At 39.9% G+C, this 72,089-nt stretch overlaps 2 protein-coding genes across 4 annotated transcripts; both read left to right on the top strand.

Annotated features, from left to right (window-relative positions):
- Positions 1-51,461: 51,461 nt before the first annotated feature.
- Positions 51,462-56,668, top strand: LOC109166813. 3 transcript variants are annotated; one of them, XM_019315694.1, is made up of 6 exons: positions 51,462-51,666; positions 52,339-52,509; positions 52,603-52,758; positions 55,085-55,207; positions 55,360-55,503; positions 55,811-56,668. In XM_019315694.1, the coding sequence occupies exons 2-6, from the start codon at positions 52,384-52,386 to the stop codon at positions 56,270-56,272; spliced, it is 1,011 nt and encodes a 336-aa protein (XP_019171239.1). In that variant the 5' UTR covers positions 51,462-51,666; positions 52,339-52,383; the 3' UTR covers positions 56,273-56,668. The 3 variants fall into 3 exon arrangements, with proteins under 3 accessions (XP_019171239.1, XP_019171241.1, XP_019171240.1); XM_019315696.1 differs by having other exon boundaries at positions 51,462-51,668; positions 52,325-52,509; XM_019315695.1 differs by having other exon boundaries at positions 51,463-51,666; positions 52,368-52,509.
- A 1,025-nt stretch (positions 56,669-57,693) lies between these two features.
- Positions 57,694-61,334, top strand: LOC109166812 (2-methylene-furan-3-one reductase). The gene is made up of 4 exons (XM_019315693.1): positions 57,694-58,178; positions 58,836-59,159; positions 59,912-60,071; positions 60,931-61,334. The coding sequence occupies exons 1-4, from the start codon at positions 57,780-57,782 to the stop codon at positions 61,194-61,196; spliced, it is 1,149 nt and encodes a 382-aa protein (XP_019171238.1). The 5' UTR covers positions 57,694-57,779; the 3' UTR covers positions 61,197-61,334.
- Positions 61,335-72,089: the final 10,755 nt, after the last annotated feature.

Here is a 72,089-nt window from a genome sequence, read left to right as displayed (position 1 = left end):
GGAGTTAGTCTCTCATACGGTCCAAGCTAGTCTCCAAAGCAAGCTTAAAAATTACTTCACTTGAGATTCAAACTAAGGATCACTTGGCTTAGCTCAAACGCGTTTCTTCCAACTCCTCTAGCATGGTTCTTGGTGACTTCTCCGCAACATAATTATGTTAAGCTATAATCCCGCTTAACATCGAAAATCAAAATATGATTTTCCAGACTTGTACATGGGTTGCATGATATAGGTGCACCATACTCCGTAGACTAGGACTGACTCAAATAGAATAAAATTGGGGACTACTTGATTTTTCAAAAATACATTCGGCTCATCAATATTTACAATATATTCCTAACATAGAACAAACATTTCCTCAAAATCTGTCCCTTCCATTTGTGTGTATCCTTGTGCTACTAGTCTGGTTTTGTTTCTTGTTATGTTTCCTTAATCATCTGTTTTGTTCTTGTAGATCCATTTTGTTCCGATGATATTGGCTTTTTCTGGTTTTGGGACTAACTCCCAGACGTTGTTTCTTTCAAACTGTTGTAATTCTTCTTGCATAGCTTCCACCCAAAATTCATCTTTTAAGGCATCAGTAATGTTTTTGGGTTCTATTTTGGAAGTATTGCAATAGTCTCCTTCCTCCATTTTTTTATAATCTCATTTCTTTCCTCTTGTTTTGATCCCTTCATTTAGTCCTCCTATAAATTTTCTACTGGGTGATTTTTCGGTGTCCTTATGTCATCAGTAGTGTGAGTTTCCTCAATGATTTTTGTTTCCTCTTTTTCTGATGATTATGTTTCAGATTTCTGCTCCAGCGGTGTTGAAACTGTTGTTTCGACAACACTCGATTCCTCATCGTCGATGGTGGGATCTTCTGGTGAAGTGTCATTGATGACTACATTTATGGATTCCATAACACTGTCTGTTCTTAGGTTGAACACTCGATAGGCCCTACTATTTGAGGAGTATCCTAGGAATATTCCTTCATCCCCTTTGATGTCAAACTTTCCCAGTGGTTCTCTATATTTTAATATATAACATTTACTGCCAAAGACATGTGTATGTTTTAGATTTGGTGTCTTTCCCTTCTAGATTTGGTAGGGTGTCATTTTGGTTTCCGTTCGTATGAATACTCGGTTTATCAAGTAACATGCGGTGTTTACTGCTTTAGCCCAGAGCTTTGATGGTAATGTTTTGTGGTTTAGGAGGACCCTTGCCATTTCTTGGATAGTTCGATTCTTCCGTTCAACTACTCCATTCTGTTGGGGTGTTTTTGGAGCGGAGAATTCATGATGAATCCCATTCTCTATGAAGTAGTAATTGAAGTTTGAGTTCTCGAATTCTCTACCATGATCACTTCTTAGACGGATGATTTTCCCTATTTTTCCATCTTTTTCGTTCTGGATTTTGATGATGAGAGTTTTGAAGGTTGTGAATGCTTCAGATTTTTCTCTAAGGAAGTTTACCCATGTAAATCGCGAGTAATCATCAACGGTCACATAGACATATCTTTTTCCTCCTATGCTTTCTGTTTGAGTGGGTGCAAATAAATCCATGTGGAGTAACTCTAGAATTCTGGAAGTGTGTATTCCCAAAGTCTTCCTGTGAGCTGTTCGTATGATTTTGTTTTCAAGGCATGCATCACATTTTTTGTTTTCATCTATGTCGAGTGTTGGAACTCCTCGGTAGGCTCCCCTTTTTAACCCCTTTTTCATGTCATGGAAGTGTATGTGTCACATTCGTTGGTGCTACAATTGTGTTTGATTGACGGTTGTTTGTAAGCAGGTTACATCACCGTTCCATGTGTAACATTTATTTGTAGAATTTTTCCGGATCATAACACATTCGTGATTTTGGTTGAGAACATTGCAGCTATCTTTTGAAAATTCCACTTTAAGTTCATCTTCACATAACTGGCTTATACTAATCAAGTTTGCTTTTAACCCCTTTTTCATGTCATGGAAGTGTATGTGTCACATTCGTCGGTGCTACAATTGTGTTTGATTGACGGTTGTTTGTAAGTAGGTTACATCACCGTCCCATGTGTAACATTTATTTGTAGAATTTTTCCGGATCATAACACATTCGTGATTTTGGTTGAGAACATTGCAGCTATCTTTTGAAAATTCCACTTTAAGTTCATCTTCACATAACTGGCTTATACTAATCAAGTTTGCTTTTAGTCCTTGTACCAAAAAGACTTTTGGCAATCTAGATAGCCCGTGTACATTCAAAATCCCACTTGCAATAATTTTTCCTTTTCATCCATCTCCAAAGGTAACATACCCTTCATTTTTATACTGAATGTTTTCTAGATTTTCTGGGCTTCCAGTCATATGCCATGAGCATCCGCTATCAAAATACCATATGTCTTGTCCTTTGTTTGTCTTAAAGGTGTACGCAACATTTTGGTCTTTTCTTACCCAGATTTTCTTGTTGTTAATTCTGTTTTGTGTTGACCAATCTCTGTTGTTTTGCCTGTAATAAAGATCATTCTGTCTTTTGTAGCAGTGTGCTTTAATATGTCCTAATTTGTGGCAATAATAGCATCTTATCCTTCTTCGATGTTGGAAGTGATGTTGCGACACTTCGTGTATTTCAGTTTGGTGACTTTCATTGGATGCTGAGATTGGAGATCTAGGTCTATCGGTAAGCTCCTTGATTTCATGTAGCAGTTTAGCTTCCCTGTTTTTGAAATCTAATAGTTCATTTTGAGCTTCTTTGTATCGTTTTTCTCCCCTATCTTTCTCATCTTTTAGAAACTGATTTTCTTCCATGAGTTCCAGATTTACTTTGATGATTTGTTCCCATTTGGCATTTAGCTGAGTATATGCTTCTAATAATTCTTGCATATCTTTGCCATTGTTAATTTCATGGTTTGCGGTGAATGCTACGAAATTGGTGTTGATGTCTTCTTCACTTTCTGAGTCATCACTTAATGTTGTTATGTATGTCTTGTTCTTTCTTTTAAGGTATGTGGCACATTCTGATTGGATGTGTCCAAACCCTTGACACTCATAGCATTGTATTCCTTCTGTATTTGAAATGTCTCTTCTTTTCGTACGTGGTGGTTTTTTATTGACTGTGGAATTTCCTTGGCCATTCGATGAGTTTTTATTTCTAAATTTGTTGAACTTTTTGAGAACTCGATTGAAATTCTTTGTCAATAGTGCGATTGATTGTTCCATGGTTTCAGTATCGGGTTCTGAGCTCTCTTCTTGTTTAGATTGTAGTGTTATTCCTTTGCCATTATTTTTCTGGTTCTGTAACATCTCAAGCTCATAGGGTTTGAAGGTTTCCCATTAGATCACTAAGTTTGTAGGTATTTAGATCTTTGTTCTCTTGAAATGCTGTAACTTTTATCAGTAATCTTCCAGGTAGGGAGCGTAGTATCTTTGTTACGATCCTATGTTCGGGTATAGGTTCGCTTAGATAATGCGTCTCCAGAGATGCTTAAAACTCTGGCGTTGAATTGTGTGATATTTTCTTCTTCTTCCATTTTCAAATTTTCAAACTCTGTCTGTATCATCTGTAATTTGGATTGTCTTACAGTCGTATTCCCTTCATGATGATCACATAAAATACTCCATGCAGTCTTGGCTATGCGAGTGGTGGCAATCAGTTTAAAGGTATCTTCGCTCACAGCTCCATAGATTGCATTCATTGCCTTCGAGTTGAAGTCATATTAAGTTTTTTCCTCATCACTCCAGTCGATTTTAGGTTTTCTATTTCCTTTTCATCCACTGGTGTTTTCCATTCGTTATCTATGGCATTCCAGACACCTTCTCCTTGTGCCAAGATGTATATCTGCATTCTGGCTTTCCAGTAGGAAAAATTTGTGTCAAGTAGGGCTGGTGGCCTATTGTTTGGCAGTCATTCTCTTGGAAATTCCATTTGGATCCTGCTAGTAACTTAAGCAGTTTGGCTCTGATACCAATTGAAATATATAAGCGCAGCACACAGTAATGTTAAAACTGACGTTGTGACGCAACCAATTTATAATGCAGTTCGGGAAAACAACCCTAATCTGCGAGGCACTTCTCAAATTGAGAATTTGCCTAAATCCACTAAGGCTGTGTTTGGAAACCCGGAAAATGATTTCTAGAAATCATTTTCCGGGTTTTTTGTGTTTGGCTACACCTGAAAAATCCAGTCAACGGAAAACATTTTCCGTTGCCTGGGGAAAATGAGCTCAATTGGCGGAAAATTACTTCCGCCAAATTTGGGCGGAAGTCATTTTCCGGCACTTCTATTTCTCTTTTTTTTTTTTTTAAGCTTCTGGCGGAACTTGGGTTCCGCTAGAAACCATAGCTATGGTTTCTAACGGAACCCAGTTTTGTCGGAAATCATAGACATGGTTTTCGGCGGAACCCCGCCAGAAATCATAGCCTTGGTTTCCGGCGGAACCCAGTTCCGCCGGAAGCCATAACTTTTTTTTTTTTTTTTTTTTTTTTTTTTTTTTATAGTTTTAAATATTTAAAATGTATTTTTTATTCAAAATAAAATATTTAATTATACCATTCTACTCATTTTCCAGAAACTGAACCAAACACACCAAAACAGTTTTCCAAATGCAACCAAACATTGGAAAAGGAAAATGTTTTCCGGAAAATGACTCATTTTCCAGAAACCCTTTTCTAGAAGTCATTTTCCTGCGTTCCAAACGGACCCTAAAAGCTTAATATTTAAAGTACACTGTTTAGGGAAAGAAGATTACACAATATGATGATCTTTCCTATCGGACTATTGTGACCTAAACGCAAGTACTACTTTTCAAGGGGATTTGGATATTTCTTCTCAATGACTCTCATGACTCACAATTAGATCTTGAAAGCTTAAGCCTTGTGATTGAGAGTGGTGGCTTTTATAGGATCAAGAACCTTAGTTTGTGCGTGAATAAGTTATTAATCCTAATCACATTTGGACTATAGATCATGACATCTTCTAGAATCGGGAAACAGATTTTGCACCCAACATTTGACAATTAATTTGAAGTCAACAATAACAAAAGATGAATCCTGGTAAAGCACAATATCAATACAAAAATCTGGAGATATTCTACACAACAGAAGGTGTTTGCTTGTTCTTACACAAGAATCTCTTTTTGATGTTCTATAACTCGATGATAACATCTTTCATAAGTATTCGATCCAATTGGGATCTAGAAGCACAAGAGAGCCCGATTTTGAAGATGGAGAAAATGAAAATATGCATCTGGCTCTCCTTAATTTTCAGCAAATTTCCATTATTGTCCAACATTTTATCCCATCCATGGTTTCTTTCTAGGTATGTTAGAAGCAATGGGTCTACAATCTTCATCACTTGCTCTGGCAAGCTACATACTCATAGAGACTCCATTCATCATTGAATAAATCTGTGAATCGCTTTGCACTGAACATTTCCAGCAAAAGAATTCCATAACTATATATATCTCCAAATGTTGATGCATATGTGCTTGTCGCATATTCTAGATCAAAATAATTTGCAAAGAAAAAAAAATGTAAAAATAAAGCATCTATTATAGTTTTAGTTTGGTGAAGAACTAAACCATAACTGGAAGTTTATAGAAATGACTATATGGTAAAGCTTTAATTAAAAATATGTTAGTTACCTGGTGGAACGTATCCTATGGTCCCATTTAATCTGACAGTACTAGATGAATCTTCAATTGTTGGTGAATAAAACATTGATGATCCAAAATCTCCAACATAAGCAGTTAACTCATTGCTAAGAAAAATGTTACTCGGTTTCAAATCACAATGAATAACGGGTGGTTCACAATCATTGTGAAGATAATCCAATGCTTAAGCTACGTCAATAGCAATGTTTAACCTTTAAAGAGGAGTCAGAACATTTGTTCTTGCAGCAGAATGTGTGTGCAACCACGTATCAAGATTTCCATTTTCCATAAACTAATAGACTAGAGTTTTGAATTCGTTACCATCAAAATCATAGCTTGAGCAGCATGTCAAAATTGGAACAAGATTTCTATGTCGTATGTTTCATGATACCTCACATTCAAAATGAAAGCTCATTGAAGCACCATTTTTTAGAAGGTCAAGAACCTTTACCACAAAAGTTTGTTCCCCACCTTGCTCAAGTTTTCCTCTATAAAAAATGCCAAAACTTCCAGAACCAATCAAATTTTTATAACAGAAACCTTCAGTCGCCTTATGCCAGTGGGTGTAAGAGATTCTGAAAAACCTTTCAATCTTGGGCAGCTTAAAGGATTTCCTCCTAGTCTCAAGGCTCCACATATGTTAACCTTATATTCCTCAATAAGCCCTAGGTTCAGACGAAGAAACCATTCTTGGAACAAGGCTTTCACATGCTCTAGGCAAGATTGACTGAAGATGAGATCGTAGCCCCACTGGGGATAGGAAATAATAAACCTCTCTTCTTCCATCATCAATAGCTGCATATGAAAAGCTTGAATTATGCAGATTACTGAGAACAGAGGAAGTTTGACGATGACCCAGATAGGATTCTTCATCATCTGATGATGCCACACAAAAGTAATTACAAGGCAGCTGGCCGCCTGGCCGGGACACGATTGCAAGGGAAAATCCGGTGGTCCGAGCTGCCAAGAGTCTGAAAGTGTGATTGCGGAAGAAGCGAGTTTTATGGCTTTTGAGCTGGGGAATGAGTGGGTGTGACACCCCGAAATCCAAATTCAATTGAGGGATTAATTGAGTAATTAACCCTATTTCAATTGATGGTTTAATTCCTAAAAATCCTGAAAATTCAATAGTCAGGGACTAGTAATTGACTAGTCAACCCCTAAGTCAAAGTTGTACCTTAAGCTTTGTAAGGAGTTCCCTTGTTCCCTTACACTTCCTTATGTTAGTAAGGGTATTCTTGACCTTTCACTTGGTGTTAGTATTGTAACCTAACCTAGTAGACCACCTTCATTCTTTCCTTACACTTTCTAAAAATCTAGCTCCACCTTCTCTCTAAAAAGGTAGGCATCTAGGAGGGTAAGATCTAAGTTCATCTTGTGTTTTTATTTTTACCTAAGGTGTCTTTTCTTAAAGATAGGATCTTTATGATCTTGTGGTATGTTCTTGAAGTGGGTTTAGAAGGTGAGCTTTGTGAAGAGCTTGTTGAGGTGTAAAGTGAAGTCTTTAGTCTTCAAGAGGTAACCCACGCTCTACAAAATCTATTTTGCTTACCTATGTGAATATTTCTTGGATTCTACATGTGTTTTGCTATGAAACGTGAGAGTTTATGCATTGTCTTGTGAAAATGCATATCTAGAGCTTGTATTTAGGGTTCTTGTATGCCATTGCTTGGCTATTCCTTTGATTCAAGTCATTTTGTTGTATTTGGTGAGATTTGGCATGTTTTGGACTTGAATTTGTGTTTGGAGATGAAAATCCACGAAGTGTTTTGTTGTGGTACAGGCTTCTACCCGCAGGCGGAACGGCGGGTAGGAGGCCCACCCCCGGGGTACATGTTGTAGAAAGCTTGTACCCGCGGGCAGGACCACGGGTAGGAGCCTACCCGTGGGCCCACCCACGGGGAACATGTTGTGGTTGTTGGGGGATTTGTTCCCCGTGATTCTTTTGACTCGGTATTTGGTATTTTGACTTCCCGTTGTTCTTTTGTGGAACTATTTGAGTGTCTTCTTGATGTTTCGTATGTCTAGAACTATATGGTAGGAATCCATGTAGGTTTTGGTGTCTTGAATCGTGCTAAGTGTTCAACATTGTGTTTCATTGAACTGTGATGAGTCTTGTGTGTTCTTCGGAACTACTTTCGGTTTACCCGTTTGATAAGCATGCTAGTATGGTGTTTAAATGCTACCGTGTGTGTTGTTTATACCGTCCTATTGGTTGATGATAACTTGTGTTATTCATCGTTGTTGTTGTTGGACTGTGATCCATTCCTTGATTGAGTATGGTTTCATATCTTCGTTGTGATCCGTTGATTGATTCCTGTTGTGGTGTGATGTGTGTGTGGCTTTACCTGGATTGCATGATTAGTGGTATGGGACACTAGTCACCAAGGTATTGCAGTGGTCCTCGTGGTGGCCATGACGTGATTATGGAGTTGTGACCTTTGTGTAAGGTTCATGTGTTTCTTGGGTGGCATGTGTTGCCGTGTGTGTGATCGGTACCCTCGTGTACTATGAAATCGGTGGTTCTGTTGGAGATCTGTTGGAGAGGGGACGACGGTCCTCGGAGGGAAAAGGTTGGACTTGGTGTATAGGGGTCCTGGAGGTAAAGGTTGGAACTAGATATAAGGTTAGGGGTAGCCATAAGGTTGGAACCGGGCATAAGGAAGGCATATCAACTCGTGATGGGTGATGTCACGAGGGCTTGTATAGCCGTTGTTATGAGTTCTCTTCTTGTGACGTGTGTAATCACAAAGGCATGTGTTGCCGTTGGTCTTGTCTTTATCCTTTCAAGTTGTTGTTGTCCTTGTGGTCTTGGGATGTGTTCCCGTGTTCTTGTTGAGAGTGTTAAGTCTTGTGTTGACGATTACTCTTGGTTTTTGGCTTATATATATGTATTCCGTCTCGAAAATGGCTTTACAAATGTATATCTTACCTATATATGTTATTTCACATGTATTGGTGCGTTACCAGCATTATTCGCTGACCAGGCGTCGTCCCATGTTTATTGTGTTCTTTCAGGTGATGTCTAGACGAGTGCACGGTCTAGTGCTTGCTAGTATAGCTTCTCCCTTACGTTTTGTGGCCTGTGAGCCAGCTTAGATGTAGAACAAATGAGATATTTGGTTTAGATTTAAACATTGCAGATGTTGCCTGTGCGTTCAACCCATTGGTGAATGTGGCATAGCACCCCGTATTCCAGTTTATTTATATACATCTATCTTTCAGTCTTCCGCTGTGTTTGTTGTTTGGTTTAGTTATCTGCATGTTTAAGGCTTTAAAATAGCATGTTTTTAGGAGGTGTTACATTGGGGGTGTTGTACATAAATTCGATTGAGGCCAGAGGGTATTCTTGTCCTAAAAGTAAAATCCTCTTAGCCAAGTTTTTCCTCCAAAACTTAGGGACATTTCTGTAATATCATTCATCAATTAAAAATGGAACGGAAATTAGGTAAAAATATCACTACATCTAATATTCTAATTGACTAATTGATTGAAAAAAAAAAAATAATTGACTGAAAAAGAATCTGATATTACTAATTGACTGAAAATATAAAAGGATCACTGACTGATATTCTACCATTATATATTTTCACCCGAGTCACCCATCCTGATGAACTGAAGATGTTCGCTCTAGACGAAGATGGACAAGATTGTGTTGCTACAACCAATGTTGTATACAAAAAGGTTTCAATAATGTGTAAATACATTCAGTGTTATTGTGTTTTTTAAATGGCAAAATTACTATATATCTAGACAAAAAATATATTTTCCATACAAATGAATTAGGATATCAATTCATTCTTATAACTAAGTTGCTAGAAAACGAGCACATTTGCCTAATTTATAAAAAAATATTAACAATGATAAATAAAATCTCCAAAGTTACAGCACCGCATGCGTACATCTACACATTAGCTATTAATTTGAGCAATTATTTGCTCAAATTAAAACAATAATAACATCAAAACACATAAATTATCCACACCACATATTCAATTGCACTATATAATATTTGATGTTCTAATTTAAATATTATATATCAATCCAAATATTCTTAATATATTACAACAAATTCATTCCATGCATAGCACGGGCGAAAATACGAGTTATCTATTATAGTGGAAACTTTTGTTTTATTTTATTTTTGCTATTTTCACTAAGGAATTTAATGCATTTAATATTTGAATCATTGCGTATTATGGCTGGTTATCTTTTTTTTTTTTTTTTCAAAACCAAACAGATTAGATTAAATCATTCCCAGGACAAGATATTACAAATAAAGTCAGGAGGGTTAATAAAAGAAATAGATTGTTTGGAAATAGCTGAGAGCTGAGGCTCGATTCGTTGATGGTTTAGCAAATCATAAAAGCACATGAGAAAAACAACTCAATAAGTTTTTAATATCATTAACAACTAAGTGGAAAGATGATGCCCCCGTGTGTTGATTCAAGCTTTGCACCACCTTGAGTACGTCAGTTTCCACTTAGAAGTTGTCCATGTTAAATCTCTTTGATCCATCCCAAAGCTTCTCGGATTGCCACAGTCTCACTCGGCCTCTCTTGGAGTAAAAACTCCCCTCCACTGGGTAGCTTTTGCTGCTATGAACCTCCCTTCATCATCTCTGATTATGCTGCCAAAACCCATCAAGTTTGTATTGATGTCAATGGCTGCATCAACGTAACATTCATCTTGAGGTAGCCTTCCTGTGGTTTATTCCACTTGACGCAGAACTTCTCAGGGATTTTGTCTGTAATGGTGGACGACGCCGGCGGCCATTCCTTCAGAAATATCCTGGTCTTAGTCACAACCGCCAAAAATTGGGTTTTTGAAGGGAAATACTGCCCTCATCATTCATCAAGTAATATGCACCATTTTTTAAAAAATAAATAAAGAAATGGTAAAATAGGCTTCTAAACTTTACTCAAAAAAACCTTTGAAAAAAAAACTTTACACAAAAAAGTTAATTAAGTTTTTAAAATTTCAAAAGTTACAATTATAACCTATAAATGTTTTATTTTGGAGCATTGAAGCCTAGAAACTGGTTGGTGACATGTAAATACAAGTTGAAGTTATTAGGGGTTCGGTGAGTCTTTGACCATTTTTCGATGACAAGCACTAGCAATCGGCGACCAAACCGTCACCTGTCGCGTTTGGAGAAGGAAACCAGTTGGTCTGCCTTCTCCTTCGCTGGAGAAGGAGACCAAACTGGTTGCCTTCTCCAAATACAACTGCCGACCGTTTGGTCACCAGTGTTTTCCGGTGGAAATTGGTTGGAGGCTCGCCTAAACCCTAGTAACCTCCAATTACAAGTCATTAATCGGTTTCTGGGTTTCAATGCTCTAAAATAACATGTTTGGATTTAATTACAACTTTTAAAATTTTAATGGTCTAATTAATTTTTTTGAGTAAAGTTCAGGAACCTATTTGACCAAACGTAAAACATAGGAAACGAAAAGTACTATTAATTTGATATGAAGTATGAAAAATATGATACTTCAATTGTTTGACATGTTATTTTAACTCTTAATCAACCTCTAAAATAAGAGTACAGTTAATTTTAGTCGAGGTTCGTAATATTTGGTGACAATGCTAAATTTAGTCTTAGATTATTATTTTTGTCATTTAATACCTCAGACTATCATTGATCGGGAATATACCCCGGGTTCAAGCTCCCTGTACGCTCCGTGCTCCTATTTGGGTTGGGTCAAACGGTTCGGGTCAAGGTCAACGGGTCAAGGTCAAACCCGACTTAGTTGCACCTATATAAGGGAGCTTGACCCTTCATTTAAGGGGTTCCACTCTCTCTCTAGCTTAGTCTTTCTCTATATTCTCTCTACTCTCTAAAGATAAAAGAACACATATGAATAAAGATACCCTTTGAGCCGTACACGGGAATTACCCGTATCATTTTGGCGCTGTCTGTGGGGATCAAACCCACGACCACGTGTACGTAGAACATATATACTGTGAGTAATATGTATAAACAAGAGAGATATATGGCTCAAAGGGTATCATTATTCATATGTGTTCTTCTATCTTTAGAGAGTAGAGAGAATATAGAGAAGGACTAAGCTAGAGAGAGAGTGGAACCCCCTAAATGAAGGGTCAAGCGCCATTATATAGGTGCAACCAAGTTGGGTTTGACCTTGACCCGTTGAACTTGACCCGAACCGTTTGACCCAACCCAAATAGGAGCACGGAGCGTACAAGGAGCCTGAACCCGGGGTATATTACCCATCATGAAGTTCCCCCAGTCCGTGCCCTGACGATGAGTTAGCAAGGAAGGGTTCAGGTTGAAAAACTTATTATGCGGTTCGTAATTTACACCGGTTGCCTCGTTAAAAACCTCAAGCTAATAAAAAACCCAGTGGGAAAATTTTTTTAGCTAAAAGGAAAAAAGAGCACAACGCTAAATGCAGTCTGGTGGACTAAAAAGGGAGTTGCCCGACCTAGGGGTCGGTTTTGCAACACGATTCGAGAGGTCGAACCTCTACCGGACGAGCGGCCGAGAAGCTAGCTAAGATCAGGAGATCGGATTAGCTGCGATCTGGAGGTCTACTTTACCGATCTACCGACCGGGTTTCTATGTACGACCGGGAGGTCGGATTAATTTGCGATTTGGGGATCGAACTTTCTATGAATTAACACTAGGAGACCGGGTGGTCTAACGATAGCGAGATGCGCTCGGTTTACGAATCGAAAGTCCCAAGCGGAGGGAGACTTGGAGACCCGATGGTCTAACGATAGCGAGATGCGCTCGGTTTGCGAATTGAAAGTCCTAAGCGGAGGGACACTTAGAGACCCGATGGTCTAATGATAGCGAGACCGAGAAGGTCGCTTTACTCAGGAAGTGATCTACGAGACCGGGAAGGTCGATTTACGCGGGACTCGATGAAGAGACTGGGAAGGTCGATCTACTCGTGAAGCCTCCCACTCCCTTAGTTGCGAGAATCATCAACATAAGGGAGTAAGTACGATAGTTTCCCAAGTTTGACTTGCAACTTTGACTGCGATCGGGAAATGACCCGACTGATCTCACGATGTCGATGCATCGAACTATACTTAGGGTATCGACGGTCGATTTGCCTGGCTTGTAGGACTTGGAGGATTTATGAAGTTTGAATTACCGATCAATAGATCGGACCTCTAGAATGATAAAGAGTTTGCATGCTACTCAACCGATCTACTCGGGAAACACTTTAGCGAATGAGCTACTCCACCCGTGTAGCCCCCCCACTCCCATAGGTGCGAGAATCGTCAGCATAAGGGAGTGAGTAGATACGATGGGTTCTCGAGTTCGCCTTCTAACTTTGATTGCGATCCGGAAATGACCCGATCGAGCTTATGATGCCAATGCATTGGATCATACAGTAACACCCTGAAATTTTTAAACTTTTAAAACTTATAAAATGAAGGTAAATCCTTATTAAATCTCAAAACCAAACATAAGAGTGCGGGGGGCTATGCCACATCTGAGCTGGAGAACTCAGATGCACAGGCTAACTAACTAAAATCCTCAATGCAAACTCAATACATAATCGTGGCACGCAGGCCGAAAGGGAAACTAACTAATCTATGCTTCGGATCTCTAGCGCGCTCCGGGTCTACTCATCGGTGCCTGAAAGCCAAATATATCTGTTCAGCGAATGATGCTAGTAACCCACTCCAACACGTTGAAATACAATATAGGTAGATATGTATATATAGATATAGGAAAACCATTTTGAAGCAGGAAGATATATACTTAGGAGACTCTAGCCTTAAAACCAGGAATAGACTCAGCAAATAGGGGCAAGCACAATAATCAATGATAACAGTTAAGTAGAGAGAATCATCATAAAGAATACGCATCTAAGATCACAGATCACTTTCAAATCAATCATATAATCATCCAATCATCATACATATCACACAAGCACACTTTGGTAGCGCCACGGGACCAATCGCATGCCCCGAACATGAGGGTTAGTGCATATAGCACTAACACGGCCCCGCAGCACCCTACCTCATACCGCAGCATGAAGGCAGTTGATCACAACCAACCCTATAGACCGCTGACGAACTCAGCGGCGGACCACAATCCTACACACCGCTGACGCGCTCAGTTGGTGGACTGTGATCCTCTTTACAAGGGGGGACTACGATCCTACACACCGTTGATGAGCACAGTCGGTGGATCATAGCGGGTCAAGCCCTACACACCGCTGAGGGACTCAGTCGGTGGGCGATGATTCTGGGAGACTACGACCCTACACACCGCTGGCCCATCACTCGGAGGATCTCAGCCAGCCGTAGCCCTACCCACCGCCTGATTGCTCATTCGGTGGACTACAGCCTTCCTCAGGCTTATTCGCCCTACACACCGCCTGGCGCGTCCAGTTCGGTGGGTCATAGCACACGAGGCCCATGTGGTCCGTAGCCCAAGAAGTGAATCACTGACCGCAGCCAGGAGAATGAACCGCAGCTCATGTACAACGTTTGATCGCAATCAAACAGTGGACCTCAGCCCTATATAATATTTATATACCTGACCGATCGCAACTGGCCTGGTTAACAGTTAGTATGGTTCTCAACCCTTCCAACTGCCCGTATAGCCAAATTGATCGCAACCAAATTGGGGAATCATGCATCACATAACACATTGTAACACATAATATCACATTGGAAAGGGGGAGGTGTATAAATAAACTTACCTGTGATCATTCACATACTGAGAGTAGTCCTAAGGGGTTCATACAACTTCTACCTAGGTCAACGGGCTACCGATTCAACTAGCATGCAATTCCTAAGACTCTTTTATCCTACGAATGGCACCCGAAACATCAAACTAGACTCAAGCATGACAAATGGGGTTCATTGGGACACCACGGGGAATGGGGAACATCAAACGGGGAAGCCGAGGACCCGGGGTGGGTGACAAACCAGCGGGTAGCCGGTGGGTGGAGGGCCACCCGCCGGCGACAATTTCTGGGCAGCGGGTGCCCGGCGGGCAGACGACTGTCTGCCGGCTGCCCGCTGCCTGGCGATCTCTCTTTGGGCAGCGGGTAGGTGGCGGGTCCCCCTACCCCCACCTACCCTCTACTGACTCTTTAACACAATAAACGTCCCGGGACCCTTTGTGGAACCCGAAACCATTCTTACACACTTTTAAACGCAAATAACGACACCACATAGGCAATTAATGGATCAAAAGCAAGAATCATATCGAACACCTCCTAACATGACTTCTAAACATAAACAACACCTGAACATGCGAATCCCCACCCAAATATAAATCAAGAACATCTCAATACAAATTCTCAATCCAACCTAGGGCTCTAATCCCACCCAAATCATCAAAATCATATTTTATCTTCATCATCAAAAATCATCAAGATTTATCAAGAATTATCACATAAATATCAAGAACCTCTTTTTAATCATCAAGATCATCAAGATCACTCATGAAATCATCACATCAATCAATCAAGATTATATCGCAAATATCATAAAGAAATTCATCAAGACACAAGTATATAGAGGGAGCCAAAGAAGGAGATTTTAGCAAAGAAAATAGGTTTTGTTGAGACATGGGTTACCTCTTAGCCTTAATTAATTTCTTTGGCTATGAAAGGTCTTTCTTTAAGATTTCTTATTTCTTGATTTCTCCTATGGGGATTCTTGGGAATTCTTGTGTGGTGAAAGTTATTGTGGTGTGAGTTCTAGGTGCCTCCTATGTCCCTATTTATATAATTAAGAGTCCTAATTAGGGTCTAAGTGGTATGGGTTTGCTAATTCTATTTCTTATAGGACTAAGGGATTGGCTTTAGGGATAAAGGCCCATGGACTATGGTGGACCCCTTCTTAGCTAATTAATGGATTTTAATTCCCTTTTTAGGGTGGGTGATTAATTAATTAATTTGGTTTAGGGGGTCGTAACACGGGGTGTTACACTCTCCCCCCCTTACAAGAGGCTTCGTCCCCGAAGCCGGTGCGTCGATCCATTCTTTCACCCCTGGACGTCACGTATTTTGGCCTCCTGATTAGGAAATGTGGCTCCACGTGTTGTCTTTGCTGGGGTAGACTGGATTTCTGGTGAGGTGGTGGTTTGGAGAGTTCGGGTCTACCTTGGTTCCCTGCTCCTGAGCTGGATGCGACGCGAGTGCCCAACTTGGCCTCAATAGTTGCCACCCTTTGGTCCAAAGCGTGTGTTGCACGGATTAGGGACGAGAATCCTTCGTCCATGATTTGGTTTTGCCGGGTGAGTTGTGCGAGGATACGTTCGTTGATGGATTCTTCGTTTCGGTCCCTTGGGTTTCCCCTTGCTTGAGTGGCCGTCGGTGGATTAGGCTCGCCATCTTCTTCTTGCTCCTCATTTCCCTCCATTCCCCCACATTCTTGCATTGCCCGTTTAAGTTTCTTATTGGAGATATCCAGTTGATCAACCAATTCCCTTCGTTCCTCCTCGAGCTTAAGGCAAACCTCTTCGAGGGTGATGTATTGTCCCCCTTCTGTGTAGTATATATCATTGCGACGGAAGTTCTAGGCATTGAAAACCATGCCGCTTGCGGGCTTGACCTCTGTGTGGCTGAGGTCCACTCCCTTCTTCTCCATGATCCAACTTAGGATCACCCCGTAAGGTAGATTAAGCCGGTTGCTAGTCTTGCAAAACTCCATGTGCTTCAACATAAGGGCTGGTAGATTGAACATGATTTTTTGCTTTAGGAGGTAAGCAAAACTACACTCCAAATTTCCCACATCCTTGCTCTTGTTATGTGACACCCCAAAAATCCACATTCAATCCATGGATTAATTGAGTAATTAATCCTATTTTATTTGAAGAATTAATTCCTAAAATCCTGATTTTTAATACTCAAGGACTAGTATTTGACTAGTCAACCTTAAAGTTGTGTTGTACATTGAGCTTTGAGGGGAGTTCCCTTGTTCTTACACTTTCTAAGGGTTAGTAAGGGTATTCTTGACTTTTCACCAAGAGTTGGTATTGTAACCTAACCTAGAAGACTTCTTCATTTCATTCCTTACAATTCTTAGAAATTAGCTCTACCTTCTCTCTAGAAAAGAAGTGTAGCTTATTCTCCAAGCCAAGTTGAGACCCTTGTCAAGATTCCAAGATTTGCTTCCAAGATTCAACCTTTCACCTATTTAGGCATCTAGGAGGATAAGATCTAAGTCCATCTTGTGTTTTTGGTTCCATCTTAGTTGTCTTTTTCTTAAAGGTAGGATCTTTATGATCTTTTGGTTTAATCTTGAAGTGGGTTTGGAAAGTAAGCCTTGTGGGGAGCTTGTTGTGGTGTAAAGTGAAGTCTTTTGGTCTACAAGAGGTAACCCATGCTCTACAAAACCTATTTTGCTTACCTATATGTGATTTCTTGGATTTTACATGTGTTTCGCTATGAAATGTGTGGGTTTATGCATTTGACTTGTGATATTGCATATCTAGAGCTTGTGTTCAGGGTTCCTTTGTTCCATTGCTTGGCATTTTCCATGATTCAAGTTATTTTGTTGTATTGGATGAGATTTGACATGTTTTGGACTTGAATTTGTGTTTGGAGAAGAAAAACCCCGAAGAGATTTATTGTGGAACAGGAGTGTTCCCGCGGGCGGGGCACAACCCGCCGGCCTACCAGCGGGTACACGGCCCTGTGGGAATATGTTCCTGCGGGCGGAACCACGGGTGGGGCACTACCCGTGGGTCCACCCGCGGGTACATGGTGGAGTTTGTTCGGGATTTGCTCCCCGTGATCCGTTTGACTCGGTATTTGGTCTTTTGACTTCCCAATGTTCTTTTGTGGAACTATTTGAGTGTCTTCTTGATGTTTCGTTGGACCAAGAGGTGTCTTGTGTGTTCCTCGGAACTATCTTGAGTTTCCTCGTTGATAAGCATGCTAGTTTGTTGTCTAAATGCTAGCGTGTGTGTGGTTTGTACCTTCCGTTTGGTTGATGATAACTTGTGTTATTCATCGTTGATGTTGCTGGGCTGTGACACGTTCCTTGATTGAGTATGTTTCATACCATCGTTGTGATCCGTTGTTTGACTCTTGTTGAGTTGTGGTGCGTGTGCGGCTTTACCTGGATTGCACGATTAGTGGTATGGAACACTAGTCACCAAGGTATTGCAGCGATCATCGTGGTGGCCGTGACGTGATTATGGAGTTGTGGCCTTTGTGTAAGGTTCATGTTTTTGGGGGATAACATGTGTTATCCGGGCATGTGTTGCCGTGTACGGTACCTTGTGTACTATGAATTGATGGTCTCGTTGGTGGTCGTTGGTGGGGGACGACGGTCCCAAGGGAATAAGGTTGGACTAAGAAGTACAGGGGTCCTGGAGGTAATGGTTGGAAGAAGATATAAGGTTGGGGTAATGGTTGGAAGAAGATATAAGGTTGGAACAGGGCATAAGGAAGGCATAACAACTCGTGATGGGTGATGTTGCGAGGGCTTGTGTAGCCGGCGTTGTGCGTTCTTGTCTCGTGACGTGTGTAGTCACAGAGGCATGTGCTGCTTTGGCATGTGTTGCCATCGGTCTTGTCTTAATCCTTTGCGTTGTGGTTAACCTTTGTGGTTTGGGATGTGTCCCCATGTTATCCTTGTGAGTGATGAGTCTTGTGTTGACTGTTGATCTTGGCTTTTGACTTATATACTTATGTATTCCGTTTTGAAAATGGTTTTACAGCTTATATCTGTCTATGTATGATATTTCACATGTATTGGTGGGTTACCAGCAATTATCGCTGACTGGGCATCGTCCCAATGTTTATCTTTGTATCTTTCAGGTGATGTTTAGACGAGCGCGATGTCTAGTGCCTGGTAGCTTAGTACCCTCATCCTTGTTTTGTGGCCTGTGCGCCAATGTAGTTTTAGACTGATGTTTCTGGGATAGATGTATACACTTGCAGATTGTTTGCCGTAGCGTTTACCGTGTTTGGTAGACGTGGCGTGACACCCCGTTCGGATTTCTTTTATCCAGTTTTCGTTTTATCTTCTGCTGTGCTAGTTTTGTTGTTTAATCTGCATGTGTTAAGGCTTTTTATATAGGTCTTGTTTGGGGGGTGTTACAGTTGGTATCAGAGCCTTGATTTTGAGCCTAGGAAGAGTTAATTCTAGACTTTCTAAGTGATTAAATGTGTTTTGAGACCTCTTTGCGACCTTAAGAAGCTAAGTGTTAGGCTTAGGACTCTAGGTTGCACGGTGAGCTGTGTGTTGCTTTCTGTCCTTGCTTGTTTGCTCTCTTTTGGTAACCTCGTTGTTGTTGTAGAAGTTTGCGATGCCTCCTCGTCCCCGCGCTCGCACCCCGGAGACCCCGACGAACGAGCAGCTCGCTCAGAATCTTCATCAGCTGACGCAGACGATGTAGACGCTTAGTGAAGCCTTGCTGAACAACAATCAAGCTGTGCCGCCTCCTTCCCCTGCTGGGCACCGAGATGTAGGTCGTTTGGTGTCGGGACATCGGCCGTCAACCTTCGCTGGCGAAGAAGACCCGGTAGTCTTGGAAGAGTGGCTACGGGTGTTTGATAAGATCTTCACCGTTGTGGGTTGCCCCGAGGAGAGAAGAGTAGATCTGGCAACGTTCTACTTTTGCCAAGAAGCTTATCTGTGGTGGGTCCACGAAGGTCCGACCCTCCTTGAAGAGCCTGAGTTTGATTGGACCGCGCTCAAGGACAGAATGCGCGGGAGGTTCTACCCAGCGCATGTGCGAGCCGCCATGTTTGATAAGTTCCTTCATCTGTAGCAAGGATCCTTATCTGTGGTCGAATACCACAAGAAGTTCTTAGAGTTGGCGCGCTTCGCAAGGATGCTTGTGCCTACGGAGCTTGCTAAGGTTGAGCGTTTCGTTGTTGGTCTGAATTATGAGGCACGAAAAGCGCTGACGGTGAGTAGGCCAAGTTCCCTTAAGGATGCGTACCTGAGTGCCGCGGATCTGTATCGTGTTCAGCAGCTTCAGAAAGGATCGTATGAGCTGGCTAGGAAGAGGGTTGAGAGCGGAGGTTCTTCCACCTTCAAGAAACCCCGACCGAGTTTTCCAGTCAAGGCCGTGTCATCTTCTTCTCAAGGACCAATCAGGGTGGAGTATCGGGATCAAGCTAAGTCAGTTGTTTGTCGAAGATGTGGGAAGGTGCACGCGGGCCAAGATTGTCATGGCCAGGCGTTTAGGTGTTTCCGATGCGGGGATCGTGGTCACAAAGTCGCGGAGTGTCCCCAGCTTGCCGGTCAGAGAGCGTTGCCGCCACCCCCGAGAGCCGGAGGAGCATCGGGAGGGAGTTCGGGTCGTGGAGCAGTCGGAGCTAAGCCACCTGGAAGGGTCTTTGTGATGGCGTGTTCTCAGGCTGAGTCGGAGGGCTTGATGGAGGATGAAGTGGCAGGTAACCCCTTTCTTATAGTCTATCCTTGTTTCTTTTTCCAAAATCATCGTGTTCGTTGTGTCTTGAGTGTTACCTTGTGTTTCGTAGTTGTCTTTTGCTTGGCGATCTTTGATATGCCTTTCTTTGATAGCAACTCTTTTGGGGTTTAGTGTAGACTCTTCTTGCTAAGTGATTCCTTTAGTTTAGTATATAAGCTTCGTTGTGAAGTTAGCAATCCATCCTTGTCATGTTTTGCGATTTGGGCCAATTCTACAATCTTTATATTTGGTTATTCTTACGACAATTCCTTGTGAACTCCCTAAATTTTCCAAGTATTCTTTGAATTGGGAAATAGCAAAATTCATACCAAAAACCTTTCCTTGTGTAGATTAAATGCTAAGCCTAATGTTTAATTAGAACACTTTTAGTTTCAAACCCGAGCCTAATCTTTGTCAACCCAACCTCTAAACCACTTGAGCCAATTGTCTTTCTTAAAACCTAACCAATTTTAATTCCATTTAAACCACAAATTTCCATTTTACCCAAAATCCCCAAATTAAATCATCTTTTTTCCCAATTTCTCTCAAATCCCTAAAATCACCAAATTCCTTTCCCTTTCTTCCCTCCCAACCCGTGTGTGTAACCGAACCATCCCCCCCCCCCCCCGCCTGTAGCTTCACCTGCAACCCGCCGCCACCACCTACCCGGTGCCGAGCCACCGCCCTTCGCCGCCGAGTCGCCGCTGTCGATCGCCGCCGCCGGAGCTGTGCCGCCGAGAGAGGGAAGCCGAGCGAGAGAGCGAGAGAGAGAGGAGAAAGAGGAGAAGCTTTGGGTCCTTTTGTTGAGCTTTGGGTCATCTCTTGTCATGCCTAGAAGGTCAAGTTTGGCAAGAAAAGCGGAATGGGTGGATACCCATTACCTCGTCCTTGAAGGTAAATCTTTTGATCCGGAATCTTTTGCTAGTCCTTTGTTGGATATGCTTAGGTATCAAGGTTTGTTGGATGGGTTTCTCGCCATAAGGGCCGAGACATACCCGAGTTTGGTGAAAGAGTTTTATCGTAACATGGTTGTGACAAAGGAGGGTGATAAGTTGGAGATCACCTCTAAGGTGAGAGGTGTGAAGGTTGTGTTATCTGAAAAGAGGTTGGCTCAGTTGTTGAGTTTGTCTGCTACCGGAGTGGCTCAGTACAGTGGTCATTCTTGGATTAGTACGGGTACCATGGGGTATGTGACTATTTGAGCTATCTGTTGGGACGTACGAGTGGTTTCACTCAAGCCTCTAGGCCGGAGAAGAAGTGGTTGTCTGTGGAGCAAAGGATCTTGGTGATGTTGGTGTCGGATTGTTTGTTGCCTAATAACAACAAAAGCAGTTTGTTGGGTAAGTTGGAGTGCACCTTTGCCTTTTGCCTCAAGAACATGGTTAAGTTCTACCTGCCTGCTTTGATGATGCAACACATGGTGTTTTGCCGGGATCACAATCGGAAGAACTTACCTTATGGGATGGTGCTGAGTTCGATCTTGGTTAAGAAGGGTGCTAGTATGGACGGTTGTCTCCCGAAGGCCGTGGGAAAGATGGTGTTGGATGCCACCAATCTTCGGAGTTGTAATCTGTTTCGGTTGGATGATGGTGAGTACGTCACGCTTGAAGAGGTTGCAAGGAAAGCACCCGATGAACGGGCGGAGTTAGCTGCTGAGCTTGGAATCCATGCCGGGAAGTTGAGCCTCGCAGTCCAGAGTTTGGGCGGTGACGAAGAAGTTGAGAAGGAGGCAGACCAAGAGGAAGATGTGGGAGCACCGGAGGCCGCCGAAGCTGAAGAGAGTGATTCGGACAATGAGGAAAATCGGAGGAGGAAAGAAGCTCGCACGAAGAGGGAGCCTGACGTCATGGCGCATGAGGAGCGCGTTGTCACCTTGCTTCGTCAGCAGAACAGCATGATCGCCGAAGGCTTCGTGTTTATGAAGGCGCAGTTCGTCGCAGTGCATCAGAGGTTGGATCAGATTGAAGCCAGTTCTAGCCACAGAGACGAAGACGAAGAGGAGTCTGAAGAGGCCAAGGAGTCGGAGAGTGAGGAGTTCTAGCTTGTGTTGCGGTAATCCCGTTCGCCCTTTTCCTTGTTGTTTCCTTCTTAGCCGTTGTTAGTTTGGTGGTAGGTTGTTGCTTGCTTTGTGTGCTTGCATGTTTTGCTCGTTGCCTTGTTGTTTAGCTAGCTTGATAGTTGGTGTTTGGAGTTAGAAGTTTAGTTCTTGGTAATTGTCTAGAAATCGGTGGTTGTGTTGAGGGTAGAGTTCTTAATGCTCAATCTATCCGTTTGTTAATCTCTTGCCAATCCTTGAATTTGAAATGCCTTCTTTCTTGCTTTGTAATACTTCTTTGCTTTGGAATCCTTGTGAGTTCTTTTGGAGTCTTTGACCAAAAGAGTTACTCTTGAACTTCTTGTCACAATGTCGTTTCCTTTCACCGTTTGCTTTTAATTCGTCGTACCCAAGCTTCAGGGACGAAGCTTCTTTGAAGTGGGAGAGGATGTGACACCCCAAAAATCCACATTCAATCCATGGGTCCACCCGCTGGTACATGGTGGAGTTTGTTCGGGATTTGCTCCCCGTGATCCGTTTGACTCGATATTTGGTCCTTTGACTTCCCAATGTTCTTTTGTGGAACTATTTGAGTGTCTTCTTGATGTTTCGTATGTCTAGAACTATATGGTAGGTATCCATGTAGGACTTTGGTGTCTTGAATCGTGCTAAGTGTTCAACATTGTGTTTCGTTGGACCAAGAGGTGTCTTGTGTGTTCCTTGGAACTATCTTGAGTTTCCCCGTTGATAAGCATGCCAGTTTGTTGTCTAAATGCTAGCGTGTGTGAGGTTTGTACCTTCCGTTTGGTTGATGATAACTTGTGTTATTCATCGTTGATGTTGCTGGGCTGTGACCCATTCCTTGATTATGTTTCATACCTTCGTTGTGATCCGTTGTTTGACTCTTGTTGAGTTGTGTTGCGTGTGTGGCTTTACCTGGATGGCACGATTAGTGGTATGGGACACTAGTCACCAAGGTATTGCAGCGGTCCTCGTGGTGGCCGTGACGTGATTATGGAGTTGTGGTCTTTGTGTAAGGTTCACGTTTTTGGGGTATAACATGTGTTATCTGGGCATGTGTTGTTGTGTACGGTACCTTGTGTACTTTGAATTGGTGGTCTCATTGGTGGTCGTTGGTGGGGGACGACGGTCCCGGGGGAATAAGGTTGGACTAAGAAGTACAAGGGTCCTGGAGGTAATGGTTGGAAGAAGATATAAGGTTGGAACAGGGCATAAGGAAGGCATAACAACTCGTGATGGGTGATGTTGCGAGGGCTTGTGTAGCCGGCGTTGTGTGTTCTTCTCTCGTGACGTGTGTAGCCACGGAGGCATGTGCTGCTTTGGCATGTGTTGCCATCGGTCTTGTCTTAATCCTTTGCGTTGTGGTTAACCTTTGTGGTTTGGGATGTGTCCCCATGCTATCCTTGTGAGTGATGAGTCTTGTGTTGACTGTTGATCTTGGCTTTTGACCGGGCATCGTCCCAATGTTTGATATTTCACATGTATTGGTGGGTTACCAGCAATTATCGCTGACCGGGCATCGTCCCAATGTTTATCTTTATATCTTTCATGTGATGTTTAGACTATCGCGATGTCTAGTGCCTGGTAGCTTAGTACCCTCATCCATGTTTTGTGGCCTGTGCGCCAATGTAGTTTTAGATTGAGTTTTTGGGATAGATGTATACACTTGCAGATTGTTTGCCGTAGCGTTTACCGTGTTTGGTAGACGTGGCGTGACACCCCGTTCGGATTTCTTTTATCCAGTTTTCGTTTTATCTTCCGCTGTGCTAGTTTTGTTGTTTAATCTGCATGTGTTAAGGCTTTTTATATAGGTCTTGTTTGGGGGGTGTTACATGTTATTTGTAGGCAACAGGCTATCAGTTACAATCATGACTAGTATATTTTGTTCCGCGGTTAGCCATTTCCTGTTTGGCCGAGTGGCTGAGGTGAAGCCTTCTTCCTTTCCGAGTAGGTACCCGAGGTAGTCCTTGTACCCCGTGTTTTGGGTACCAATCCACCCCTTCTGGTCGTAGTGTAACACCCCAGATTTTCAAAACTTTTAAAACTTATATAATAAAGGTAAGTTCTCATTAAATCCCAAGCAGAGCAGTACTAAACATAAGAATACGGGGTGTTATGCCACATCTGAGCTGGAGAACTCAGATGCACAGGCTAAACTACCTGATTATCCTTAAACAACATCATTACATCATTATGGCACGCACGCCGAATATGAAACTATCTATCTAAGCCTTGGGTCCTCTAGCGCGCTCCGGAGCTAATCGTCTATGCCTGAAAGCCAAATATATTTGTTCAGCGAATAATGCTGGTAACCCACTCTAACGCGTTGAAATACCGTATAAGTATATATATATATATATATATATATATATATATATATATATATATATATATATATATATAAGAAAAGCCATTTTGAAGCAGGAAGATATATCCTAGGAAACTCTAGTTTCAAAACCGGGATAGACTCGACAGATAGGGATAAACACATTCAACAGTTATAACCAAGCATATAAAGATACTAGCATATATCCTACGGCCACAGATTCACTTCATCTCATTCATATCATCATTCAATTCGCATCTCATCACACAAGCACACTTTGGTGGCGCCACAGGACCAATCGCATGCCCATACATGCGGGTCAGCGTATATAGCTCTGACACGGCCCCGCAGCACCATACCTCGTATCGCAATACGAAGGGGTCGATCGCAACCGACCGGTGAACCGCAGCTCATCATAATGTTTGATCGCAACCAAACAGTGGACCGCAGCCCAAGAGTGATCATCTGACCGCAGCCAGGAATATGAACCGCAGCTCATGTAAAACATTTGATCGCAACCCGAAACATCAACTAGACTTAGGCACGATAAACGGAGTCCATTGGGACACCATGAGGGTCGGGGAAACATCAAACGGGGAAGCCGAAGTCCCAAGTTGGGCAAGTTCCAGCGGGTAGCCGGTGGGTGGAGAATCACCCGCCGGCTGCCCGCTGTCGGTGGCGTCATATTTCGGGCAGCGGGTAGGTGGCGGGTCCCCCTACCCCCACCTACCCCCCACTGACTCTTTATCAAAATAAACGTCCTGGGATCCTTCGCGGAACCCGAAACCATGCTTTGACGCTTTTAAACGTAATTGGTGACACACGTAGACAATTAACGGATCAAAAGCAAGAATCATATAACACACATCCTATCAAGATTTTTAAGTATAATCAACCCCCGAACATGCGAATTTCCACCCAATTATATCAAGAATATCACAATACGAATTTCACGATTCATCCTAGGGCTCTAATCATATTTAAATCATCAAGATCATAGTTCATCTTTTAACATCAAGAAACATCAAGATTTATCAAGAACATCACATAATCATCAAGAACCTCTTATTATCATCAAGATCATCAAGATCCCACATAAAATTATCTCACCAATTATCAAGATCATAACATCAATATCATAAACAATTCGTCAAGACACAAGCATAGGGAAGAAGCCAAGGAAGGAGATTATAGCAAAGAAAATAGGTTTTGTTAAGACATGGGTTACCTCTTAGCCTTAATTAATTTCCTTGTCTATGAAGGGTCTTTCTTTAAGATTTCTCCTTTCTTGATTTCTCCTAAGGGAATTCTTGGAACTTCTTGTGTGGTGAGAGATTATTTGTGGTGTGAGTTCTAGGTGTCTCCTATGTCCCTATTTATATAATTAAGAGTCCTGATTAGGGTCTAAGTGTAACACCCCGGGATTTTTAAAACTTTTAAAGACAATACAATAAAGGTAAATAGTTATAAATCCCAAAATACGTTTTTAAGAACACGGGGTGTTATGCCACACCTGAGCTAGAGAACTCAGGTGCACAGGCTAAGTTCTAACAGTCACAATCAGTGTCAATACAAATCATGACACGCAGGCCGAAAGGGAAAAACTATCTAATCTACGCCCCGACCTCTAGCGCGCTCCAGTGATCTACTCGTCCGTGCCTGAAAACCAAATATATCTGTTCAGCGAGAGATGCTGGTAACTGTAACACCCCAGATTTTCAAGACATTTAAAACTTATATAATAAGGATAACATCTCATTAAATCCCAAAGTATAACATAAGCGTACGGGGTGCTATGCCACACCTGGGCTAGAGAACCCAGGTGCATAGGCTATCTAACTAATATCCTCCGAAATATAAATTCATAACATGGCACGCAGGCCGAAAGGGAAACTACTCTACTTCTACGTTCCAGTCTAGCGCGCTCCAGTGCTCTAATCCTCTGTGCCTGAAAGCCAAATATATCTGTTCAGCGAGAAATGCTAGTAACCCACTCCAACGTGTTGAAATACAATACATATAGAGATATATATAGATATACGAAAAACCATTTTGAGCATGAAGATATATCCTACGAACTCTAGCTTTTAAAACCGGGAATGACTCGACAGATAAGGCTAGACACAAGCAACAGTTATAACAAGCGTATACAATCCACAACAGGAAAGACAGATAAAGCTGAGCACAATTAATAATCATAACCCAACATAAACAATCCCCAGCATAAATCCCATAGTCACATCCCCCAAGATACTCATAATCACAACTCATTCATATCTCATCACATAGCACACTTTGTTGGCGCCACAGGACCAATCGCATGCCCATACATGAGGGTCAGCGCATATAGCTCTGACACGGCCCCGCAGCACTCTGCCCCGTATCGCAACACGGAGGGGTCGATCGCAACCGACCGATGAACCGCAGCTCATCATAATGTTTGATCGCAACCAAACAGTGGACCGCAGCCCAAGAGAATGTCATCTGACCGCAGCCAGGAAATATGAACCGCAGCTCATGTAGGAACGTTTGATCGCAACCAAACGGTGGACCGCAGCCCAAGAGTGTAAATCTGACCGCAGCCAGCTTCTGAACCGCAGCTCAGGAATAACCAATCCGATCGCAATCGAATTGGGGTATCATGCACACATAACACATAGCAAGCACATGCAACCCACATTAACACATTGGGAAGGAGAGAAAGCGTATAACAAAACCTATGCGTGATCCTTCACATACTAAGAATGGTCCTAAGGGGTTCATACTTCTTCCACCTAGGTCAACGGGATACCAATTCAACTAGCATGCAATATAAAAGACTCATAAACCTACGAACGGTACCCAAAACATCAAACTAGACACGGCACGATGAACGGAGTCCGTTGGGACACCACGGGGATCGGGGAAACATCAAACGGGGAAGTCGGGGTCCCGAATGGGGGAGATTTCCAGCGGGTAGCCGGTGGGTGGGGGGCCACCCGCCGGCTGCCCGCCGGTAAGCACTGTTCCGGGCAGCGGGTCGCCGGCGGGCAGCTGCCTGCCCGCCGGCTGCCCGCTGCCGGAGACTTCCCTTCTAGCCGCGGGTAGGTGGCGGGTCCCCTACCCCCCCCCCCACCTACCCCCCACTGACTCTTTATACACAAAACGCCCCGGGAACCATTGTGGAACCCGAAACCATGCTTAGACACTTTACAACGCAATTGACGATCAACACGTAGACAATTAACGGATCAAATACGAGAAACGTACGGCACATAACCTATCATGCTTTTCTAAACATAACTGACACCCAAACATGCGATTTCCCCACCCGATACACCAAGAATAATATCCTACGATACAACCTAGGGTTCTAATCACTTTTATACCAACAAGAATACGATTCGTCTTCTAATTGCAAGATTCGGTAAGAATATCACATAAGCATCAAGAATGCCATACAATTATCAAGAACGACATATAAACATCAAGAACTCCACATAATCATCAAGGACACCATAATCATCAAGAATCTCCCAATATCAAGATCACCCATGGAATTATCCCATCAATCATCAATAATAATATCACAAATCATCAATACACAATAATATGGGGAAATCCTACGGGGGAAATCATAGCTATGAAAATAGGTTTTGTTGAGACATGGGTTACCTCTTAGCCTTAATTAATTCCTTGGCTATGAAGGGTGTTTCTTTAAGCTTTCTTGCTTTCTTGATTTCTTCTAAGGGGATTCTTGGAGCTCTTTTGGGGTGGTGGGGCGTTATTCTTGTGGGAGTTCTAGGTGCCTTCTAGGTTCCCTATTTATATATCTATGGGTCTTATTTAGGGTCTAATCCTTTTAGGACTAGGGGTTGGGTTTAGGGATGAGGGCCCATGGACTATGGTGGGCCTTTTTCCCTAATTAATTATTATAATTTATTCTTTCTCTTGGGCTATGGGTTAATTAATTAATTGGTTTTAGGGGTCGTAACACGGGGTGTTACAGTAACCCACTCCAACGCGTTGAAATATAATACATATAGAGATATATATAGATATACCAAAACCATTTTGAACATGAAGATATACCCTACGAACTCTAGCTTTTAAGACAGGGATAGACTCGACACATAGAGCTAAGCACAAACAGCAGTTATAGCAAGCATGTATAGTTCACAACAGGCAAGGTAGATAAGGCTGAGCATAATCAATAATCATAACCCAACATAAACAATCCCCAATGTAAATCCCGTAGTCCCATCCCCAAGATACTCCTAATCCCAACTCATCCCTATCTCATCACATAAGCACACTTTGTTGGCGCCACAGGACCAATCGCATGCCCATACATGAGGGTCAGCGCATATAGCTCTGACACGGCCCCGCAGCACCCTGCTCCGTCTCACAATACGGAGGGGTCGATCGCAACCGACCGATGAACCGCAGCTCATCATAGTTTGATCGCAACCAAATAGTGGACCGCAGCCAGGAAAATGAACCGCAGCTCATGTAGAACGGTGGACCGCAGCCCTATATAATATTTATATACCTGACCGATCGCAATCGGCCTGGTTAACAGTCAGTATGGTTCTCAACCCATCCGACTGCCCGTATAATCCATTTGATCGCAACCAAACGGTGGACCGCAGCCCTATATAATATTTATATACCTGACCGATCGCAACCGGCCTGGTTAACAGTCAGTATGGTTCTCAACCCATCCAACTGCCCGTATAGCCAATTTGATCGCAACCAAATTGGGGTATCATGCACACATAACACATAGCAAGCACTTGCAACCCATATTAACACATTGGGAAGGGGGAGAGAACGTATAACAAAACCTATGCGTGATCCTTCACATACTAAGAATAATCCTAAGGGGTTCATACTTCTTTCACCTAGGTCAACGGGATACCAATTCAACTAGCATGCAATATATAAGACTCATACAACCTACGAATGGTACCCGAAATATCAAACAAGACATAGGCACGACAGGCGGAGTCCGTTGGGACACCACGGGGGTCGGGGGAACATCAAACGGGGAAGCCAAAATCCCAAGGTGGGGTACAAACCAGCGGGTAGCAGGTGGGTAAGGGGTCACCCGCCGGCGGCAGCGTTCCGGGCAGCGGGTGCCCGGCGGGCAGCTGCCCGCCCGCCGACTGCCCGCTGCCGGCGTTACCATCATAGTCTGCGGGTAGGTGGCGGGTCCCCTACCCCCACCTACCCCCCACTGACTCTTTTATCACAGAAAAACGCCCCGGGAACCATTGTGGAACCCGAGACCATGCTTAGACACTTTCAAACGCAATTGACAGCAACACGTAGACAGTTAACGGATTCAAAAGCAAGAACATACGGCACATAACCTATCATGCTTTTCTAAACATAATCAATACCCAAACATGCGAATTCCCACCCAATATACCAAGAATAATACCATACGAATTCCACGATATAACCTAGGGTTCTAATTATTTTTAAATCAACAAGAACACAATTCATCTTCTAATATCAAGATTCGGTAGGAATATCATATAAACATCAAGAACATCATATAATCATCAAGAACATCAAGAACACCATATAATCATCAAGAACCTCTTATCATCAAGATCACCCATGGAATCATAACACCAATTATCGAGATCATTATAACGAATCATCAACACACAAGAATATGGGGGAAATCCTAAGAGGGGAATCATAGCTATGAAAATAGGTTTTGTTGAGACATGGGTTACCTCTTAGCCTTAATTAATTCCTTGGCTATGAAGGGTCTTTCTTTAAGCTTTCTTCTTTCTTGATTTCTCCTAGGGGGATTCTTGGAATTCTTGGTGTGGTGAGAGATTGTTGTGGTGGGGGTTCTAGGTGCCTCCTTATGTTCCCTATTTATATATCTAAGAGTCTTACTTAGGGCATAATTACTATAGGTTTGCTAACTCTATTCCTTCTAGGACTAAGGATTGGGTTTAGGGGTAAGGGCCCATGGACTATGGTGGGCCTCTCCTAATTAATTATTGTGATTTAATTCTTTCTTTTGGGTAATTGGTTAAATGATTAATTGGTTTTAGGGATCGTAACACGGGGTGTTACACTAAGTGGCATGGGTTTACTTATTCTATTTCTTATAGGACTAAGGGGTTGGCTTTAGGGATAAAGGTCCATGGGCTTATGGTGGACCTTTCCTAATTAATTAATGAGATTTAATCCTTCTTTCCGGGCAAATGGTTAATTGGTTTATGGGCCGTAACACGGCGTGTTACACTCTCCCTCCCTTAACGGGAAGCTTCGTCCCCGAAGCTTTGGTCTTTACTGAGTGACTTCTTCCCTTATCCTATGTTTTCGTCTTGGTTACCTTGTGTGAAGAGTTCGGGGTAGCGTTCCTTCATTGTGTCTTTGAGCTCCCATGTTGCTTCTTCGGTCCTATGGTTGGTCCAGAGGACTTTTACCATTTCTATGGCTCGCCGGCGGGTGGTTCTTGTCTTGGTGTCCAGGATTCTTACGGGTTTTTCTTCGTAAGCTAGTGCGTCATCGAGGTCCACAGTCTCGGGTTGTAGCACGTGGCTTGGATCGTGTACATATTTCTTTAGTTGGGATATGTGGAATACGTTGTGTACCCGTTCCAGTTCAATGGGTAGGGCGAGGCGGTAGGCCAGGTTCCCGACTCTTTCTATGATTTCATAGGGGCCAATGAACCGGGGGCTGAGTTTCCCTTTTCTTCCGAACCTCATTAACCTTCGTGTGGGCGAGATTCTTAACCAGACTTTGTCTCTGGGGGCGAACTCGGCTTGTTTTCTTCCTAGGTCGGCGTAGGATTTTTGGCAGTCTTGGGCGGTCTTCATTCTTTCTTGTATGTTCTTGACTTTAGCTATGGTGTCTTGTAAGTATTGGGGTCCTAGTGCTACTGGGCCGACCATGTCTTCCCAACATAAGGGGGTTCTACATTTTTTACCGTACAGAGCTTCGTAAGGAGCCATGCGGATACTTGCGTGGTAGCTGTTGTTGTAAGAGAATTCGATGAGGTCTAGATGTTCTTCCCATGTCCCTTGGAAGTCTAACATGCAGGCTCTTAGCATGTCCTCGAGAGTCTGGATGGTTCATTCGGTCTGGCCGTCAGTGGTGGGGTGGAAGGCAGTGCTCAGTTTCAGTTGTGTCCCAAAGGCTGTTTGTAGAGACTTCTAGAATTGTGAGAGGAACCTGGGATCCCTACCGGACACAATGTTTCGGGGGATCCCGTGGTATTTTACTACTCGGTTCAGGTAGGCCCGAGCTAGTTGCGTTATTGTCCATGTTTCTTTCATAGTAATGAACCGTGCTGTCTTGGTTAGCCGGTCCACTATTACCCAGATTTTATCCTTGCCTGTTGGTGTTGTGGGTAGTCCTCCGACGAAATCCATGGATATGGAGTCCCACTTTCCCTGTGGTATCTCGAGGGGTTGTACGAGTCCTTTGGGCTTACATCGTTCAGCCTTTACCCTTTGGCAATTCAGACATTTGCCCACGAAGTCTGCGACTTCATTTTTCATGTTGGGCCACCAAAACACCTTTTTCACCTCTTGGTATAGTTTGTCGCCTCGGGGGTGCACTGAGTATGGGGAGTTGTGTCCCTCTTTCAGGATTTTTTGCTTTAGGTGGGGGTGTGTTGTCGGCACGCATCATCTCCCTTGATAGCGGAGGCTGCCATCTTTGCATATTTCGAAGGGTCCGTCCTTTCCCTGAGTTAGGTCGAGTCGAATTTTATTTAGTTCTGGGTCTTGATGTTGTCTGGCCTTGATTTCTTCGAATAGCGTGGGTATGACTCTGGCATTGAATAGGTGGATCTCCGAATTGGTTTGTCCTTGCTCTACTACCTCCAAGTTTAACCTCTGGAAGTCCTTGTATGGCTGGTCTGGTAGGATCCAGGTGGTGTTGAGGGAGTGGTTAGCCTTTCGGCTTAGGGTGTCTGCGGCAACGTTAGCCTTTCCTTCGTGGTACTAGATATCTAGGTCGTAATCTTTTATAAGTTCCAACCACCTTCCTTGTCGCATGTTTAGATCTTTCTGGGTGAAGATGTACTTTAGGCTTTTATGATCCGTATAAATCTTGCATTGTACTCCGTATAGGTAATGTCTCCAAATTTTCAGGGAGAACACGATGGCGGCTTGCTCGAGGTCGTGTGTGGGGTAATTTTCTTCGTGGGTTTTGAGTTGTCTGGATGCGTATGCTATTACCTTGCCCCTTTGCATTAGTACGCATCCCAGCCCCTTTTTGGAGGCGTCGCTGAAGACTTCGAATCCTTCCATCCCGGAGGGAAGGGCTAGGACGGGTGCCGTGGTCAGCTTCTCTTTCAATTCTTGAAAGGCTGTGGTGCAGTTGATGTCCCATCGAAAGGGGGTTTCCTTTTTCATGAGCTTGGTGAGAGGTTGAGCTATCTTGGTAAAATCGGGTACGAACCTCCTATAATAACCTGCTAATCCTAGGAAGCTTCTGACCTCTGAAAGTGATTTTGGTGTGGGTCATTCCTTGACGGCGTGAATTTTAGTGGGGTCCACCTTGATTCCTTCTTTGGTTATCACGTGACCCAGGAAAGCCACGTTGTCCTTCCAGAATTCACATTTGGAGAACTTGGCGTATAGTTGGTGTTCTCTTAGGGTTTGTAGGGTCATGCGGAGGTGCTTTTCATGTTCCTCCTTGTTTCGGGAGTAGACCAGGATGTCGGCCTCGTGTCTGAAGTAGAAGGAGGCTTCCTCTACTTGGTGGCTTTCCGAGCATCCTGTTGCCCTGAATATTTTGTCAAAGGTTCTGATCCATTCTTTGGGGATCGTAGGATTTTCATCCCCTGAGAAGGTAGGCGATTGGTGTTCTGAGACTTGACGGTGGGTTTCCAAGTTTCTGTTTGGTGGTGACGGCTGGGGGACTGCGTTGTTTAGTGCCTGGGAAATTTGGGCCAGATGTTGCAGATTTTGAGTCAAGAGTTCCTGTGTGGGGAGTTCCGGTGTTCTTGCATGTTTCCTTTTTGGTGCCATCCTGGGGTTCATAGGTTGATATTATTTTGCATCCTTACCTTGATGCTATGGGTGCAGGGGAAGTTTATTTAAATTACGTGTGAGTTAGGGTGAGGGAAAGTGTAAGGTCTAACAGTCTCACCGCGCGTCCTATGATCCCTAAATCCTATCTTACTGAACTCCTAGTGTTTTAAGCATATTGCCCTAACGTTTTGGTCTTAATAGTCTTATCCTAGGGTCAAACTTAGGCTCTGATACCAACTGTAACACCCCAGATTTTCAAAAAATTTTTAAAACTTATATAATAAAGGTAAATTCTCATTAAATCCCAAGCAGAGCAGTACTAAACATAAGAATACGGGGTGTTATGCCACATCTGAGCTGGAGAACTCAGATGCACAGGCAAAACTATCTGATTCTCCTTAAATAACATCATTACATCATTATGGCACGCAGGCCGAATATGAAACTATCTATCTAAGCCTTGGGTCCTCTAGCGCGCTCCGGAGCTAATCGTCTGTGCCTGAAAGCCAAATATATCTGTTCAGCTAATAATGCTGGTAACCCACTCTAACGCGTTGAAATACCGTATAAGTATATATATATATATATATATATATATATAATATATATATATATATATATATATATATATATATTATATATATATATATATATATATATATATATATATATATATTATATATATATATATATATATATATATATATATATATATATATAAGAAAAGCCATTTTGAAGCAGGAAGATATATCCTAGGAAACTCTAGTTTCAAAACCGGGACAGACTCGACAGATAGGGATAAGCACATTCAACAGTTATAACCAAGCATATAAAGATACTAGCATATATCCTATGGTCACAGATTCACTTCATCTCATTCATATCATCATTCAATTCGCATCTCATCACACAAGCACACTTTGGTGGCGCCACAGGACCAATCGCATGCCCATACATGAGAGTCAGCGCATATAGCTCTGACACGGACCCGCAGCACGCTACCTCGTATCGCAATACGAAGGGGTCGATCGCAACCGACCGATGAACCGCAGCTCATCATAATGTTTGATCGCAACCAAACAGTGGACCGCAGCCCAAGAGTGATCATCTGACCGCTGCCAGGAATATGAACCGCAGCTCATGTAAAATGTTTGATCGCAACCAAACGGTAGACCGCAACCCAAGAGTGTAATTCTGACTGCAGCCAGCTTCTGAATCGCAGCTCAGGAATAACCAATTTGATCGCAACCAAATTGGGGTATCACGCACACATAACACATAGCAAGCACATGCAACCTCACATTTACACATTGGGGAAAGGGAGAAAAACGTATAATGAAACCTATGCGTGGTCATCCACATACTAGGATTAATCCTAAGGGGTTCATACTTCTTCCACCTAGGCCAACCCGATACCAATTCGACTAGCATGCGATATATAAGACTTATTTATCCTACGAACGGTACCCGAAACATCAACTAGACTTAGGCACGATAAACGGAGTCCATTGGGACACCACGAGGGTTGGAGAAACATCAAACGGGGAAGCCGAAGTCCCAAGTTGGGCAAGTTCCGGTGGGTGGAGAATCACCCGCCGGCGATAAACCTCCGGGCAGCGGGTGCCCGGCGGGCAGTCGTCTGCCCGCCGGCTGCCCGCTGTCGGTGGCGTCGTATTTCGGGCAGCGGGTCCCCCTACCCCCACCTACCCCCCACTAACTCTTTATCAAAATAAACATCCCGGGATCCTTCATGGAACCCGAAACCATGCTTAGACGCTTTTAAACGTAATTGGTGACACCACGTAGACAATTAACGGATCAAAAGCAGGAATCATATAACACACATACTATCATGATTTCTAAGTATAATCAACCGCCGAACATGCAAATTCCCACCCAATTATATCAAGAATATCACAATACGAATTTCACGATTCATCCTAGGGGCTCTAATCATATTTAAATCATCAAGATCATAGTTCATCTTTTAACATCAAGAAACATCAAGATTTATCAAGAACATCACATAATCATCAAGAACCTCTTATTATCATCAAGATCATCAAGATCCCACATAAAATTATCTCACCAATTATCAAGATCATAACATCAATATCATAAACAATTCGTCGACACACAAGCATAGAGAAGAAGCCAAGGAAGGAGATTATAGAAAAGAAAATAGGTTTTGTTAAGACATGGGTTACCCCTTAGCCTTAATTAATTTCCTTGGCTATGATGGGTCTTTCTTTAAAATCTCTCCTTTCTTGATTTCTCCTAAGGGAATTCTTGGAACTTCTTGTGTGGTGAGAGATTATTTGTGGTGTGAGTTCTAGGTGTCTCCTATGTCCCTATTTATATAATTAAGAGTCCTGATTAGGATCTAAGTGGCATGGGTTTACTAATTCTATTTCTTATAGGACTAAGGGGTTGGCTTTAGGGATAAAGGTCCATGGGCTTATGGTGGACCTTTCTTAATTAATTAATGAGATTTAATCCTTCTTTCCAGGCAAATGGTTAATTGGTTTATGGGCCGTAACACGGGGTGTTACACGTAGTCTGACACACCCGTGGTGGTCAGTCTTAAGAGCTTGGCCAAGCGGGCTTCGGAAAGTATGATTTCCTTGACTCGGACCTTAGCGGTGATTTCCAGTTTATCACCTCGCTTGACGACCACCAAATGATGATAGAACTCTTTCACCAATTCGGGATATATATCCCCTTTAATGGTGAGATACGTGTCCAAGAGCCCTTGTAAGTTAAGCATGTCGACCAACTCCGGAAAGAATTGGTCGGGTTCGAGGGCTTTAACTCCGATCACGGTGTAGTCGGCGTTGCTCCATTCCGGGGTGCGGATTCCGAGGGCTTTTTCGGCATTTTGAGTTTTCTTCTAGGTGGCGTTTTCCGGCGGACTTCCGTCGAGCTCCTACGAGATTCCGGTGGGGGTTCTGGCGGTGTAGCTTCTCCGACGGCGACGGTTTCTGGCGGGGCTTGGCCTTGGCGAGGTGGCGGTGGACCAAGGTGGAGCTCGGGTTGCGTGGCAGTGGCGGCGTGTGGCAGCGGGAGTTGTCCGGGTGGCCGACGGGCAGCGGTGGCGATGCGGGCTACCTCCGGGGCGGCGACGGTGGGTGCTGCCTGTGCGGACGCTGGTGGCTCGGCTGGTGACGGCGGCTGGCGGGGTGGCTTGTTGTGGTGATGGGGTGGTGTTGTGTGGCGGCGGGGTGAGTGGGAGAGGAAGAGAGAGAGAGAGTGTGTGTGTGGAAGAAGAAGAAGAAGAAGAAGAATAAGGGTTTTTGATTTGGGGGTTTTGGGGGGTTTTTAGGGATTTGTAGGGGTTTAAGAAGGGAGTGTTCCCTTGAGGTTTCAAGAAACACTCTTAGCCTAGTGTTTAAGGTTTAAACTTGTAAGTGGGAGGTCTAAGGTTCTATTTTTGTTGATAACATTGGTTTTCCTTGTTGTGTAATCTTTGTCTTTTTCCTTCTTTTGTCTTCTAGTGGTAGAAGATTTGGTTGGTCCCTCTTGTTGTTGATGTGGATAGTCTAGTTCCTTTCCCTTATGCTAAAATTATTTTGATTTAGCTCTTTATTTATAATAATTCTGAAGTAATTAGTCTAAACAAACAATTCTACTACGAAGGTGGTTACAAGGGGTTTGCCAGTTATCCTAAACAGAACTCATCTTCTTGGTTTTCTTCTAGCGGGTTTGCGTGATCTTCGTCTCCTGGGACCATGTTTTCTTCGTCGAGGTTGCCCTCGTCCTCAAGTTCAGCTTGCGTGCAGCTCATGACGAACACTTTCGGGGACACTGTAATTTCCTTGATTGTTCGTGCCTCCGCGTTGGCCCATGGCCATAGGGCGTGAGCTCAAGGGTTGAGTGCAGTGGAAGGACTTGTGCCCTTCCTTTCCACAGTTGAAGCATCGTAAGGGGTTCCCCATGCAGTCCTTTCCTCTATGGTTTTTGTTGCATTTTGGGCAAGGGAAGCTCCCTGTATTAGCTTCGTCGTTTCCTGGGGGCGGCCTCTGTCCAGCTGGATTGCTTGGCCTTGCGTTAGCGTCGTTTCTTGTTCTTTTCATAGGTGGTGCCCCACCTCCTGTGTTCTTTTTTCGAATCTGTTCCTGAACCCCACGCTGTAGTAGTTGGACTCGATAGAGATTTGCGGCACTGGAGTAGGCCTCGTTGAGGGTCCGGGGTCCGCTTACTACTAGTGTTTTTCGGGCTTCGAAGTTGAGGCCTGATACAAATCTCTCTATTTTGGTTGTCTCTGTGGGGACTAGTTCTGGCGTGAAGCGTGCCAGTTCAAGGAATCGTTTATGGTATTCCATGACGGTAGTCGTTCCTTGTTTTAGGTGAAGGAACTCTTCGTGCATAGATGCTCTTACGTGGGCTGGGTAGAATCGTTCTCGCAGTCGTGTTTTCAGGCTTTCCCAGTTGAACCCCGGTTCTTGTCTGTAAGTGGGTCCCTCATGGATCCACCAAAGGTCTACCTCATGTCCGAAGTAGAATGAGGCTATTTCTATACAACGTTCTTCTGGGCATTCTACCAACCCTAGAATCTTGTCGAAGGTCCGAATCCATTCCTCAAGGATGGCGGGATCTTCTTCTCCCTAGAAAGTGGGTGGTCTATGGTTTGAAACTTGTCGGGCGACTTCTGAGTTTGTGTTTGGCGGAGGTGGCCAGTTGTTGCGGAGAGCCACGTCGTTCAATGCTTGGGCGACTTGGGTTAGTTGCTGTAGGGTTTGAGCCAGGGGGTCGTGCGTCGTGGGTGCTGGAGTCCTTGATTGTCTTCTGTTTGGTGCCATGTTGCTGATCTACGGAACCAATGTTTATAGTAACGTTGGGTTAGAGTGTTGTACCCTTACCTTGATGTGATAAGCGAAGGGGAGTTCTTTAAATTAGGTGTAAATTAGTGTGAGGGAAAGTTTTAGGGGTCTCACTATCTCACCGCGCGTCCTATGATTCCTAAATCCTATGTTCCTGAGCTCCTAGAGTTTAAGCCTAATGTCCTAAAATCTGGTCTTAAGAGTCTTATCCTAGGGTCAAACTTAGGCTCTGATACCAACTGTAACACCCCGAAATTTTTAATCTTTTAAAACTTATATAATGAAGGTAAATCCTTATTAAATCTCAAAACCAAACATAAGAGTGCGGGGTGCTATGCCACATCTGAGCTGGAGAACTCAGATGCACAGGCTAATTAACTAAAATCCTCAATGCAAACGTTAATACATATTCGTGGCACGCAGGCCGAAAGGGAAACTAACTAATCTATGCTTCAGATCTCTAGCGCGCTCCGGGTCTCCTCATCGGTGCCTGAAAGCCAAATATATCTGTTCAGCGAATGATGCTGGTAACCCACTCCAACGCGTTGAAATACAATATAGGTAGATATGTATATATAGATATAGGAAAACCATTTTGAAGTAGGAAGATATATACTTAGGAGACTCTAGCCTTAAAACCAGGAATACACTCAGCAAATAGGGGTAAGCACAATAATCGATGATAACAGTTAAGTAGAGACAATCATCATAAAGAATACGCATCTAAGGTCACAGATCACTTTCAAATCAATCATATCATCATCCAATCATCATTCATATCACACAAGCACACTTTGGTGGCGCCACGGGACCAATCGCATGCCCCGATGATCCTCGAAGACTACAACCCTACACACCGCTGGCCCATCACTCGGTGGATCGCAGCCAGCCGTAGCCCTACACACCGCCTGATTGCTCATTCGGTGGACTACAGCCTTCCTCGGGCTTATTGGCCCTACACACCGCCTGGTGCGTCCAGTTCGGTGGGTCATAGCACATGAGGCCCATGTGGTCCGCAGCCCAAGAAGTGAATCACTGACCGCAGCTCATGTACAACGTTTGATCGCAATCAAATAGTGGACCGCAGCCCTATATAATATTTATATACCTGACCGATTGCAACCGGCCTGGTTAACAGTTGGTATGGTTCTCAACCCATCCAACTGCCCGTATAGCCAATTTGATCGCAACCAAATTGGGGAATCATGCATCACATAACACATTGTAGCACATAATAGCACATTGGAAAGGGGGAGGTGTATAAATAAACTTACCTGTGATCATTCACATACTAAGAGTAGTCCTAAGGGGTTCATACAACTTCTACCTAGGTCAACGGGTTACCAATTCAACTAGCATGCAATTCCTAAGACTCTTTTATCCTACGAATGGCACCCGAAACATCAAACTAGACTCAAGCACGACAAACGGGGTCCGTTGGGACACAACGGGGAATGGGGAACATCAAACGGGAAAGCCGAGGACCAGGGGTGGGTGACAAACCAGCAGGTAGCCGGTGGGTGGAGGGCCACCCGCCGGCGACAATTTCCGGGCAGCGGGTGCCCGGCGGGCAGACGACTGCCCGCCGGCTGCCCGCTGCCTGGCGGTCTCTCTTTGGGCAGCGGGTATGTGGCGGGTCCCCCTACCCCCCACTAACTCTTTAACACAATAAACGTCCCGGGACCCTTTGTTGAACCCCGAAACCATGCTTAGACACTTTTAAACGCAAAAACGACATCACATAGGCAATTAATGGATCAAAAGCAAGAATCATATCGAACACCTCCTAACATGACTTCTAAACATAAACAACACCCGAACATGCGAATCCCCACCCAAATATAAATCAAGAACATCTCAATACAAATTCCCAATCCAACCTAGGGCTCTAATCCCACCCAAATCATCAAAATCATATTTTATCTTCATCATCAAGAATCATCAAGATTTATCAAGAATTATCACATAAATATCAAGAACCTCTTTTTAATCATCAAGATCACTCATGAAATCATCACATCAATCAATCAAGATTATATCGCAAATATCATAAAGAAATTCATCAAAACACAAGTATATAGAGGGAGCCAAAGAAGGAGATTTTAGCAAAGAAAATAGGTTTTGTTGAGACATGGATTACCTCTTAGCCTTAATTAATTTCCTTGGATGTAACCCCCAGAACTTGGATGTACGAGATATCCATCACGAGCAATCTCTGATATATTTTCCAAGACCAATGATTGGACAGCACCCTTTGTAATTGAAGCAAGCTTGTTTGTAGCACTCTTTCTCCCCCTTGCTGCATTGTACTTCTTCTCAATATCACTACTACTCCTTTTATTTTTCACACCTTTACTCCTCCGGCTTGAAGGATCTTGTACAATACCACTTGAAGAAGACACATCACCCTCCTCAATATTCACATCCCCAATCTCAGCTTCAACGTTTTTCCTTGCATTCTCAACAGCTTCATCACAAAATTGTCTAGCAACACTATTATCTTGACTAGAAACAATCAATCTTTGAAATTTCCTACTAATCTCAACAACCCAAATTGAAGAAGGGACACCAACATTATAAAACACAGATGCAATGTCCACATTTCTACCCTCAACAACCTTTTTAGCCCATCTTTTTAAAATGTATTTATCGGGAATACTAGAAACACAGTGCACATGAAATATACGTAAACAATGGCAGCAAAGTATTCCCAATTCCGAAAACAACTTGCAACTACAACATATATCCAAATTGATTGGCTTAAAAATTACTTCATGCCTTATAATGTCTATATCTGGTCGCCACACATGATACTTGCACTTACATCCATCATTCAAAACAATTTCTTGATAACAAGAGCTACCTTTCATAAATTGTTCCTCGAACAAAAAATATATCTCAATAGTATATACATCTCTAGCATGTGAAAGAAGTTTCACATGATCCATCATCATGGCAGGTACTCCTTGAGAACACCAGAAATCTTCACCATTTTCCTTACTTCTCCATTCAGAAATAACACTCACAAAGGATGAATAAAAATCACATAAACCAGCAGTCTTAGATAACCTTCTAGAAATTGAATAATTTGTAGTTTCACTCCTTTGAGAAGATAAAATGCCCCCGGAAAAATAATCTTTGTTAAATGCTGGACACCACTTCTCCCTACAATCATAAAGCTTCTATAGCCAAGTATTCTTATGACACTTATATTCTGTCACCATCCTGAAAGTTACAACACATGTTTACTAAGCTTATTTTGTAAATTCATAATCTCATACTAGAAAGTTCATAATTACATAACAGAAAATTCATAATGACATAACAGAAAATTCAGAATTGTATAACTGTAAATTCATAATCTCATAACACAAAATTCATAATTATATAACAGAAAATTCATAATGACATAACAGAAAATTCAGAATTGTATAACTGTAAATTCATAATTATTACCCCCTATTGAATACACAATATAAATGACTAAAACACCAAAATATGATGATGTACCCAATGAACAAAGTAAATAATAACATACCTTGTCCAATAAAATTCAAACTCAGCTTCAGTCTCGGTGTATTTCAACACACAATTGAACATATCCAGAAAATCATTATGATTCATTAATGCCTTGATATGCTTCTTCGAATTCTCACCAATATGCCATATGCAAAGACGGTGGCGTGATGTAGGAAACACCATAGAAATGCCAGCAGCCATAGCTGAACATTGATCCGTCATGATAGTCTATGGACACTTGCCATCCATGGATCTTAAAAACGCTCTAAACAACCATGCAAATGATTCTATCCTCTCATTCATCAAAAACTCACATCCAAACATTACATTCATGCAATGATGGCTCATCCCTACAAAAGGACCACAAATCATATCATATTTATTAGTGCGATATGTTGTATCGTGCACTAACAAATCACCAAACAACTCATAATCCTGTCTCATTTGACCATCCCTCCAAAAAAAACAACACAATATTCCATCCAAATCAACTTCAAAATCAAAAAAGAAATCAGCCTCATTAGATTGCCTCCTCCTAAATATTTCAATCAAAGAATTGGAATCAATTCTGATGGAGAAATTGATCCAGAAATATGATCCAGGGTATGTATTTATATGAATCAACAATCTCCGTAAGAAAATAAGAAAATATGAATGATAAAAGGATTGTAGGGAATCAATAAACAAGAAATAAATAGGCATGACACAAGATATTTAACGTGGAAACCAATACGGTGAAAACCACGAGCCTTTTTGGGCTAAGCCAAGCCGTAATCCACTAAGTTGTAGGTGTAGTACATGTACACAGGTAAGGCCATGACCATGAAATATATGGAAGAAGAAAGAAGAATATATGTAGAAGAGAAGGTTTTATATTTGAGACTGGCGTCACTTTTGTCTGTGGCTCGGAGCCTTTAAATAATATTATTTGTGCAGTTGTAACTTCCCGTAACCTTCCCTACTTTCTTGCCATGACTTCTTCCTCCTTTGACTAATATCATTATTATTATTATTATAAATAATAATAATAATAATAATAATAATAATAATAATAATAATAATAATAATAATAATAATAATAATAATAATAATAATAATAATAATAATAATAATAATAATAATAATATGGCATGCATATTATATTATTCCATCAAGTTCCATCCAAACACTTCAAACTCTTAGAAGCCATCGAATTGTAAGCATCGCGATTGTTAAAGCCAACCAATGGAGAACCCCCTGACTGATGTTTCAAAAACCTCATACCATCCGCCAATGCAACGCCACTATTCTTCATATCTTTTAAATATTCAAGATGATTATTTCCCACTCTTCTATGTGAACGGAGTATATGACTCTTGCCAAAAGAACATAACTCATGATTGTGCTCTTTCACATGTTTTGTAACTGTCCACATCCCATCTCCCCCCCCCCCCCCCCCCCCCCCCCGCCTCCCCCACATCAAACTGAACAAGTGCACCACAACCAATCCTTATATCAATTTTTGAATAAAGCTTGACACCACTATTTGGTTTCTCCTTATACCCAGCCTTAGCACAAAAGATCCTCTTCATCTGAATTGACTTAGTAGATGTCTTGTAACGTTGTTGACCTTTCCTCACACTAAAACCAACTCTATATGCATATCCATTATATAACTCAAAAGCTTCATCATTATTACTTACTACAACACCAACCAAATCTTCATCAAAACTGCAATTGCAAAAAAAAAAATATAACCACAACTATACAGTTCCACTATAATGAATATAATATAGTACACAATTCAAATGAGTTTGATGGAAATATATTCTTTATTTAAGTAGAGGGGGGATGAGGAATGCCGAATAAATCCAGCCATGCTCTACAAAAAAAAAAAAAAAAAAAAAAAAAAAAAAAAAAAAAAAAAAAAAAAAAGAATATATTGTCCATCAATAACGGTTCACATAAATTCATAATCTTTTAACAGAAAATTCATAATTGCATAAGAAAAATCATAATCTCATAACAGAAAATTCATAATCTCATACTAAATTCATAACAGAAACAGAGTATTAATAACAATTGCAAACATTCACCATGAATCAATACACACTGCTACTAGAAACCACATTCACATTAAAAAGCTAGAGAAAAATACCTGGACTTGAAGATGAGCCATCAATGTCAATGTTTACATCTGCTTGATCAGTGCTTGGTGAATCACCAACAAAATCTTCATTCACTTGATATATTAAAACAGAGTAACAAAGCAGTTAATATGTTATGAACATATAACTATCAAATTATGAACATCCATACCACATGCACGAACAGAGTATCATAATCGTAATTGCATAACAGAAAATTCATAAACTCATACAGAAAATTCATAATCTCATACCAGAAAATTCATAATTTCATAACTGTAAATTCATAACAGAAACACAATATTAGTAACAATTGCGACATTATGAACATTCAAACTGCATAGGTACTAAATAAACACCAGTAAAAACAAGCTAAAAATAAAGAACATTGCAAAAAATCACCATGAATCACAAAATCCTAAACACATTTAATAGGTTATAACGCTCACACCACAATCTCGCAATAACAAAACACAAACATACATTCAAATTCAATTTCAAGATGCGAAATCAAACGCAGAAAATCAAACGCAAAAAAACCACAGAAATCGAATGCAACAAACCTGGAATCGCAGAAATCGAACCACCAATTGAATCTTCTCCGCGAACCGCCGTCTCCTCCATTTACGAGTTCAAATCAAGCAATCGCGAATGGAAGAAGAGAATTGTGAATATCGAATAGAATCAAAGAAGTGAATATCAAATTGAAACTGACAAAAACAATAATGGAAATTGCCTTCAAAATCGCGACTAACGCCGTTAATAGCACCGTAAATAAATTTTTTTTTTAATGTTACGCTTGTAAAACGACGTCGTGAGTTTCGAAACGTGTTCACCAAGCATGGTGAACACGTTTCCACGGCATAATTTGCGCTATCAAGTATGATGTAGAGTGCTCTTGAGTGTTGACTAATTCCACTTTGAGCTAATATTCTTATCCTAATTAATTAATTGAAAAATAATGGAATAATTAAATTGGAGGAAAAGTTTTTAAAGATGGAATAAATTTGTTGAAGTCAAATAAAGAAATAGAAATTTGAACGCGGCAAAAGTATAGTGCTCTTGATCTTTATGTACTCCAGAAATCAAACTATTCACTCATCTCTCCGCCTTTCATTTCTCTTCCTTCCATCGCTCCCTGCTCACGATTCCCCATTTCTCATTTCTGTAAGTTCTCAATTCCATTCTTCTTCTTCTTCTTCTTCTTCTTCTTCTTCTTCTTCTTCTTCTTCTTCTTGTGTTGATATTGTTCTTAATATATATGGAGTCCACTTTGTTAAACTGTTGTGTGTGTAGTGTTATCGAGACTCAGTTTTCAGAGATGGGTATGGGGGTTTCCCCCCTTTTAATTCTGTGTGTGTATTATTCTAGTTTCTTCAAGTATTGTGAATTCCCAAGCCAACTGGAAATGTACTCTACTCGGTCAAATTTGACCATGGTGGTTGAATTGATAGATAAATGTTTGAATTTTGAAGCTTGTTGGATTTCATGGAAAAAAGCTGCAGTCTTTAAAATTTAGATTTCAGTTTATTAAAAGTTTTCGGTTATGATTTAGCTCTAGAACCCAATATTTGGATTTCAGTTTATTAAAATTATGAATCGAAAAAATGGATCCTGAACCGCGAATCGGCAGTTTCGGATCCGGTTCGCGATTTTGAACAGTCTTTATCTTAAAATTTTATTTTTATTTTAAAATAGTCTAAATTCAACAATAAATGTATATTATTTTTTTCAGTTCAGAACATGAACCGGCCGTCCCGGTTCGTAATTTTAATAAAATCCAAATATCGGGTTTCGATTCTAAATTGTAATTAGAATATTTCGGTTTGGTTGCTATAGTGTCTTGAATTCTTCCTGTTGAGATTTAGAAATATTTGTGTATTGACTTTTACTTACCTTGGGGTGTGGACAACTTGCTACAAAATGTCCAGGCTTTCTACAATTGTAACACAAATTTGAATCTTCCTCAACCATTTCTTTCTTCGAATTCTTTGTTGCATTCCACGGTTTTCCTTGGGGATTTTTCTTGTAGTTGCTTCTCTTCATGAATTTCCTAAATTTCTTGACAAAGAGAGCAAATTGATCATTAGGCAATAATTCAACATTTTGTACTGACCTTGAAGTTTATGGTTGTTCGGCTATAAGTGCATTGTTCTTTTCTTCATGATCTTCCTCTATCCTTGATTTCATCTCGAACTCATAAGCTTTTAGATCACTAAAAAGCTTATCGGTTGATAGAGTTTTTAGATCTCTATGATCTCTCATGGCCGTGACCTTCATGTCCCATGTAGATGGTAGACCACGTAGGATTTTAGTGAGATTTCCTTTTGATTAATGTCTTTTCCAAGATCATTAATCTCTCCTAAGATTTTAGCAAATCTTGTTTCCATGTCGGTAATATTCTCGCCGCTTAGCATTTTGAAATCCTCGAATTTCTTTAATACTATGGTGAGTTTATTATCCTTTTCTTTCTCGTCTCCTTAACCAATTTGAATAAGCGTTTCCCAAACTTCTTTTGCGGATTGACATTTTCGAACTTTTGGAAATATTGTGTCATCGATAGATTTAAACAAAATATCCTTGGCAATATTGTCCAAGTTATTTCTTGTTCTATCTTCACGAGACCATTCCACATTCGGTTTTGGAATGTATTGTTGAGTTTCGCTTGTTTGTATGGATGAAGTGTTGACTTGCAAAATTTCAATGGGACCACTAGTGATGACTTTCCACATTTCATCGTGTAATGCGGATAAGTGTACCTGCATGCGAATTTTCCAATCATCAAATTTATCTAGAGAAAATAATAGATTTTGGGCAAGACCCATATCTCTTTTCATCATCTTGATTTTTCGAGATCTGTCTAGCAGTCAAATTGACTTAGATAGACAACCGCTCTGATACCAATTGTTGGTCACGATAGGGTGGTAGAAAGTCTAGAGGGGGGGGGGGTGAATAGACTTTCTAAGTTTTTTCAAAATTAAATAACTCTTTGGTAACTTCAACTCTAAGTAACAAGTAAATAGAGAAGTAATTAAATTGAAATGCACAGCGGAATAAATATGTGTAAAGAGTTATGCCCAATCAATAATTTGAATCACATGCACGTGTAGGATAAGCTCAGATGATGTGTAGGGATGACATGAATATCTTGAATATTTAAAAGGAGATGGTGCACTCAATATTTAACAATAATATTCAAGACTATAAATAAGATTTCGTGTCACGTCAACCGTATGATGAATGTCACATGCAACACGTCAAACTTGTTTAGAATAAATCAAATATTAAGCATGGAAAGTTTGAGTTACATGCATACGTGAAAACACTTTAAACCTGAAAGATTAAGATAAGCAGTGAATAGTAAACGGGTTAGTCGGATGATAAATAAATAAAGCGAATTATGTAAGTGCGGTATGTAAATGAGAGAGGCAATTTATAATGGTTCGGAAGTGGCGTAATCTTCCTAGTCCACTTTACTCCATTCACTTCTAGGAGTAATTCACTATTTTCCACACACAGTTACAATAGTGAATAAGCGCTACACAAGCACTTCTTCCAGATGTCTTGCACACAGCTACACCCAACTCCGAGTGTCTCGCACACAGCTACACTCAACAACGAGTATTTCGCACACAGCTATACTCAACGCCAACTAAGTATCTTGCACACAGCTACACTTAGCAACTTCGAGTGTTTTGCACACAGCTACACTCACTACAGTATTTTGCACACAGCTACACTCACTAGAGTATTTTGCACACAGCTATACTCTTTTTACAATTACAAATACAAAGGTAATTGTATCTCTCTCCAACTAAATTTGAGACTATTCAGACTAAGTCTCTCTTCTAGATATTTCAATGAATATTTAGCACTTGCACTTGTTCACCCATGTGTTCTCTTGTATTTTTTGTATTCACCTCTTTTTCATCCTATGTTTCTTCAAGTCTTCATGGCCTTTTTATAGATAACCAAATATATCCGTTGGAGTGGGATAATTTGATATTTGAAATTTGAATCTTGTAGCCTGATATTGTTGACAATGGTAGGTCTTCAATTTGATTTGATTGTCAACTTGCCTGACAAGATAATATTTTTATTTCAACTTGATTTTCAAGTTGTTTTTAAAATATTATTTTCCTTGTCAATTTTGAAGTTCCAACGTCTCTTTGCAATAAGTTTTTCTGATAGAATTTATATCTTAGGATAAGATTTTTATCCATGCCTTCATAAATTTTCCACCGTTCTGATCATATCTTCAGGCAATTTGGATTTTTGTGACATGTGAGATGTCTCACCATAAATTCTTTCGAATTTATATAATTTCTGATCATCTTGCTTCTTTGTCACATCTTGCTTCTTTTGAGACGCATTGTGCTTAAAAACAGATCTTGCTTTGTTTGACTTGGCACTTCTTGCTTCTTTGACTTGCCGCTTCTTTTCGCATCTTGCTTCTTTGACTTTAGCACATTGTGCTTCTTTGACTTGAGGGATTGTGCTTCTTCTTGAAACATTGTGCTTCTTTCTGAAATCCGGCTTATAAAAAATAAGTCCTTAGGAGGGAATCAATCTCAGGTGTGATCATCATTATATGTAAGGACTTCTACCATTTCACCATTAAGCTCATCCGGTCTTTCTTTGCAATGCCATTGTTTAGTACTTCAGTTCCGGATGAATACTTGTAGGACCAAAATTAATTCTCTCAATTAATTTTGTTCTTCATGTAGTAGATTTTCCTTTGCATACTGACTTGATATTCTGAATTATGATGCTTGTACTAAAGACCTAAATTCTAAGGGGATCTAAAGTACATTTGGCTCATCAAAACTTTATTACAAAAATATTTCTATCAGAGTATCAGATGATGACATGTGTTTTCGGTTTCATGCAAGCACAGGGCATTCTTGGCTGTTTTAGAAACCAAAGGAATGTTAATGTAGCCAAAACCATATGATGTATCTTACTATGTGATGCAGAAACAATCCTATTTCACCGGTACCAAAGGGTTTTTTTTTGAGATCTGGAAAAAGAAAAACTCCTATGATCAGATCAATAGATCACTTCTAAGCAAAAACACATCAAAAGCTCATAGTTTCTACTCATTTCTACTCAAAACTAGGCTTCACAGAGCCAAATCTAAAGAGGAATCCATGGGGTTATACCTCTTGTAGCCTAGTCTTCTTGCTTGGATCTCTTCTTCCTCTTGGCCTAGCTTGAGCCTCCTTCACCACCTACACTTCCCAACACACCTTCTACCTTAGCCTAGAACCTCAAAGACTAAAGAAAACTAGAAGAGAAAAGATGCTAGAATGAAGGATGAACAAGCTTACTAGGTTGTTGTCTTTCTTCTTGTTGTTGGCAGCCAAGAAAATGAGGAAGAGGCAAAGAATGAGATCAGGAAAATGAGATGAAATGAAGGGGTTTATATAGGGTTCAAAATCCTAGGATGATTCACAATGATTGGTTGAGGGAAAATGGGTAATTTCCCAAGCTAAAAGATGATTTTATAAGGGATTTTTGGATGTCTTTTGGTCCACCATGTAACATGAACCATAGGCTAGAAATGTTATTTCTTTATTAATTTGGGGTTGAAAGTGACTTTTCCCAAAAGCTATATGGATGAACACTTGTTCAAAATTCCCTTTTGAATTCTCCTGGTCTCACTCGATTAAAATTCTCGATTTAAATCTTGATACGCGAAGTACCCGAAAACTTTGGAATTTTCGAATGAAATTCATTTCTTCGGTGTAGAATTAATTTTAAAATGGAACAAAATTATTTTATTCAAACACCGATTGACCGCAAAAATTTTTAATGGGGTGAAAAAAACTACTTTGGGATTTCTTAATACTGGATTTATAAAATGAAATTTCGGGTTGTTAGAACTAATTTGCCCCTCAGTACGTGAATTCGAATTAAAATAACCGAACTTCACTATTTAAGATCAACGGTGAAGATATTTTAATGCACTAAAAACCAACGACAGCTATAGAACCGCACATCCGCACCTAACAGTGCCAACCGAACCAGAACCGCACCTATATATATATATAGGGTCGTCGCGTTCAGGTGCGAATAGGTGCCGAGGGGAGAAATGCGAATGAATGCCATCAGTCCAAGTGTCCAGATCAACGAATCATATGTAATTTTTAAAAATGACGTGGTGACATTTTTGTAAATAACTCAAACTTTGGTGCAAGTAAATGTGTTATATGTGCACGTAGTTAGTGCACCTTTGCAAGTAAAAAGTGCAGGTAAAATTACTTACAAGTGCACCTACTTTCACCTACAAGTGCATGTAATTTTGCCTTGTTCTTGCGGGGAGTTCAGTGGGTAGTTAGTACCCGTGAAAACCACCCGCAAACATTCATGCACCTAGGTGCAACTACTTATAACTATAGGTGCACCTAGTTATAACGTCATGTGCACTTAGTATTGATGCTTAGTCTAAATTTTACTTGCACCTATGATACATTTTACATGCACTTGTAATACATTTTACTTGCACTTAGGTGTAGGGATGTCAACGGGGCGGGGTGGGGGCGGGGGACATACCCCCCATCCCCACCCCCGACGTTTTTCCCATTCCGTGTCTGCGTCCCCATCTCCGCTGGGGAAGGAAAAACTCCCTCATCCCCATCCCCACGGGGATTATTCGGGGACGGGGAATCCCCACCCCGTTAATAAGTTATAAAAAAAATAAAAATTAAACATTAAAAATATTTAAATAAATAACGCATATATATTAATCCCCAACTCAAAGTAGTATTCAATATTTTACAATAAAACATGTTATTTAAATATGCATTTCATAAGTATGACATACAATGACAAGAATACTTCTAAAATTATATATATCGTAACTACATATGTGTGTTGTGTGGCTATACATACATACATACATACATACATACATACATACATACATACATATATATATATATATATATATATATATATATATATATATATATATAAGTACATTCCATTCTTTATCCATTTAAAGGACAATATTATAGGGTAAAATAATCCAATTGCTAACTGAAACAATGAAATAGATAAAGGAAAAATCACTATTTTGATCTTTCAATTGCTCCCCAATTTTTAATGTAGTCTTTAGTTTTCAATTTCAACTAATTTGATTTACGAATTGTTTAAAGTTAATTAAATCCATTAGAGGACTAAAATAGTAATTTCTTAATTTTTAAAATTTCATCAATTGAATAGTTTAATTGATCGAAATTTTAAACAATTCGATGATCAAATTTGTTAAAATTGAAAATTAAAAACTATACTAACAGTTGAGGGACCAAAATAGTTATTAAAATTTTAAATAATTCGAAAATCAAATTAGTTAAAATTAGCATTCAAAAAAAAATTAGTTAAAATTAAAAACTAAGAACTAATAATTGAAGAGCCGACAAACACCTTGTGCTCTAGGTAGTGACCTCTTTCATATGGAAAGTCATAAGATTGAACCTCAATAAATGCGTACTTCAATGTAATAGAATCAGTAGTATTAAAAAAGAATTGAAGGGCCAAAGACAACTTTTTTCAATAGATAAAATACCAGAATTTTGTGTGCTAAGCAGATGGCAATATAAACACGCAGCCCACGTGCCATAAGTGTATTTATAATTGAACTTATCGTGCAGTCGAAAGAAGAAGAAGAGGAGGAAGAGGACACTCAACATTCAACGATGCAATAAAAGAAGCAAGAACAGATAAGGAGATCTTGAAAAGTGAAATGTTGATTTATTGGTCGTTTTGGAGCTTAATGATCTTCAAGGATTGAGTTGTTTTTTTTCTAATCAGAATATCCTCTGAATCATTCTGCTGTAAGTGAATCTTTTTCTGTTCCATTCCCAGATTCGACCATTATGAATAAATAAATACTCTTCTTTTGTGTTTCATGTTTGCCGATAATTTGATGCTGAATCTTAATATTTCTCAGTGTTCTAGGTGGTTCTAGATTAGGGTCCATAGAAAGTGTAATTGAACTTTTAAGGATTGTCATGGGAATTTGTCTTGTAATTGTGGTTCAGGAGAAAAAAGAGGCATTTTTTTAATGAATATTTGATTATTGATAACATATATGTAGATTAGAAAATCAAGGATGGATGCTTGTAAAGGATAAGGTTTTTGTGGAAGCACTTACTTCATGTTGATTGGGTGAAATCAAGACAATTGTCTTTGCAATTTTAGAAATTAGGAGACTTGGTAAACAAATTGTAATTCCAATTGTGATGAACTTTTGTCGATTTTTCTGTTGAAGTTATTGAATGTAAGCTGGTTAGCTGAATACGATGTAAATGCATAATTTTTATGACATAGAATTTGGCTTGTTGAGATTTTCACTATATTCTTAGATTTAGTTATTATCATAATAAGCCTATAGATACAAGCTTTTCATTGTATTGATCAGAACAATGATATAAGTTTTCCTAGTTTTATATTAATTCTCCATTTTATTATTCTATTCTCACCTTTTCTGTGGGTGGTATGATTAGCCACCTGTTGGATTTTGCGATTAATGTAGGCTTGTAGCAGGCGAGATGAAATTAGATAAGCAGAACAATGAAATTCCAGTGGACGAGAGCAGTGAACGTGCAAGATTGTCGAGTTCAGTTATGCATCCCTTTTTATCGGATTTCCAGTCAAAAATCGAAAAGGCTCTCAAGGTTTGCCAATTGCCATCACTCGATAAAAGTGTGTGTTTGATATGTAATCCCGTATTCCTTGTATTCGTTACAGACTTCCCCTTGCTATTACAGTCAAATTTTAAAAGAATGAGAAGGGATGGAGATGTGTTAATGTCATCGTTTGTGGGAAAGAAAGGAGCATTTGGTATCTTAGATGTTGATCTGGAGAAGCAAATGCAACCTTGGAAAGAGAATCCTACATGGACCGATCATCCTCCGGAAATAAAGGTGAAATTAATCCGAGTTTTCTATCTGGTGTTTGCGATTTAAGTGTTGAAAAGTATTGTTTCTTATTAGCGTTTGCGATATAAGCTTCATTGGTGTCGTCTAATTCTGTCCTTGCATCATCTTCTTGTTCATTATTTTAGTTCATTACACTTTCATTCAATTAGCTGACCATTTCCAGACTTACATAGCCTATGAACATTTAGAAAAGAATAAATCAAAACAGAACCACTCCTCAACAAAATGCCCAACAGCGAATGGAACTTCCATTGCCACAAAGGCGCAACCCCATTTTGAGAAAATGGGTTGCTATAAACGGACTTGATTTGCCTTTACAGATGGCCGTTAGCATTGGACTAGGACGCCACTTAATTGCTGGTGTTGACGTTGGAAAAACCCTTTCCGTTTTTGGCAAATAGTTAGCCATAAACGGATTTGAGATGCCTTTACCAGTAGTCATTTTTTCCGGATTAGGGTGCCACTTAACTGTTGACACCAACGTTAGAGCCCGAGTGACTCAAGGGATTCCATTTTTGGGAAATGGATAGCCAAAAACAAATTTGAGAAGCCTTTACCGGAAGCCAGTTCCTTCGGGATAGGGTACCACTTAACCGCGGTATTCACGTGATAAAACTAGCACATAGGCACACCACACCCCCACAAGGGCCAAAAGCCCAATACCAAAATCACAGTTCATTAGTAGGAAAAAACACAAATGAGGGAAGGTCTTTTGCATGCAGAAGAGCCAAAACCCGCGGAGGGAGCTCAAGTACAAGATGAGATTGGAAGGCTATATCTTTCCCTTGGATCCAGTTGGCAAGGAGCAAGTGATCATTAGCTCTGCAATGACGAGGATGTAAACACATAGAAGCACAAGAGCACAAAACAAAATCCTAGAAAGAAAGGTATCAGAAAGTAGAAAAGAACCATCAAGAAGCAAAACCACTCGAGGGATGTGGGATTCAATTGGGATATTAAGCCAATGCTCCAAAATACACCACTCCAAGCAACCTATAAGGACCCTGGCCAAACCAGCAAGCATGGGAGCCTGCAAATCAGAGAAAGCAAATCCAAAAAGAAACCCACCATTAGCATTACGAATAATAGCCGCAAAACCACGTACCATCTTTGAGGACAAAATGTGCAATATTGACTTTGACGAAATCCTTAGGCAGTTTAGCCCACTGCACCCTTTGCACCACCCTTTTCGGCACGAAGGTGACCACGAAGTGGCTGATGATATCCCACCTAGGAGGGAGTTCAAACTGGCCCACCCACTTACGTGAAGACAATCAAATTAGTCCTTTGAAACCCGGAAGCAAGTTCTGTAAACACTAGGAAACTCACCTAAATGCCTGTAGTGAGAATTGTGAATCCATAGTTCCCATATTATAAGCGGACTAAAATAAATCCTTGGACTTGATTATCCCCTTTAAGAAATCATCAGTACTAGAGTAAAACATGCAGTCCATGATGGTGAAAATGAAGTCCCAAGGAAAGTAAAACTGTCCTCCAAACAGCCTTCACTGTAAGCCCATCATAGAAAATATGACTTAAGCTCTCTTCTGCCGGAACTCAGCAACAGAAACACCAAGATGGCATAGAAATACCAAAAGTTGGCACCAAAATCTAACCAATTATGGGTGCCCCCAAATTCTGCTGTTCAGTTGGAAACCTCCAATTTTTCAGGGGCCTGGAGAATTTTCCATTTACTGAACAGTTTTAGGGCTCGTTTGGTTCGCGGAAAATATTTTAAGGGAAGTGGAATTGGAATTCCATGGAAAAACAATTACTAGGAAGATGAATTTTATTGTTTGGTTGGTGGAAAAAGAATTACTGGGAATACTAATTCTATTGTTTGGTTAGATTTGGAATTGTAAGGAATAATGAGTATAAAGACCTATATGCCCCTACAAATTAATAAAAGTAATATAATTAAAAAAGAAAGCAAGGGTAAAATAGGCAATCTATTCACTTTTTCTTCCCATCTTCCATGGAAAACAAAATCCTTGGTCCAACCAAGGATTTTGTTTTCCTCAAATTTGAGGAATTCATTTTCCAATGGAAAATGAATTCCATGAACCAATCACTAGAAAACAACATTTTCCTTCACTTTAAGGAAAATGTTTTCCTTTGGAAAACATTTTCCATGAACCAAATTCTTTTGTTAAGCTGGAAATTTTTTTGGTTTCCATTTTTCTTTTTATAATTTATATAATGGAAACCAAAAACAGTTCTTTTTTTTTTCTTTTTAATTGAAACCCTTAGCTTATATTCTTCTTGTCTTCATTATTTACTAATCCTTTTATCTGTTGAATGATTTATGCAGGTGACTGTACCTAAAGGTTCTCTGTGCAACCTGAATGCGAAAGTCAATGTTGGATTGCCACCAGATGCCGTTTACAATATTGTAACTGACCCTGAAAATAAGAGAGTTTTCAAGAATATTCAGGTAATATATTTTTACAGGCTCCAAAGAAGTACCACTCCTATGACGAGTAGTGATAGTTTTAATTATGAAACTTTTTTAAAATAATTTTCTTTGGCAATTTCTTTACGTAGTATTCGTTCATTCAACTGACATAAGGTTGATATATCCATCAGAAAGTAATATCAAGGAAGGTATTGCTTGATGAAGGCCCGAGGCAGGTTGTGGAACTGGAACAAGCTGCCATGTGGAAATTCCTTTGGTGGTCTGGAACAATATCAGTGCATGTCTTAGTGGACCAGAACAGAGAAGATCACTCGGTACTCTTTTAATTTGGCCAAATTGAGTAGATGAGTTCATTTTATCCAATGACATGTTAAATAAATTTAGTTTACTATTGTTAAGAGTCCCAACATATGTGTTAGACTAGCTAATTGATTGGATACAGTCTTGTAGTGTGGTTTGGCCCATGTGCATTATAGCCAGTTAAGTGACCTTCGCCCGGTTGTGGGGGGATTCAGTCGTTGAGTGACCTTGACCCAACCTTAGATTATAACAACTATAAACAATGATATTATGTGAACAGTTTTGGAACTTATCATTCATTTTATTTTCCTTTTCTGTTAGATGAATTTCAAGCAAGTGAAAACTGGATTTATGAAAAGATTCGAAGGTTGCTGGAGAGTTGAACCCCTTCTTGTCGATGAAGAACTATGCCATCCATACAGACCTAATAATTTGGCAGATTATGTTTCGTACACAAAGGGGAAAGGGAGGATTGGATCAAAGGTGAGCTTGGAGCAACTAATACAGCCGGCTCTTGTTCCTCCCCCGCCCATTTCCTGGTACGTTAGAGGAATCACCACAAAGACCACTGAGATGATTATAAACGACTTGCAAGCTGAAACTGCTCGAATCAGAAGATCATCCAGCACTGAGGATTTGAGAAGTCTGGGGTTATCTGGAGAAAGTTCTGGTGAATCACAAACCGATAGTTTATGCAATATAAAAGAAAGATGGGCCTTGAAGAGAAGGAAAACAAGGAACCGTCGTAATAGGAGGCACTCTTTCACCGGTCCTGCCAAGTGATAGTTGTCTTCATGGTACGGCAAAGATTAAATTCATTATTTGACTGTGCCTGCTAAGTGATTCTTGTCCTTGTGGACTCAAAAGTTGAAACTCATTCTTTGAATGAGCCCGTCAAGTGTTCCCGGTTTCCATTAATCATTGTATACAGAATAGATGTTTATGACTAAGGAACATCAACATGTCATTTTAGGGTGATGAAAATGTAATATTTATCACACCTTCATATGGACTTTCGCTGTGTAATATTATGCATTGTTGCATAAATTAAAAGAGTAGTATGTTAGTCCATATGGTTAGCCTTCCATTCTCTTCATTTACTGTCCATTTTTCTTGATTCCAATGTTTCATGTAAAATGATGAATATAGTATACAAATGCACAGGATTGTTCTTACTTCTTAGTAGGTATTGGTTAGGTGAATGGCAAGTCCATTGGCACCAAAATTTCAAGTTAATTATTAAAAAAATAAATTGTTCACTATGTTTTGTGCCCATTAGGAATTTTTAAAGTTCTAACTACTAAGCCATTCTAGTTTGCCCTTACAATAGTATATGTGGTCAGATGGTTTGGGAGGTTACTTTTTTGTTGTTTTTTTTAGTGTCGGTTTGAAAACTTTTAAAATGTTTTTATGTTTTTTTTTTTTTTGAAAAATAATTTTTAGAAAATGACTCATTTTTTTGAAAATATTTTAATTTTTAAGTTTTGGGCTAAAAGTTAAATTATTATATTTTTTAACTGAAAGTTAAGAAATGTTCATTTTTTCTGAAAATTGATATATTACTCCGTATTTGTTATATAATATAATTATAATAATAATAATTAGTTGCGGTGACGGTGGTAATAATAGTCCGAAAAGATGAAAGAGAAGAGAAACGGAAAAATAAAGAATTCGAAAAACGTCTTCCGCCAAAAATTTGAGAATACATTTTTTTTGACAAATTTAGTAATTTTTCCATTTATTACAATGAAAATTTTTCTTTTAACTTTATTTTCCTTTTAGTTAGAGAGACAACTAAATTGAGTTAGGGGTACTTCCCCCGAGCCTCTTGCCAATTCTTGAGGATGATGTCGTGGACATTTATCTATCACGACACATAACTAGTAGGGCCTAGCGTCTTTTCATATTGGGGTCCCCCTCCTTGATCTAAAAAGAACTTTATTTTCTTTGAACAACCAAAACACGGAGAAATATGAAAAATGACTTTCCAAGTTATTAAATGTACCCTTAATCTCTACGTGCTTTTCTTTTTTTCTTAATAATTTTTCCAGTGGAAGCTGACAAAAACTGTCTTTGGTGGCCAAGAAGAGTTGGGTTTGGTTTGTGGCTATTCACTTTTCTCACTGTGAACCCAGGAGATAGAATGGGGACCCCATGAATATTCTAGATTATTACTGGTAATACTACAAATGGATGGCTGAGAGAACAGGGAAGACCCAGGACAAGCAATCACAGTCTGCCATAACACAGAAGAGCTGAGAAGAGAAGCAGAAAAGCAAAGTAAAAAATCATGGAAGCACTGCTCTCCTCCACAACTCTTCCAGTGAGAAGAACCCTTCACCCTCCCCACTCTCCATCCTGTCTTTCTGCTGTGTTCAAACTTCACTGCAGGAGCAGAAAAGCTGCAGATTCTTGGGTTCAGAGGACTCAGTTATCTTTCAGAGTCTTGGCGAGTTCCCAGGCTGCATCAGCTGAGGCCTCTACAGCCACATTATTCTTTCCCTTTGAGATGAATGCTTGGACTTATGGAGAGTATGGAGGTGTTGATGTTTTGAAGGTGGAACCCAGTGTTGCAGTGCCTCAGATACAAGATGATCAGGTGTTGATCAAAGTTGCTGCTGCGGCTCTCAATCCTGTTGATTTCAAGCGCAGACAGGGCAAGTTCAAGGCCACTGATTCGCCTCTTCCTGTAAGTCTCTCTTGTTTCCGCCTTGTTGCCTTTGTTTCTGAAATGCGGTTTATTTGAGGCCACTATTATTTGAAGTTCTTTAACTACAAGAGGATATGATGAACTTTGTAGGCATCAATGTTGTAGAAGCCACCGGGCGCGCGTTGCCCTAGATGAGTAATAATATAAGAAAAACACATCAGTGCACACTTTGCTAATAAAAAAAACATTCGGTCAGTGCGAGTTGGTCGATTCTGCCACCGAATTAACCACTTAGTTGGTTGGCTGACTTATATCTGCCTAATAGGTAAATCCCCTCAGCCAAGGCTCAAGGGGTGCCTAGTACCTAATTGGCGCCTAGGCGGGTGAGTGAAATAATAAGAAAAACACAATAGTGTACACAATGCGCAAAAAAGGGGAAAAAAAAAAAAAAAAAACTCAGCAGCTGTGTTGGCTGACTCGGGGGCCAAGTTAGCCGCCTAGTCAACTAGCTGATTAATATTCGCCTAAGAGTAAAATTCTCTTGCCTAGGGGCGCCTAGCACTTAATCAGCGCCTCGATAGCTGCCTAGGCTGATTTTTACAACACTGGTAGACATTGTCATATGCTTGAAAAGAAAAATAAAATCACCATTTTGTAAATCTTGATTACTTGTTTTTTTTTTAAATTTTTCTTTAGACTGTACCGGGCTATGATGTTGCTGGTGTAGTAATCCAAGTTGGTAGTCAAGTAAAAGGCCTAAGACTAGGTGACGAAGTTTATGGAAACATAAATGAGAAAGCATTGGAAGGACCCAAGCAGTTTGGTTCATTAGGTCAGTACACTGCAGTTGAGGAGAAACTGCTGGCTTTGAAGCCAAAGAATCTTAGTTTTGAACAGGCTGCTGCTCTTCCTCTTGCCATAGAGACCGCCTACGAAGGTCTTGAAAGGGCAGAATTTTCTTCTGGAAAATCCATCCTCGTCTTGGGTGGTGCAGGAGGAGTTGGATCTCTCGTCATTCAGGTATAACAATATTGTAGCACTTTCAAAACCACATTTTTATTGTTCAGTTATAATATTAAACTATGTTGGGCGAAGGCTGGTAAAAGTCAGTCTAGCATTCGGCGATTGGGGATTTTTGGGCGGAGATCGGTCAAGGTTTATAGGGTCAAGTCCAACAAATGTGTTGTTGTATAAAGAAATCGAATTGTGCCTTTGCTACTAGCTATAACTTTTGACATAGTGGTAAATGTTTGATTCTAACAACTAGTATCAGGAATTGTTGGGCAGAGGCCAAGTCTAACACTTAGGGGATTGTTGTGTCTTTGCTACTAGCTATAGCATTGGTGCTGGGAGGGGGGAATTGTTGGGTGGTTGGGGGATTGTTGCACCTTTGCTACTAGTTATAACGTGGGTGCTGGGAGCTGGGAGGAAGGAATTGTTGGGTGAAGAAGGTGGATAGAGGCCAAGTCCAAGTCTAGCACCCAAGGGATTGTTGCACCTTCGCTACTAGCCATAGCATTGGTGCTGGGAGGGGGGAATTGTTGGGTGGTTGGGGGATTGTTGCACCTTCGCTACTAGCTATAGCGTTGGTGTTGGGAGTTGGGAAGGGAATTCTTGGGTGGAGGCAGGTAGAGGCCAAGTCCAAGTCTAACATCTAGTGGTTGGGGAATTATTACGCCTTCTTTACTAGCTATAGCTTTTGGTGTAGTGGTAATGATCGATCCTAACAAACTATAACTATTAACATGCCTCATAAATTTGTACTGAGGCAGCTCGCAAAGCATGTATTTGGTGCTTCAAAAGTTGCAGCTACATCCAGCACTGGCAAGTTGGAGTTGTTGAAAAGCTTAGGCGCTGATTTGGCTATTGACTACACAAAGGACAACTTTGAAGACATACCAGACAAGTTTGATGTGGTCTATGATACAGTCGGTATGTTTCTTTTCACTTCACAATGAACTATACAATGAACTTGTCTTGCCTCTTTGCATCATCACATGATGTTCCTTGAATACTATAACTGGTGTTACCGTGTTAGAGCTGCAACTTTAACTATAAGATGTTTTTTTGGTTGTAGACCACGAAGTGTTCTGAGTAGGCATTAACTATAAGATGCAACTTACCATACTAATTCATGTATGCACCGGGTCGGCCCAATTTAAGGGGCAAAGTGCTTGTCATATTAATTTTTTCATACAAGAGAGGGTTTTAAACTCCCGACCTCTCTTACCGGGCGTTTTGGTTGGAATGAAGGAATTAGGGAAGAAAGGAATAGTAATTAGGCGGGGAAAAGAACAAAGTAGGAGTAAAGTAGGAATTCAAATTACATTGTTTGGGTAGGCATGAATAAGATTATTGGGAATTGAAAGGGAATAAGTGATATAAAGACTTAAATGCCCATTGTGTAATAATAAGGGCTTGTGTATTGGTAGATGGGAAATTGTTTGGACAATACATTTTTTTTTTCTCTATTCGCAGCTGAAATAGAATTCTTAGGGGTACAGGAATACCAATTCCACAAAAAAAAAAAATAATAAAATAAAATAAAGGGATTGCAATTCCTTCCAACCAAACATTGTAATTTAGCATGTCAGGCCAAAGAGTTATGTTGAAAACGAAATGCAATTACACTCTACCAAACAACCCGATAGGGATGAGAGTGCAACATGTCTTTATTAATGATGTTTGGTTTCTGCATAAACACGAGTTTGAACTCCTGATCTCATGCTTAAACGATTCAAGCTCTTTCCACTCGAACCAACGCCTTTTTTGTATGAACTTGAAAATGCAGGGCAGGGAGAGAAGGCAGTTAAGGTGGTGAAGGAAGGCGGGAGCGTGGTGGTGCTAACCGGTGCAGTCACGCCCCCCGGTTTCAGGTTCGTAGTCACATCCAACGGAGAAGTGTTGAAGAAACTCAACCCTTTCCTAGAAAGTGGGAAGGTGAAGCCAGTGATAGACCCCAAGGGTCCATTTCCATTTGACAAGGTTGCAGAAGCATTTTCTTACCTTGAAACTGGCCGTGCCACTGGGAAAGTTGTTATACATCCTATTCCCTGAGAGCTATTACTTACACTTATTGTTCTTAACAAATTAAAGATATACTAAGTGGATGGGAGAAAAAGTTTTGCTGTGTAGAGGACTCAGTTTATATTGTGCTCATTGTTCTACGCTAGCTTTGCCTGGTAGGCACGGATATAGACACACCCATGCCTCTACTCGTACCCACAATCTAAAGTTTGATGGCCTCTACTCGTACCCACAATCTAAAGTTTGATGGCCTATATGATACTTTTTTCTAATATGTTTATTGTATTCTTCCTGAGAGGTTGTTAATCAGAAATTTTTGAAAACTTCCCGTTACCATCCATGACCTCCATATGTCTATGGTGGTTTTATATATATCATCATTATTACTTGTTTTCAAAGATTGCATTTGTAGTGTAAGTTTAAGAAAATTCTAATATATTTTTTAAAATTATCACCTCGTTGCGACTCATATAATTTGTCAACATCTTGTATCTCATGAGCTTTATTTGAAACCTAGTTTGCTTATACAGGTGATTAAAAATCTATAAGAAAGTGTATCCAATGTGAGATTTAAATATACAAAGTATAATCTACGAGAAACTTAACTCGTAGCAGCGGAAGCGGAAGCATTGTAGATCTCCAGCCATGGTTGATATTATGTTGTGTTGCCTCTTGAACGGTAGATCTGCAGAATAGGGTTAGCCGTTTTGTCTCATACTTGACTCAAACCCTAGATGGTGTACTGGTATTTTCTGAGCAGTATGAGTACCATATAATATTCATATATCTTGTATCCCATCAATACAAGCTTTATATAGGCACATTGGTGGATATAAGACTTAAACCTAAAGGTCCAACCCAACCAATTACTTAATGGGCCTAGTCCACTTGCACCACATAAGTAAGACCCATAATATATAATATATATTATACGGGAAAGTCTTACAGTCTCCCACTTGGTGCAAGTAATAGCACAATTCGCATTAAAGAACAAAACACACGAATCATAGTAATATGTCCTCTACTGAATAAGTGAGTAATATCTCTTGTGATCACATGCATTTTTATTCCCCAACTTGAATCCTTTATGAACAAACCCAATGTTTATTCTTGGTACCTTAAGGGATGTTTCTCAAAATAAAATATATGTGCGCAACTTAAGAGAGAAAACCATCCAAATTGTACAAAAGAGTACACTGTATGATCTCTAAGATCCTTAAAAGCATGCCTTAAGTAGAGATCTCTTAATGTTAGCATAATGCTAACTATATATTCCATAACTTCTTTATAAGTTAACATAAGAACTACATCTAACGGCTAAGAGCTTGGAGTTGACACGTCTGTCATTCCCACTCATCAAAATAGCCAAAAGGTAGTTTAGTCATAGAAGCATTCCAACAACTTAGACAAGAAACCAAAGGTCTAAGTCCATAAATTTGGAATCTTAAACATACACCATAACTTCCCAAATAATCTTAAGGTCCACCTCAAAATGAACTGAACATTATGAGTCTTACTTTTATGTTTCTCAAAATTGTCTTGAGCCTTACAAACCAAAATGGCCCAGGATCAATTTTGAAGAAACTAAAGACTATTAAATGCGTGCTGAAGAATTTATTACTTAACAGTGCACCACAAGTTATATGTTTTGTTCTAATAAACTCCTCAATATTGTTACAACATTTTTCATAAATATGTTGCTAAACCAATATGAATTTATATGAACAAATACATGATTAATACTCGTGGAATCTTTTAGACTTATTGTTTGACATACAATCCAATATGGGATGTATGAAGCGAATTAAATCCAAAATCTTTAATGGAGTATCTTAATGATCTTTTTCTAAATGACCACTCCCACTGATTAAGATATTCTTTAGCAAAATTAATGATATACGTACTCGTAATTGATTTGACCAACTAACAAATGAAGACATAATTTCCCACCATTAGTTGGACATACTAAATAATCACTTTTTGGTTCCAATTAAAGTCCAACTTAATAATGAAGATATTAATTTCCCACCATTAGTTGGACATACTAGAATAATAAAACACACCTTCCAAAACCAAGTTAGAATTTGGCTCAAAAGGTACATTTTAGTCTTGGAATCCAAAAGAGGTATATCACATCAAATAACTTACTATAGTTGATCCAAATAACCAAGTAAGTTCGTGAAGCAATTAATAAAGGCGGCTAAATTTTGGGAAGTGACTGAATACATATTTTGCCAATGCAAACCATGAAACTTAGAATTATAATTGAACTAAATTTATAAATTCTAAGAAATTGTGATAAAATTATTACCTAATGGGTTAAAGGATTTATTGACATAAAACTTGCGGCTAAAGTTTTAATTCTATTAAATACAACTAAACCCTTATGATAATATTTTATCTTAATTACTAAATAGACAGAAGAAACTAGTGACATAAAACTTGCCTGTGGGCTAAAGTTTTACTCAATTAGATCCAATTGAAATTTTATGATGAAACAATTATCAAATAAGTTGAAGAATCAAGTGACATAAAACTTGCCTGTAGGCTAAAGTTTTACTAAGATTCATTACAACTATTATGATAAAAACTTAAGAAATCATGTTCCTTTCCTTAATCCCTGTGGGTAAATTAAGAAATATGATCTAAAGATTTATATCATAAAATTAAACTTTATGATAGAGATGAGAATTATTTACAAATAACCATAAAGTAAATAAAATTAATTTATTTCTATCATCACTGATAAAACTACTAAACCACATTCCGATACATAATTACTTGTGGGCTAAATTATGACCGTAGTCCAGTATTTCATCCTGATTAATTATACAAATATAACGAAATTGCCTGTGGGCTAAATTCCATCATATTACATACAATTAATCACAAATGATATGTCCAAAACTGTATGTGATCAAGATAAACTGCTTAATATATAATTTTAACTAATTAAGGATGCTGTGGCTACTCCCCAACTCATTAAAATTATAAGATCACTAGACAATTATCATTGCCAATCTTTATGTAATTTAAACCTTAGACAATTTTAGTAAATTAAAGATGTTGCATGTGGCTACTCTTTAATTAATCTAAAATTGTAATCACATGGCAAAAGGAGAATTTAAAGCCTAACAAACAAATTAAACCAACACATGATAGACAATTATTAGGTATACTCCCAGGAAAGTTGGTCGAGACGAAGCTCGGTTAAATACCAACTCCTTAGACAGAGTAGCGTCGCAAGGGGACTAGTAGCAACAAGGCTTTTAAGCCAGGGCCATAGAACTAGTATTCCTCCCCAAGAAACTTCCCTAAGTCAAGCGTTTTCATGTTTGAAGTAAAATCGTTTGGGAGATCTATGAGATTGCAGATTCACCTACGGATAAGGCTTTAAATTGATGAACTAAATTAACGGACTAAACCTGCTTAAATTCAGGCACTACCGCAACTAAAGTTTATGCATTAGTCCAACTTATGTAGGAACTAATATAATTCCATCCTAAATTTATGCATTTCTAAAGGCATAATAAGACAAAATTGCATGATTTAAAACAAAATATTATGCTTAGGACAAATATGCATAAAAATAAACATTAAACTCATATATTCCAGACAAATTGCATAACCTAAAACAATTTTCAATATGAGATTTCAAAAAAATCTTTGAAATTTTAAACTGTAAGCCCATGACAATATGTTTTAATGCATAAAGATCAAATTTATGAGAAATAACTGAATTTACAAATTCTAATAATATCAAGCCAAAAGGATATGTTGTCATTTGTAATTCAAAATCTCGCAAAACCTAATTGCATAATTAAACTTAATATTATGCACTTAATATGATCAAATGCATAAAACAATCTAAATAGTATGAAATCACACCAAATATTAAGTTATTCATACTTAATCAAATATGGGCAAAAACATTAATCATAATTCAAAGACTGAATGAATTATGGAATAAATGTACAGTAATGGCAATAGTCAGTTGCCTAAAAAAATTCTTATCTGAAGCATTGCCACATAAACATAATTGGAAACAAATTCAGGATTCCTAAATAAACCATAATAATAATGTTATCATTAAAGTATTAATGGTAATAAATAACATTATAATCACCATTAATATTTGGTAATAACAACCAAAGTATGGTAATATACCTTCTTTAATGTTTCCATTTTTCAAGGAAATAAAATGTGACAATTTCAAAATTATAGCAGTCAAACTATAACTATAGCACTAATTACCAATAAATTAATGATAAAAACTTACTGACTAACCTTAATGATGCAAACCGCATCTCCCATAGTGCTAAAATTCTTCCATCTTCAGTCAGTCACCTCAATGCAACATCCAATGATACGTAACAATAGTCATCACTAAATAGGTCATCTTTCCAAACATAATAAATTACCAAGCAATATAATTATTATGAAAAGGTAATAAACGAGATTAGCCCCTAAACTTAATAACAGTAATTAATATTGCCAAATTTAAATGGCAAAATTGTAATTAAGAGGATACTGAATGCCAATCTCATAATACCACATAATAATTAACCAAGACTATAATGTCTTTTAGGGAGACTGAAATTAAGGTAATAATTAAATTACCATTGTTAAGCCAATATACCAACTATATTGCTTACTATATTATTAAAGGTATTAATAATATTATTAAGGCATGAACACTATTGATAGATTAAGATATAATCAACTTAAACAATAGTTGTAATTCTTAATGTCCAAAATAATAATTTAAACCTTAATGGCTCAAAAATAAGCCCAAACAATAATTATAGCACTTAATCACTCAAATTAGACCCATAAACTCAATGATCCAAGTGAGTTATGACATGGATATAAAATGGTCTAGTATTGAAATATATCCAAACTTAATATTATTACCAACCATGAATACCGTTAACAAAATATGGTAGTGAGTAATAATTAAGACTTAGTAAACATGTTATGCATAATAATCAATATTATTACCATAATAAACATGTTATAAGTCAAACTAAAATAGCTATAATTATTATTAAAATATCAATAAAAAATGGTGAGATCCAAACTCAATGACCCAAGATAGGTCCCAAATAAGTTGTTCAAAATAGGTTTTAAAGTTCTAAGTCAGACATAGGACTAAAATATGCTCAAAATTAAATAAGAAACCAAACAAGTTGTCTTAATAGACCATAATGTCAAATATTGACCTAAGGATCCAAAGTTGAATGATATTTATAATTTAGACTATGAGTTAATAATATATTAAATCCATCCTTAAAACATGCTTTTCTAAATGCATAATTATAACAATAAAATTATAAAAATACTTAGAATGCTTGAATTTTGCATTTTAATATATATTAACTCATATATATTTTAAACAAATTGCAATACTTCAGATAATTTAATATACACTTTAATATTAAATTAAAATTCAAATAGTAAATTTAAAACTTAATATTTGCTCAAAATTAAATAATAATTTAATTTTGAATTAATGCCAAATTTAAGACCAAACTAAAGGGCATCATTCAAAAATAAGCAATTAACAAACACTTACCATTTGCCAATAATAATATATAATATTAATTAAGGTAATATTTATATGGTAATATCAAACTAAATAATTTACCATTTACCAAAATTAATATATATTATTATATAATGCAACTAGAATATATGGTAAAGTAACTACATTTGTAAATTGCTTCTTTAATAGGAAATGTACCAAAGTCCAAAGCAGTACTCCTTCGTCAGTCTTCTTCCAACGCAACGCCACCGCCACCGCCGACCCTCTGATTTGCTGACGCCGTGGTCCGCCGACGCCGTCCACTGGAGGAGGAAGACAAAGATCAGCGATAACCAGCGCCTGAAGAAGGGGAGCAGCAACGTTTGTCGCCACCTCGCCTCGCTGTTGAGACACCGCCCGCCGTCCGCCGTCCACGACTCCAAGTCGCGTCGTCGACACCCGCAACTCGCTGCCGTCGCCTGAAGGAGGAGAGGATACCGGACGTCGCCGAAGCCCAGCCTCGTCGCCGCCGTCTTCTCCAAATCGCGATGCAACCTCCACCGCCGGCCGCCACCAACAGAGGCCAGGGGCGCGTCGAAGACAACCAAAAGCACCAGTGAACTCGATCCGGTGATTCTCTTGTAGTCCACGAACCAATAGCCGACGTTCTTCCGGCCAAATTTCGATGGCAGTGGTTCCCAAAATCACGTTGCTCAGAAAAGTCACAAAAATAATTCCAGAAAAAAGAAAAGAATTAAAATTGTGCTTAATGCTAAAAAAAAATTAGCAGTCCAAAAATCATATACAAAATCTTGATGTATATGAAAAATTAACTTCATATCATTTTAGGCAAAAGCAATCAACCAGGCAGAGATTATAAAGACTCTTGATACCAAATGTGAGATTTAAATATACAAAGCATAATCTACGAGAAACTTAACTCGTAGCAGCGGAAGCATTGTAGATCTCCAGTCATGGTTGATATTATGTTGTGTTGCCTCTTGAACGGTAGATCTGCAGAATATGGTTAGCCATTTTGTCTCATACTTGACTCAGAACCCTAGATGGTGTACTGGTATTTTCTGAGCAGTATGAGTACCATATAATATTCATATATCTTGTATCCCATCAATACAAGCTTTATATAGGCACATTGGTGGATATAAGACTTAAACCTAAAGGTCCAACCCAACCAATTACTTAATGGGCCTAGTCCACTTGCACCACATAAGTAAGACCCATAATATATAATATATATTATACGGGAAAGTATTACATCCAATACACGCTTGGAGTTCTTAATTCTTTTGTTTCTTTGTATTTTTTTAACACTCAAAATCTATTTTCCCTAACATTCTTTGTGTACCAACAGATCAGAATGAATCCCCTTTGAACAATTGTTATATTATACTATGGATAAGGATTCATCTTGTCTTGTGTGGATATTATTGGTCCAGTGTGGATATTATTGGTCCAAAAATTATGTCGCTTCAATCGATATATTATGTACTCGCAATTAACTACGTTTATGTTAACTACAAACACATAAACTATTAATTGCAGGTACATAATGTGTTAACTGCAAATATATAATATGATCAATGTTATAAAAAGCGTGGTTAGGTGCCGCCCGCCGTGACGCTTTCCCATTTAGTCGCCACCTAGTTGGTCGGTCTACTAGGCGCCTAACTTGGTCGATTCGGCGTCGAGTTGGTCGAGTTAACTCAGCCGAGTTATTATTTTTAAATTTTATTTTTTGTTTGCAATTCCTAGAGCCATGCATAATATTTATTTGTGTGTGTGTATTATACAATACACACACACAATCCTTTCTATTTTCCAAGGACCTTGTGGTTTAGTGGCACCAAGTTGCACTCCCATATGGGTGGTTGTGAGTTCAAGCTTCAGTCGATGCGGTATTGACTCTCCGTGCTTCAATAGGTTGAGAAAGTAGTTATGAACAGATACTGTATTATAAAAAGAAAAATCTTTTCTACTTTTTTTAGCCTAGCTGGCCTAGGCACTAGGCGGGCGTCTAGTGCTCGACTAGCACCTAGTATTTTGCAACCTTGAATATGATAACAATATATTATGTGTCTATAGTTAACATATTCTGTACATGCACTTAACTATTTATGTGTCTGTAGTTAACATGTTGCATGCCTTCAATTTATTTACAGACACATAAACTGTTAACTACAAGTATAGAAGACACATAATTTAAAGATTATTTTGGACCAATGTTCACAATGCAAGGTAGATCCTGGTCAATGATATAATTTGCCCCCTTTGAAGACTTTTCAAAGAACATCCTTCAAATGAGGGCAATTTATTGTTGGGTAACCGTTGGTAAAACCGAATAATAATCCCACAAAATAAGGATTATTATTTTCTGTAGAAAAAGAGAAGGAAAGATGAAGATATTGGCTCGTGTTTGGTGTAGGGTTTTTAGCAAGGGTCAAGCGATCACTCTTTCCTTAAAACCTTATTTGCTACCTCCCGCAAGTGTTAGGAGCGTTGTAGCCTAGGCTTCCCATGATAAAACTTGCTACGATGCAATGTTTGAGCACCCAAACAAGGAATCCGGTGAACTAAAGCAACGGGATGAACACAATTAGGCTAAGAAGAGAGTAGAAGCAGAGAGTTTTGAGCCTGGAAAATATGATTTTCTATGTTGTAAAAATCTGCTGCTCTACCCTAAAACACCCATATAATAGCATTCAAAAGATGACATTAAAACACCCATATAATAGCACCATTAACCTAAGAATTAATTCTGTAATTTAAAATTGGAATTAATATGAAATTAAATCCGTAGCAGCGGAATTAATCTCTCAAACGGTCAGATGAACTGTACAGGCATGTATCGTTTCGGAAACAGTAGACGTTTACCGCAGCATAACGTACCAGACCGGTACGTACCGCAAAATTTTCCGAAAAGTTGCCGCGCCAAGCCTTTTCAATTGGCACATGAGATTAAGCGCCAAGCCTTTTCAATCTCATTTTGGGATTTGATTTGCACCCCCCTTGCACATAAGAAAAAGCCTCTATGTTATACAATTCAATAACTTTAAAAAGAGCTCTTGTATAAATAGTGGGGCAAATCTTCTTCCCAAACCAATGTGGGACAAAAGCTTCAATTTTTCCCTTCATTTTCCAAATCAAATGGGTCTACTTTGAGAATCAATATCTCATTCACCCATTATCCGTTTTGAGCGTACAATATATCGATCCCTTCATCTCACTACGAAGAACCCGAATCCACTTTGACCCGACCCAAATTGAAAGTGGACCACATTGATAATTGTACCACAAAATAGCCACTTAACATTCCATTTTAAGCTATTTTTTCCAACAATCCCCCACATGAATGAAAATTTGATTTTCAGGGTATTTTGAAATCGGAAACAACTGTGTTCAACGGTCGATCCCTGCATAGGATAGGTAGGGGGTACCGCACCCTTTGAACCTTCCCTTGTGAAGATATGTTTACTCTACTAGCTGTACAGTAGAACGCGATGTTTTTGAACCGACTGCCGTTTGTGTAGACGATGACATATCTCACACAGGTACCTCCCAACCGTGCTTTGTTCTCATGAGTGTGCCCGTTTTGGTCGTGGTCACCGTTCCTGGTTCTGCGAGAGTTTCTAAAGAATTGTGCCTGTCAGTTCTCCTTTGAAACGGTCCTCACTTCTCTCTTACATAGGTGATTCTTTCTCGAGTATCCTGCATACTCACACATGTCAACCGACGTTCGAATCATTAAAGCATCAACGTGCAAGCCTCGTGCGGGAGTCACTATTTCAACGAGGAGTGGTAAGGAGTCCGAGACCCCACATTGACACGCTCTGTTCCATAATTTAGTTGTCCCATTGAACCTAGGTGCCAACTAGGTTAGGTATCCACTATAGAACTTTTTTAGTCCAAGGGCTTTAGACACATTCCTCGTGTCAACTTCTCCCCAACTTCTTTGCCTAACCCATTGGTCAGTGGATCCGCTATATTGTCTTTTGACTTTACGTAGTCAATCGAAACAACACCAGTTATGAGAAGTTATATAATGGTATTATGTATACGACGCACATGTCTAGACTTACCATTATACATATGACTCTGTACTCTCCCAATTGTGGCTTGACTATCGCAATCCACACATATTGGAGGTACAGGTCTTTCCTAATCCGGAATATCCTCTAGAAAATAGCGTAGCCATTCAGCCTCTTCACAACCTTTGTCCAAGGCTATCAGCTCAGATTCCATCGTGGATCTAGCTATCACAGTTTGCTTAGCGGATTTCCATGCAACGGCTCCACCTGCTAGTGTAAACACGTAGCCACTCGTGGACTTAGAGTCCTTAATATCAGATATCCAGTTCACGTCGCTATACCCTTCAAGTACAGCGGGATATCTCCCGTAGTGCAGTCCAAGGACACGAGTATACCTCAAGTATCTCATAAACTTTACTATTGCCTTCCAGTGCATAGCACCGGGATTATTCGTATATCTACTGAGTTTACTAGCCGCAAAGGCAATATACGACATAGTCCAGCTCATAAGATACATCAAACTACCAATAACCCGAGCATATTCCACTTGTAAAATACCTTCTCCGTGGTTCTTGGTTAGATGAATTTTTGTATCAAACGGTGTTCTAGCCAATTGACCATCATCCTTGTTAAATTTCCCAAGGATTTTGTCAAATGTGATTGGCTCAACACGAGACCATCAAGTCTTCTAATGATTCTAATCCCAAGGATTAAATCAGCCAAACTCATATCCTTCATGTCAAATCTCGCATTTAACATGTTTTTGGTAGACTTGACCATCCGATCGTTACTACCAACGATGGGCATATCATCTACGTATAAACAAAGAATGACATAGCCGTCTATCGTTTCCTTAACGTAGACACATTTGTCACTTTCATTTATTTTAAACCCATTAGTTAACATCGCATGGTCAAACTTCTCGTGCCACTACTTAGGCGCTTGTTTCAAACCATAGAGCAATTTAACCAACTTACACACTTTCCTTTCTTGGCCCTGAACCACGAACCCTTCGGGTTGTTCCATATAGATTTCCTCATCTAATTCGCCATTTAAGAAAGCAGGTTTCACATCTATTTGATGAACTTCCAAGTTCCGCAACGCGGCTATGTCAAGTATCATCCTAATGGAGTTTATTCTCGTCACGGGAGAATACATGTCAGAGTAATCAAGACCCTCGCGTTGTCTGTAACCCTTGATTACAAGCCTAGCCTCATACTTCTCAATGGAACCATCCAGTTTCATCTTCCTTTTAAAGACCCACTTGGATCCTAAGGGTTTACTACTCGGAGGAAGATCAACAAGTTCCCAAGTGTGATTCTATAAAATAGAATCCACTTCACTCTTTATAGC

This window comes from Ipomoea nil, unplaced genomic scaffold (genome assembly GCF_001879475.1).
Source record: "Ipomoea nil cultivar Tokyo-kokei standard unplaced genomic scaffold, Asagao_1.1 scaffold3105, whole genome shotgun sequence".
NCBI lineage: Eukaryota > Viridiplantae > Streptophyta > Magnoliopsida > Solanales > Convolvulaceae > Ipomoea > Ipomoea nil.
This window is presented reverse-complemented; position numbering and strand designations above follow the sequence as displayed.

Excerpts from the sequence above, each read along its gene's own strand:
- LOC109166813 (XM_019315694.1), top strand. The coding sequence starts at position 52,384 with ATGAAATTAGATAAGCAGAACAATGAAATTCCAGTGGACGAGAGCAGT. Across the intron at positions 52,510-52,602 it reads AAATCGAAAAGGCTCTCAAG|TCAAATTTTAAAAGAATGAG; the intron begins GTTTGCCAATTG and ends TTGCTATTACAG. Across the intron at positions 55,208-55,359 it reads GAGTTTTCAAGAATATTCAG|AAAGTAATATCAAGGAAGGT; the intron begins GTAATATATTTT and ends TATATCCATCAG.
- LOC109166812 (XM_019315693.1), top strand. The coding sequence starts at position 57,780 with ATGGAAGCACTGCTCTCCTCCACAACTCTTCCAGTGAGAAGAACCCTT. Across the intron at positions 58,179-58,835 it reads CCACTGATTCGCCTCTTCCT|ACTGTACCGGGCTATGATGT; the intron begins GTAAGTCTCTCT and ends ATTTTTCTTTAG. Across the intron at positions 60,072-60,930 it reads TGTGGTCTATGATACAGTCG|GGCAGGGAGAGAAGGCAGTT; the intron begins GTATGTTTCTTT and ends TTGAAAATGCAG.